The 70683-nt window shown below is 36.7% G+C and overlaps 1 long non-coding RNA gene across 1 annotated transcript; it reads right to left on the bottom strand.

Annotated features, from left to right (window-relative positions):
- Positions 1-41225: 41225 nt before the first annotated feature.
- Positions 41226-57941, bottom strand: LOC121629507. Its single transcript, XR_006008383.1, has 4 exons — positions 57932-57941; positions 43491-43504; positions 42341-42344; positions 41226-41312 (listed from the first exon to the last, which is right to left on the bottom strand). It is a non-coding gene; the product is annotated as an uncharacterized LOC121629507 (long non-coding RNA).
- Between the last annotated feature and the right edge of the window lie 12742 nt (positions 57942-70683).

Raw genomic sequence — 70683 nt, 5'->3', positions numbered from 1 at the left:
CATAAATCTAGGGGAGACTGGGGACAGTTGTAACAAGTTTGACATTTCTGTATCTAACTTCAAGCTCGTTTTACCCAGTGTGTTCAAACAGCTATGGGAACTAGCTTCAAGTGTCTGCTAATAACTGACATGAAAATGGCCTGTGCAGCACAAACAGATGATGTATGGCTTGATCTCAAACACAAGGAATGAAATGTTACAACTGAACCCATAGTCAGGGTCAGTTGGAACATGCCTTGGGGTGAAATGTAACATTAGGAAATAAGGAGCATGGTAATTAATTAAAATACTGAAATGTTTTTATTCAAAACTTTTAAACAAAGGTATTGTGGTCCCACAGCATAGAAGGTAAAGACGCACTACCAATTTCTGGAGCTTTCGTTGCCCAGCACCATCCCAAGGCTAAGAAATCACACTATACAACTTCTTCTCTCGGGACGTCGCATGTTTTGCTTCACACACTAGCAAACGGATATAAACAAGTTTTTTGAATGTGAGCTGTGGCTGGTTCAGCAAAGAAAAGCAAAAGGACATTATTGGAGCAAGAGAGGAATAGAAAGAGATAAAAGGACAAAACAGACACAATGTATGGGTGTTTTCTATTTCCATGTCTTAATACAGTAATAAATATAGAATACAATATCTAACAGGCTTGTTCTGAAGAGCACTCACAGTACAGATAGGATGTAAGATGGATGCTGGATTAGCCATTGATGGAGAGATGCTTCACTAGGAAATTTTCAAAAGTTTTGTAATTAAAGTTCTGCCTTTAAAGTCTTTAAACTACACTAACATCTTAATCACTAACATCTGTTTGGTCCGCTTGAGTAAAATGCAGTGTGAAAGCAAACTAAACCAAAGGTTTGAAGATTTTCTGATCTCCCGACCTCACGAACAAAGTCCCCCTGACTATCCTGGTGGAAATGTATCCTAAAACAAAATGTTGTCATTCAAATCACATTTTCTAAACCGTTACAACCTACCCCATGAAAGCATGTTACAGCTGTTCCTAAGTGCATTATCCATGGCTAACTGAAGGCCGGACAATCCTGATCCAGAAGGATCCCCTGAAGGGAACAATTCCATCCAACTATCGGCCAATAACCTGTCTCCCCACCACATGGAAGCTTACGTCAGGCATCATAGCGGCTAAGATAAGTGGGCACATGGATCAATACATGAGCACAGCACAGAAGGGCATTGGTAAAAATACCAGAGGAGCAAAACGCCAGCTGCTGGTAGATAGAACAGTCACAGTCTGCAGAACCAGGAATAACAATTTGGGCACTGCCTGGGTTGATTACAAGAAAGTCTATGTCTCAATGCCACACATGGATCATGGAATGCTTGGAGATGTATAACATCAACAGGACTCTAAGAGCTTTCATTGCAAACTCAATGCGGCAGTGGAAGACCAACCTTGAGGCCAACCGCAAGCCAGTTGCACAAGTGTCCATCAAATGTGGCATATACCAAGGAGATGCCCTGCCCCTGTGCTGTTCTGCATAGGTCTGAACCCCCTCATCCAAATAATCACCAAGTCTGGCTATGGATACCGACCGATGGGTCCACCATCAGTCACCTCCTCTACATGGATGACATCAAGCTGTACACCAAGAGCGAGCGAGACATTGACTCACTGATCCACACAACCAGGATCTACAGCAATGACATCGGAATGTCATTTGGACTTGAGAAGTGTGGGCGCATGGTGACAAAGAGAGGGAAGGTAGTCCATACAGAATAGCAGACATTGAGGACAGCTACAAGTACCTTGGAATCTAACAAGCAAATGGCAACCTTGAACAGGCCACAAGAAAAGCAGCCACAGCCAAATACCTCCAACGAGTAAGGCAAGTCCTAAGGAGTCAGCTCAATGGCAAGAACAAGGTCTGGGCAATTAACAGCTATGCCCTGCCGGTCATCAGATACCCTGCGGGAATAATAAGCTGGCCAAAGGAAGCGATTCAGACCACAGATGTGAAAACACAAAAGCTCCTGACCATGCATGGGGGGTTCCACTTCAAATCCAGCACCCTGAGACTGTACACTAAGCGCAAGGAAGGAGGCAGTGGACTAGTAAGTAACAGAACCACTATCCAGGATGAAACATCCAACATCCTTGAATACATCAGGAAGATGGCCTCAACGGACGAAGTGCTTGGTGAATGTCTGAGGTAGTGGAAAACAGATCATGTGGTGATGGAGGAACCATCATGGGAGGAAAAGCCCCTCCATGGGATGTACCAACAACAGATAACTGAAGTGGCTGATATCGAGAAATCCTACCAATGGCTAGAAAGGGCTGGACTGAAAAACAGCACAGAGGCACTGATCATAGCTGCACAGGAGCAGGCCTTGAGCACTAGAGCAATAGAGGCCCAGATCTACCATACATGACAAGACCCCAGGTGCAGACTGTGCAAAGAGGCCCATGACACAATCCAGCACATAACTGCAGTGTGTAAGATGCTGGCAGGGAAAGCTTACAAAGAGCGTCACAACCAAGTGGCTGGTATATTGTACAGGAACATCTGTGAGGAGTACAGACTGGAACCCCGAGGTCAAGGCAGGAAATACCTCCAAAGGTGTTAGAAAATAACCGAGCTAAGATCCTGTGGGACTTTCAGATCCAGACCGACAAAATGGTAATGGCAAACCAGCCGGACATTGTGGTGATGGACAAACAGCAGTGGAAAGCCGTTGTGGTTGACATCGCAATACCAAGCGATTGCAACATCAGGAAAAAGGAACATGAGAAACTGGAGAAATACCATGGCCTGAAAGAAGAACTTGAAAAGGCCTGGAAAGTGAAGGCAACAGTGGTGCCCGTGGTCATTGGAGCACTTGGGGCAGTAACCCCCAAACTGGAAGAGTGGCTACAGCAGATCTCAGAACAAACCTCAGACATATCGGTCCAGAAGAGTGCAGTCCTAGGAACAGCAAAGATACTGCGCAGAACCCTCAAGCTCCCAGGCCTCTGGTAGAGGACCCAAGCTTGGATGGATGAGAGACCGCCCACTGAGGGCGAGGGGACAATTTATATATATATGTATATATATATATATATATATATATATATACATAAATAATTTTTGTTTTGGTTGTCATAATAGCACCTCTTATTTTAACAAAAAAAAAAACAAAAATAAAAGTTGTGAAGGACAGGTGTTTTTTAATCAAAGTCTCGCAGTTAGGACCGTTGGGTCCCTGCAGAAATCTACTTTAAGAATCATGTAAGTCAGTACATGTTTTTCCACTCTTAAAGTTAAATCATAATCAGCTTCAGCCCACATCAGAACCATGAAGATTATAATGGACTTATGAACTTTTTGTTTATGTTTTCTAGCTATGTTTTTCTTGATGGTACTCTCTATTATAACAAGAAACCAAATAATGTAAAATGTTGTCCAAATATGAACAGCAGAAAGGAGTGGTTGAGGTTATTAGATCTTTGTATTTGTCAATAAATTATTGCAACATAGATTTGATTGCATTATTATTGTTATTCATTTATTTATCTATTTATTTATTTGTTTGTTTGTTTGTTTGTTTATTTTTCTACCAGTAGGTTTATATCATAAACTCACAATTGTTTGACGACCTGAACAGCAAGCAAACTAAACATTTCCTCATATTTTACCAATAAACTTCTGTATGTTGGCTTAGCTCGTAGACATGGTCTTACAGAGTTTTCAAACTTCTCTGTTAGGCTGTTTCCACAGACAGCTAACAGTGACCCCTAATGTCATACATGGACTTGCTTCTTGAGTCAAAGTGCTATACCTTTAGAAAATACTTGTTAAAATCATCAAAAGGTCTTGATAGCAAAATAACATAAGACAAACAAACAAACAAACAAACAAAGAGACAAAAAAATGGAAACAATAATTTCCTGAAATATCCTTTTGATTTTCAAGAATTTCTATCTACTAATGAGAAGCCAACTGGGTTTCTAAGGAAAAAAATGGAAAAATGCCAAGTTAAAGAAACAAAACAACAACAACAACAACAAAAAGAAACAAGCAATGAAAGAAATCTATTTTTCTCTGCAAGTTTGCATTTTTAATTTAAGAGGTTCCCTGAGAAATTTCACAGTTTGTAGATGTGTCTTTATAAAAAAAAAGAAAGAAGAAAATAGTTGTGCCCATTTTTGTCGCCCTGAACGTGGCATTATTATAGAAAATTACACCCAGGTGTGGCGTTCTCACTCCAAATCTCCATACAGATCAGGAGCCACTGAAAAGAAGTTTTTACTGAAAGTCACTTGATACAAGGACAAAAATGCCAACTGAATACTTTCTAATTGCACTAAAGATGTTAGCAGGGGTTAATAACTAAATTCTGTCACTCGCTACTCAACAAAAGGAAAAGAAGTGAGGGTGAAATATTGCTAAAAGTTGCAAATTAGAAATTGCTTTTATGTTTTGTGTGTTCGGAGATAGAGAAATGCAGGAAATTACATTTTGTTTATTTCCAGGTAAATACCTTTCAACCCTTCAAGACTTATATTCAGATATTTTTGATGTCTCATAAGTATTCCTTTTACTTTTTTTTTTATAACTTGTCCTGTCCAGCATCGCAGCAAGCAGAATGACAGTCTGGCTGCTTTGTGGGTAAAAGGTTCCTTTTAATAATCAAAATTTCTTAAAATTCTCATGTTTTAAATTCTTTTTATTTATTTATTTTGAATAACTGTATATTACTGAATTTACATAATATTGTTAGACCCTACAGGAGGGCACAAAAACAAAAACAAAAATGGATAAAGCGCGAACAGAAATTAAAAGAAGTTGAGAAAATAAAGAGGAGAAAATAAAGAGGAGATAAAGATGCAGCAGAAAGCAATGACCCTTTAATCCAAACAAAAACACGAGACAATCAACTGCTACACCTGCACAAAAACACAACAGAGAATTTCGTTTGGCCTTTGCAGGAAAAGAAAGACAATCATCAGGAGCACCTATAAGAGATGAGCAAACTAAAGGCCAGACGCAGAACATCGGGGCCCCGAGACCCGGGTGATCAGCAGCAATTCCAGAGCATGGATCCCAGCACCACACTATGAAGACGACCACACATCCACCCAGAAGGGGCCAGAGGAAGGTCCCAGTCAGGCCCCCACACCCAGCATGACATGCACACCTCCCCACACCCTACATATGTTTGTGAGAGAGAATGAGGGAAGGGAGGGATCCGGGGATGTAAGTCCAGAGGGAAGTAAACTTCCCTGCAGAAGGCAAGCCGCTAGCAGCAGCAGACACTCATCGTTCCTCAGGAGCCTTCACAGGGCAGAACAAGTCAGGAAAAGCCGTCTTCAAGACCAGGGCACACAGCCAAAGAGTCGCCGCCAGCCCCAGAAGGTCCACACCCACTATGTTTTTTGAGGGATTCTTTGCAGGTGAGGGCAAGCACAAACATCCGGGAACATCTGTAAATTTTGTCAAATCAGTGTTTTTTTTTTCCAGTGTCAATCTGCAAAGATTTTTTTATTTTTGTAGTTTCCTTTCAATATGCCAAAACGACGTTCCAGAGACAACAAGAGATCGTTATATGAACTACCGAAAAGACACAAAAGCCAAATCACAAAAGATTTGATGACTGGCTAGCAGCTAGTGCCTATCAAGCATGTCAGTGCTGACAGTACACCTTGGAGTCCTTCGACATATTCGTCAACTTTAAGTAACAATGAACAAAACATTTTTTGTTCAAAACGTCTGGTTGTGTTTATATAGATGCCAAAAAATACCATTAATTAGTATGAATTTTGTTTGGTTACAGGAACAATAACAAATGTCTGTAGGTGGTTTTTGTAAAAGTTCTCAATGTTTCTTGTTAGCTGCTCTTTTACTATGTGACGGAGGATAGACAAAAGGTTATTCATTCTGTCCTACTTCCACTAGCTTCACCTCGTATCTTTTTCTAACACTTTTCTTGACACTTAGGGTATCAGTATAACTGTAGGATATTATTAATAATTTTCTGTCGAAAACCAATGGAGAAAACTTAAAACTATGAGAAATGTTGCCCACTTCAACACAGAGGCTGGTATGATGCAAGGTTTCTTTTCACTGACAAGCTGTTCATGGTCACATGACCACTGAGTTGTGACATAAGCTTGCCATTAGAGCTTCTAACTCAAAAAGTAATACCCACAATCATTGGCTAAGCAAACAAACAAACAAACAAATAAATAAATAAAACAAACAAAAAAATACAATGGCTTGGTGGAGATCTTGTCTAATTCTGGAAATCTTAAACCAACATATAACTGGGTGTTCCTTAAAAGCATTTATTCAGTGTTTCATAAGTTTCTGATTCCTATTTTGACATTTTTATTGTGGACAAGCAGCTGATGGTCCTTCCTCTGCATCTGAATTGTCTGCAGGCAGTTGCTTATCCTCTTCAGTCTTTTCATCTGGAAGGTTTACCTGGCTAGTGTTTGCTGATGATGTGGAGGCTTCAGCACAGTCTTCAGTTTTTATATGATTCAATACCCATGGACTCTCCAATATCTGACTGATTGTAATCCGCTGTTCCACCACAGGGTGCAGAATGCAATGGATGAGGTCTTTCGCTTCAGATGAAACAAGCGGATCATTTGGGAAGTTGCGCTCATGTTTCATTTGCATTTTCTTTATCTTTGTGATGTTGGTGGTACCAAAAGGCATGGATGCAAAGAGCATCCTATACAACACAACACCCATACTCCACACATCGGACACTTTTGGGTTGTATGGACAGCTTTTCAGTAACTCAGGTGCTGCATAGGATGAAGTGCCACAGTAGGTTTTACTAAGCACCATCTGACCATCGGTGTAAGTGATTGACTTGCTGAGGCCAAAGTCACACACCTTAAGGTTGAACTTAGCATCCAGTAGTAGGTTTTCACATTTAAGGTCCCTGTGGGCCACATTTTTGTCGTGAAGATATTGGATTGCCATGCACAGCTGTTTGAAAAGTCTGCAGCTCAATTCCTCAGTCAAGGGCCCTCTGACAGAAATTAGTTTTTCCAGGTCTCCTTTCGAACAGTTCTCCATCACCATATAGACCTAAAAATTTACAAGTAAGCAAAATATGGTATATGGAAAAGAAAATGTCTGTCAATCATCAGCCAGCTACTATTGTCCTGAATAATATAAAGTAATATAGTCATTGCAAGACTTAACAATTACTGAACTGGTTTTAGTCGGTTTGGACACACCTACCCATGAAATTTGAATTTTTAGGAAATTTGTCATTGGTGCAAAGCACATGCTCAACTCTGTTTCTCAAAGTATATATATGAAAATATGATCTATAACAAGACCTCTGAAAAACTGAAAATGAACTGCAGATATAAACAACCATATTAGACAAAAGAGATACTCAGTCATTGTAATTCTTACCGTGCGTATTGGTGATTCAAAGATTTCATGAGTCCTGATGATGTTAGGATGTTTTAAAGATTTGATAATCTTTTTCTCATGACACAAAAACTTCTCTTTGTAACTAGAATCAACTTTTCGAAGATCAATAATCTTTATGGCAACCAATTTCCTCAGGCGACATGAGTATGCTGTTACAACTTTGCCAAACGTGCCTTTTCCAAGTGAGCCCTGAAATGTGTAACCGTGGCACTCCATAAAAGTCTTATCCATTCTGAATGAAACACAGAAACGGGTGTCACTGAATCTACTCCTGAATTTGCTAACTGTAAATTAGCAAAATGCTAATCTTGCTGCTTCACTAATACAGAGTCACAACTTTATGACATGGTATTCTAGAAGCCCTGATTCCAAGAAGATTCCGTTACATTCTTAATGGCTGAGTGGCCTCTCTGAGGCTAGCTGGAGCTAGCTTGTTGGATGATATGTTTTACAAAGTTGAATGAATAAGATTTGTTTATTGGTTATATTTACTGTGCAAAAAACATAATAAGCATGATAAAGAAGTTATAGGCTGAAGCAGATGCTCAATACCGTACATACAAAAGAAAATCAACAAATAAGGAAAAATTAATTTGCTTTACAATTTACATAGAAAATAAACAAACCATTCATACCAGTTACAGTTATATTATAGGTTGAAAGCCGAGGAAAAGAAAGTTACTTCAAAAAACTATGTTTCAATATTGTATTTAAAAAAAATCATTTTAAAGGAAAAACAAGTAAATAATGTTCAGCAACTCATTGTCTAATTATTGTGGCAGCTAAACCTAACTAAATCATTCACACATGCCACATAATTTGAATAACTGTATGCAGGTATCAATTAAAAAACTGTGTAAAATAAACTATGGTTATGTTTATTGAGATGGACACATCTAATTAAAATACCTAACAAGAACAAACACAGTCAAATTTATCAGAAAATAATTTAAATCAAATTTATGGGGATATTTGAATTAATTTTGTCCAATATTGACTTAAATCTTAATCTCAGCCAGAATAATAATAATAAAAAAACACACATAGACTGAAAACGTTGCCCATTTATTCCTACACAAGTCATATCGGATTGCCAGCCTTGTCTTCTACACATCTCACCGTATGCCCCGCCATCTGGGGATGTTTTCTCCTCCCTTTGTTTAATCCCCCCCCTTTTTTCCTTATTCCTCTCTCTGTCTCTCTATTTGTTCTCATGGAAAGTGTTAACTGTAAATTTTTTCCTCTCTATATTTTTCTGGGTCTCAGGTGAGCGATCCCTCCTTCTGTAGACTTGGCAGTTGCCTTTGAGCTCTCTCTTTCCCATCCTTTGTACGGCTCTTCATCTCTCTCAGGGAATATGTTAATTGCTTCTGGACACCAATCAGTGTTCATTATAGAGGACTGTATTCACCACAGCAGATGCTCATTCACTGTGTGGCAATATGTGTTCTTTGTTTTATTGTAAGAAAGCTATCTGGAGGGCTGAAGATGACATGTATGTAATTACTTCTCTTTTTTGTTTTCATTTGCAAATATGCTCACTTTTTTTTAATGACACAGTTATCATTATTTCAACAACAACAGCATATTAATAGAAAACCTTATCATTCTTTTTACCAACTAATTGCAGTTGTCTGATCAAAATAAGCTGATAATTTGTGGTTTATTATTAATTTTTATTAGACAAAAGAGAAAAACAATGACACTTAGGCTCTGTGCTGTGTCCTGTATATTAAACATGAAGACAGATTATTACTTTATAATCATCAGTCCTGATGATCACTCCAAAGCCTGAGCGTAAACAGCTTGGTGACTGGTGGATCAGGAGAATTTAACCTGCTTGAATTGCAATTAAAAAACTGGAAACTTTTTCACGAACTTTTGATCAGTAGTGTATATTTTTCTCTCTAATTCATATGTCAGGCAATACAAGGTTTAACCATCTGTGGTTTGAGGTAGGATTAAGTTTCAGGGACATCTGTAAACCTGAAATATGCAAGATTTCTCATTATCTTTTCCAAGGGATAGTTAGGATGTATTTTGAGTCATCACAATTTAGAAGAGCAAAGCAAGAAGAAGGTACCAAGTGTACCATTTTTCTGGGACTCAGTCCAAAATTGGTGAAACATTTAATTTAAATTCACAATGGAAAGCTTTGTGGTGGCACTGGTGATCAGAAAAGCTATCAATATTCATCCCATGTAGACCATGAATACTTGTTCAGATTTTAGGCTGATACATTTAGCTGTAGTAGGACTGAAAGTGATGAATTCTTATGTTTACTGGGTTGGTAATATTGTAAGATTATCCTTTACCAAGTCTTTGTTCCATAGCAGTCATAAGTCAGTGAATACAAAACAAAAAGAAAAAAGAAAAAAAAAGGTCCTGAGAGAATGCATCATATACTAGGGTTGATTTAGCTGTTTCAAAGAAAACAAAGGAAATAACCAAGAATCAGTTCTTACTTTCCAACAAATGATGTTATTTGATTTGATTTTATTAGTCAACAGTCCCAAAAAAATGACCCGGCTACATAACTCTTTCTCATTTCTTATCTTGGTGAAAGAAGGAGAAAGGGCAGTGGAGTGATGGATATGTGCAAGTCTGGATCTAAACTTTATTCATCCACATTTAATGATAAATGTGGCCACGAGGGCTTCTTTCTGGGTCAACTCCATTAAGAGTTCAGGCTGACGAGCTCATCAACTGATGATTGGACTGTGGTCTGATTAGTGCAATCATGCCCAGGTAGAATATATTATATCAGACTGGTATCTGGCTCTAAGTGACCTCAGTAGTCATTAGTGTCCTGATGCCCAAAGGGTTGGATTTCACTTTCTCTTCTTCACTACTTGTTCTTTCATCCAGTGTGTGATCCCCCACTTCCTATCACATTGTCCATCATTTAGGTCTAATTATCTTCTAACCCCTCAGGATTGTCAGGCAGATGAACAGGTAGGAACATATCAAATAAAAGGTATATTAATAGGTAGATGTTATAACTTTTTTTAATACATCATATATTCCGGTCTCCAGAGCTCACCTACTGTATGTCTCAAGCCCATATCCCATATTCCATGTCTTCAGGCTCATGATAAATGCCCTTTTTTCTTTTTTTTTTTCTTACCATTTTCTTCAACTTGAGATATGCGTAGTGGATTTTAGATAGTGAAGAAAGGTAGATTTATGTCTAAAGGTATAGATTCCTGCATCTTTTGTTTATTCGTTAGCAAACTATAAGAATTATAAGAGACATAATCATGTTATTCTGTCAAACATAAACCTTGTTTCTGTGTTATTAGCCCACTTAAAACAGGATTTAAATCATAGCGAGTCATTTTATAAGCATTTTACCTGCAATATCACAGACCACTTTGTCAAGAAAGCTTTAACAGACACAAATTGTATGTTGGTGGTTGGGGATTAAGTGGCACACTCATGGTTTCCTTATTCAATAGTTGTCAGTTCAATTCCAAGCCTGTAAAAATGATGGTGTTTACCTAAAATGAAGCTTCCGCTTTGGATCTGCTTGTGTACCTGCTGGAGGAATAATAAAGTCTAGCTTTGCAATTTACTTTTTTCCTTCTGTTATTTGGAGCAACACAAATAACAGATTTGCACCGTGCAATTGTTCATCAAACTATACAGATGGGCATGACAGAAAGACAAACTCAGTTAATTGGTTAGGAACTGGTCCGTTTAATTGTGTGTGTCATGTACTCTTGTACACACACAAAAGGAATAAAATGCTGGCTCACATGTCAGTCATCCAGATGGAGCTCTTCACTCTACCTTTTAACTGTCACTTGAAACCATCAACACATGTCAAGTCAAGTAGAACTTTATTCGTCCCTAGAGGGGCAATTAATTAGACAGCTGGAGCAACACAAGGCAAAAAGCACACAGGGCAACAGAATATACTATTATAGAATAATGACAAGTAAAAAAATGATAAGAAACAAACAAATAAACAAAAACAAACAGTCATTACAGTAATTTACATCTCAGTAACTCAGGTGATTAAAGGTAAAACAGTCATATGTAAAAGATAAAACCTCGAAAAGCTGTCTTCAAGTTACAAAATATACATCACATAAACATGCAAATTCTTGTCAATTATTTCGTTATTTAAGCATTCAAGCAGCCTTTCTAAGCCACTGAGTTTTCTGGAAAAATCAGACCTGTCAATTCGTTATTTTTTACACTCTGAAGACACTAAACAGTTTGAGAGAGAAAAAAAAAAGCTTTGATAAGTTAGACCTTTAATTTTTAATTTAAACGAGCAATAATAATAATAATAATAATAATAATAATAATAATAATAATAATAATAATAACAATAATAATAATTTCACATTATTTATTTTTATTGACCTAGTATGTCTTCAAAATACATATAATGACAATATATAAAAATAATAAATAACCTTTTAAATTAAAACATAAAAAAATGAATAAAAAAACGTCAAATATAGTAAACACTATATAATATATCAAATCTATCTATCTATCTATCTATCTATCTATCTATCTATCTATCTATCTATCTATCTATTTAAAAAGGAGACGGTAACTGACGTAAGTTATGCATATATATTTTAGAATATACATACAAATGAAACAAAAACATTTTAGTTCTACCAATAACCATGCCAAGGTTTTCATGTACAGTAGACTAGATTTTGTGTAAGCTGGCTGAAATTATAATATAATTATAAGCGTTTCAAGCAAATAAAAGGATAATAAGTTAAAAAAAAAATCTCTTCATTGTGATACATCTCTTGGGAACATCAACACAGTGGTGATTATGGTCCATTCCAGATGTATAATATACTGACCTGCTTTTAATCAGAAAAAAATACTCATTATATCCATTAATTAGCCAAGTCCAGTGGGATTTATGGTATTGGAATGGTCTGTCTAGTCTTCTGGATACATGTCACACAAGCTTAATTTCGGTCAAATGTACAGCACAGACTGAGGTTCTTATATCCAAAACTAATTACTACAAAGCAGAATGCAGAAGTCAAACTAATTAAGAGCATAATAAAATACTGGTAACATTTTTTACCAGTGGATATAAATGTAGGTTTACGTTTTACATGAGCTCTTTATCAAAAACTGCAGATAGATGTTTAACTGATAAAGTCACAACTAATATTAACTAAATTGCATTACTGAAATATATATTTGGGTAATATAAATGTAAACACAATTTTCTGTGCTGTTAAGATTTTACCTTTTAAAGCAGTTTTTCATTGTGCCTGACAGAAAACAGCCCAGTGAAGCAGCACTAGCTCCACCTTCTGGTTTAACTCCTCAGAATAGATAGTGAATTATTTAAATTTGTTCTATAGAGTCATCATTAATATAAATCCTGATGCAGAATTTTTATACTCAATCATCCTTACCTCAATAACTTGTCAATTAGATGAATTTATGATAAAATAAGTAAAAACAAAATTTGATAGCAAACAAGGATGTAGATATTACTCTAGTACAGAAAAGCAGGCATGAAGAGGTTTTTTATTTTCTTACTAATAAACTACTGCTCTATTTGCTAAGCAGCTAATATCAGACATTTATTTTGTAATGATATTGTGGTTTCTCATAATTTTGACGACATGTGGGAAAAAGTTACAAACATCAGTCTAGTCTCACACCAGAACTCTGGCTTGTAGTCACAGCAAGACTCTCTATATGTAAGACTGCAATTTTTATTTTGTTTTGTCTCATGCTGGCAAACTCAGACGTGTGTTTATTTTTATTTATTTCTTATGCATTTTATTTAACTTTGATTCATACAGGTGATTCCACTGAGACCTGAGCGTCTCATTTTAAGAAACGCTCTGTCTGTTTTAGCATTCTAGAAATATCCAGAAGTTTGAAGTGTGCAAACCTAACCAGTTCTAAGTACCAATAAAATTAAAAGTAAAAGAAAAAAACAAAAAAAGAAAAAACAAAAATGATAATGTTGGCTCAGACTCTCTTTGACATCTGAAAATGAAATAAAAAAAAAAAAAATGTTTTGAAAGGGAAACTCTCAAAACTTATCTATACCACTTCATCCATTAAGGGTTGTGGGGAAGCTGAAGCCTAACCCAGAATTTGGCAGGCGAGGGGCAGGGTACACCCTGGACAGGTCACCAGTCCAGGGCCATCACAGAGAGACAGCCATTCACACCCACACTCTCTTATAGGGAGAATTTAGAGTTACCAATTAACCTAACATGCATGTCTTCGGACGGTGAGAGGAAGAAGAACCCCGGGGAACCCACACATACATTGGGAGAAAATGCAGACAACACACAGAGACGTCCCTGTGTGCACTGCAAAACAAATTAGCTATTATATGTTCTGGAGTAATATTATAATACAAATACACACAAAACAATAACAATAACAATAACAACACCCTGCTTATTTTTAAACTTCATCTTTGATTTCCTTCTGAGGTGTTCTCAAGAATTTAAAAACTCCAGATCATCATATAATCAATACCTACACTACATATTAAAATACCAAAACACTTTACAAGCAACTTGGAGCTGTTAAAATAAAGATTTTTAGACTAAAGGAATTAAGTATTAATATAATGCTTCATTTAAAATCATACTGTGCATATGTGAATTATATAGCACCAAGTCATTATTTTTTTCTTTTACTTTTGATTTAAGTTACACGCTGTAAAGAGCACCTTTAATCATTTTACTGAAGCAGCACTCTAAGCAGTTAGCGCCAGTCTTTACTGCTGCCCTCTGTAGTCAGTTTCTCTGATGTATTTGAACTAGCCCAGCTGCCAAGTATAAAAAGGTATGTTGAATAAATTTAGCTTATGTCAAAGCATTCTGACTCTAATAAATTTTTGCCCAATTATGCATCGTTGAATTTCAGCATATCTGAGCCTGCCTTACTGCAACTATAATGGGCAAATTCTTTTATGTTCTGTTTCTTTCTTTGCGTTGGTGTACATACAAGTACAAAAGATTTTATCCACCAACTAATTTGCAGGCACTAAATCTTTTTCCTTGACTTTGTTATCTGGGTGTTGATGTTTTAATTAGAGTTTAGTTCAAAGACTTTAAATCTTTTGTTCATACCATAAACCATAAGGACACTCCACTATGACCAATGTCCTTTATCACAATTAAATAAAAGATGTTTATGCACTCAATTAAATGGGAACTTTCTTTGCCCATGCTTGACCTCTCCTGCTTTAATGAAATGCAGCCAGGTAAAAGTAAAGGTAAATGTTTAAAGAGCCCCTCCCTAAAAGAAAGAAATTCTTACTGAAAAAGAAAAAAAACTAGAAGCATTCAGAGAGCACAGACCTCCAACCTCAAAAGTTTGTTAAAATAAAAAAAAGAAGTCTGTTTGGTGCTTAGATTATTAAGGATTTATAAAGATCCGGCATTAATCCAAGGGCAAAAAGACAAAAATGTTACACATCCTTCCTTGTGAAAAACTAAATACTTCTAACAGCTCAATGGGATGTGCAGCATGTGTTCAGGGTGTGTTTAGATTACATCCGCAAGGCCAGTCATGACCAGATCAGCTGATTAAAGCAGAGCCAGCTTTCAGGCTGTAAATGTAAAACTTTTCTACATGGATTTCAGATAAATCACACTGCCTAAAACATTCTGCCAAACATGCTCAACTTAAATCTAGTGTTCTGGTTCAACCTGCATGATAATTTTTGGATTGAATAAAAACTGTCTTGAGGAGTATGCTTTTTTCCATTATCAATCCCAATCTTCATCCATTTTGAGATGACCTTTTTCCTCTTTTCATTGGCATCCTTAGAAGATACCCACGTCTGCTTTCTAACAACATTCAGTGCAGCTGCTAATGTGACCACTAGATGTCAGAAACACCCAATCTATTTGTTGGACGGGATAACCCAACCACTGGCCTGATTTCCCTCGGCCTAAGTCATTATTCATGATACCCAATTCCCTTCAAGAAATCAATTCACAGTTTCCATATTTGAAATGTATTTATGTTAATTTCTTGGTAACAAAGCTCTCCTGGCACAAAATACACAATTTGGCTTTTCACTATGCAACATGTGCAAAGGAAAATTTTGCATTTGCATGCAATGAAGAGTGAAGTCCTTTTGGAATTAAATTTTGAGGGGTAATACATGTAAGGGATTATGCTGATCATTCATATAGCATTTGGAGAGGATGTCAAAGCTGAGCCCAGTCACCAAGAGGACACACAGGAAGGATGGAAAGAAACACCCTATGCAGGAAATGTAATACGCAGAGGCTGCAGAAAGAGGAAAAAGAAATAAGAGAAATGTCTTTACTTTAAAATACAATGAAAATGTCCATGTTTTTTGCTTTTTGTAATACATACATAGACAGTATATATATATATATATATATATACTTTTTAAGTATATAGTTTTTTAGGGAAATTCAGGAAAAAATTAGATGAACCTCAAAGATGGAAAAAAACACCATGTTTTAACATACTCATGAGCTATTAAAGGCATTTCTTTTCCATGTTTGTCATTTTCTGGTATTTTATTAAATATATATATATTTGAAAGTATTTAGTAATGCAATATTTATTATTCCATTTCCTATTTAAAAATAGGATTAAAAATGAATGAGTATATTGAATAAATGCCAAGAACTGTAACAGGATGCATGAAATTGAATTGCTCTGTTTAAAAATGCACTGTCCCTGAATTGTCTTAGACCTAATGTAACTTCATTAGATATCTGTATTATCCTCTACTGGAAAGATACACACCAGATCGCTCTATCAAACCTGCCAAACCACCAAGTTACATGTCATAGCTTCTGAGAGCAACTTTATAATCTCTCAAAAAACCCACTATGATTATTACTCAAGGGCAGAGGGACATTATTGGTGAGCCATGCTTTGTTCATCAGTTACCAGCTGATAACTTCTGCACAAACAAAACTGCTAAGCATTAAAATAATATACCCTTATATGTTGCCAAACACATCATTATTAATTTCTGTGTCATAGTTAGTATTAGTTTAAAAATCACACATGAAAACTTTTTTTGTTTTTAAACTTCAAAGGCATACATCACATAACTCATGAAACATGCTATCCTGGTGACTAAAAAGCTGTTTAAGTTCTTCATTGATTGCATTTAAAGCTATTGATTATCAAGTAGAAAAGACATTTTCTGCAAGTCATTCAGCAGTAAAACAACCAAACATTCCTTCTTTAATCCTGTGCTTCTTAACAATTTTACAACCTCTCATTTTCTGACAGTTTAAGGTCCTTCAGGTCAAGGATATATCTCCTGTGGCACAGGAATCTTGACATTACCCAATTTATCATGGGAATCAATTATTCTCAACACGTGTTCTGTGTTTAATCAATCACATCTAATGTATTACAGCACCAATCATGACAGGTAATTTCCACTCAACACACAGCATTGTGAATATGTGTAGAGTATCCATTTTATAAAAAGCCATTTTTAAACTGACTTTCACTAAAATATATCAATAATTATTACAATTTTTTTTCAATATAAGCTGTTTTCCAAATTTCACCTAAACTATACATCCTTATACAGTCCTCAACAATGTTTGTAGCAGTTTACACTGCATGGTGTCTCATTTTTGTGTCTCAGAATTTGAGAAGAAACACAAAATAAATACTGATTACATGTACAGTGCTGTGTTTCAAAATGCAGCTAAGTGCATCACAAATTAAGATTCACAAACTAAATTCAAAAGCAAAACAAGTTGCAGCAGTGGCTGTTATAACACCACAGTAGTGACTAAGGGTTTGGTATTCTTAAGCACTAAAAAAAAAAAAAAAAAAAACTTGATCGGGGAAAGAGTAGGATTGGGCCAGGATATATACTTCCTTTTTAACGTAGCTAAAAAGTAGGAAACTAAGGGACTCCATCATGGACACTGTCCACACACTGTATTGCCTGTAGCATGTGCTAGCATAGGATTAAAAAAAAATAACAATAAAATAAAAACCCAGAAAACTCAGGTAACATCCTATTAACTTCTTTATTTTGAAAAAAAAAAACAAAAAACAAAAACAGAAACAAAAAAAACAAACAAACAAACAAAAAAACAACAGAGCATGTTAGTATTTGGAGTGCATTGGATTTGAAGCCCGGGTTTGTAAAAAGGGCGCTAAACTGTTGCTAGCTCGCTTTTGTTACAAGTCACACATTTTGATGACAACAATTTCCAACTCAAACTTAAATATATTCTACTAAATAATAAAAAAAAGCAATAACACAGAAAAAGAGAAGCAGTGGTCTCGCTAACTTACACTCACTTTGATATTAATGTGGAATACAGGCTAGGCGTAGGAAGATGGCCGAGGCAGATGACCTCACTTTGCCTTTATAGAAATAATCTGTTTCCATAATTAGTTTCCCTTCAGGCATTTGAAGCAATTCTATTCATAGTGTTTATTTTGATATTAAGATGTAAAGTCAGACATAGTATTGAACTGGAACCTTTCAGTATAGTGCAATGTGTCCTACATCCTACATTCATTAAATTTTAAAATTAGTTTAAAATGAATAAATTACTGTGTTAGATGGAAGTCAAAGGAATTAATTCTAGGCCAATTCCACAACATTTAAATACCAATCTGTCCTTACACACAGACGCCTTAATTACCAAACTTTATCTAAAATACTGTGTACAACTATATAAACCATTTTATTGTCTGAACTTGCTTCTAGTTTAGTTTCCATAATTCAGATTGTTGTTAACAGGCTCCTCTCCTGTGGAACTATCTGAAAATTTAAGTTTAGGTGGGAAATATCCTCTGTATTTTTAAAATTAGGGTAAAATTTCTTTCTTGGTTGACTCAGGTGACTGTGAATACTACAGTACACCCAATGTTCATTTTCCTCTCTCCCCTTTTCCACCATCCCAGCAGGTACAGGTGTGGATGGCCACCCTCCCTTTGAGACTTTCTCTTCAATGCAGCGTCACCAAATGCAGCCAGTGGTGAATCAATGAGGCTGACTTTCCCTTTTACAGTGCAGTACGAGTCTCAAGGAGAAGAGATATGAAATGATCTGGTGTGTATGAATAAAATCAATCTGAACTGATGCTTTAAAGAGGAATTCAGAGAGGGGCCTCATATACACACTCATGTGGCTCAAATACAAACGCTGCTTTGCATGCACAGCTTTTAGTGATACTTGTTAATCATATTTCTGTGAACTTGTAAATGTTTAAAGGGTACCATCTTAACATAAAAGGAAAATACTATTTACAACTCACTTCTCACTATGTCCAACAGAAATAAATGTAAAGTAGGTTCCATTAATCCATTTCATTAAAATTTATTTGGGGTGATCCTTAATGGTCAAACAAACCTCTGCATTCTGGTTCTTCATCTCCCACAGACCAACACCCCCAGGGAAATGGAAAGTAAGGAGTGCAGCAGCACCCCCTACTGGTAGGGTTGCAATTACAAAACTTCCTAAATAAATAGGTACATAAATCAAATAAAATAAAAACACAATCTATAAAACAGCTTTGCAATAACCTTAAATAACCTTTTAAATATTGTTTTTTTTTTATTGGATGCAGAGCTTGTGACTGGGTAGGTGCAAAAGGTCACAGTTACTGGTGGACTAATGGCGGTTTTACTACAACTAAAAACAAAACAAATCTCTCATTTCTTTATTAGCTATGAAACCAAACAACAAAAATTCTCCTCAAACAAGAGATTCCCTGACAACAGCGGTGGACTCGAGGGTTAAAGAGTTGTGAGCAAGGTAGCAGTAGCAGCTACGTAACCTTTCAGCTAATGTGAATGCTACCAGGATGTATCACCTTGACATGGGTGCACACGGCACACCCTTTGCATCTCTGAAACCTTGGCATCCACAATCACTTATATAACAAACCCTATTTACTCTTTAAACAGCAGAATTCAAGTGGTTAATATATGTGGTGACACCTCCTGTTGTGAGGATTAACTTAGTGCTAGGAAATGTGAAACAGATAAAATATACATCACTGCAAGCAGTGTGGGAGAAAGAATGAGAGACATGAGGATCATATAGTATTTTATAAGTTTGATTTACCTTTCCTGACAAGAAGACATTTTCTCAGAGTTATCCTTTCCTTTGTCCTTATTGTTGTTTTCTTTTCTTTCTTTTAAGCAGTAAAACAGTTTAAATGTACATGTCAATGAGTAAAAACAAACAGCTAAACTCTCACACACTTTACTACAGTTGGAAACACTATCAGGTCACACACAGGTCTGATGCCTTTTGATTACAGTCTCCAAAAACTTTACTTTGGTTTATCTCATGGCATGATCAGGCATCTCAGTACCACGGTGGTTTCGATAAAATAGGGATATTCCTACAAAGTGACACAATATTCAGTGATCGCTACTGAATTAACAGTATCAAACATCAAATAATAAAATTAGGTTTTTGTTAACTTTCCATTTTTGCCACATTTCACTGTCAAAAACATAAAAAAAAATCAAAATACTCCAAACAACAGACAAAAAGGCTGATTTGTAATAGGTTGGAATTAAGGAGCTCTAGCTGAAGGGTCGGATAATCAGATGAGATAGTATTTGCAAGTCTGAGCAGGGTCTTATTATAAAACGTTGAGTAAAAAAAGGATCCAGAGGTTCACCAATAAACTTGGAATTAAACTAATTTGATTTGATTTGAATTTGTGCCAACAGCAGTATAATTTTAGTTATATTATCATTTTAATTTTCTTTTGCCTATTGCATGAGCCACTTCAGTAAAATAAGTAGGGGGTCTAAACCAATATGTATGAGACTATTTGAGGTGGCAGAACAGACATGAGCATTTTTTAGTTGTGAAGTTTTACCAGCAGCACTGTAAGAAATCTCAGGCTTGTTTCTGTCCATTATTGGGTCATGCTTTATAATGTTGTGTGTTTCCCTTAATGTGGCACCACGGAGCACATAAAGATGAAGTTTTAAGAATGCATTCTTTTTCAGGAAAGCAAGGCAGAAGGAATATTTGGGGTTAGAAATTCTGTTCTGCTATGGAAGCTTTTAACAATGAACACACTGTGTGTTCCTAACCTGTCCTTCTTCCATCCCAATGTTTTATTTCCTTACTTTATATGCTGAATTTTGATTCTATGGTTATACTCAGTTTATTCTGTGTTTTTGTATTCAATTATTTGTTTGTTGACAATGAAATTAAACAAATAATCTCTTAATCTGTTAGGAATGACTTTCTGTACCTTTTTGTCTTGCAGTGTACTTAAAGAAGCCTATTGCTAAACATACTGTTGTTCTCTCACTGTGTTTTAAAAAGGATTTGAAGAATTATCCATTATGTTTAGCAGTGTGTGCAGCATTCTTTTCTGAATAATCAGCTCCTGTGGCTTAACAGCTTTCCTCAGAACAGATTCAGCCTTCCTGATCAGTTCAGTTTGCAACAAATCAGTCTGGTTCTGATACTGCAGCCCCAAAAGAGGGCTCATTGCACTTTCCTCAACAGACTTATAAAATATATGTTACATAGTGGTCCAGAGATTGAAGGATTTTAGTTTCCTCAAGATGTAGAGCCTCATTTATCCCTTCTTGTAGATGGGGTCTGTATTGGGTTTCCAATCTAGTCTGCTTTCCAGCTGACTGTTGGTGAATGTTGGTAGTCCTCCGCTACCCCTACCTCTTCTCCCAGGATGTTAACAGTGCTCGCTTACTGCTGTTCCTCCTATAGAATGCATTCAAGATGAATAAAAATGTAAAAATGATAGATTGCTCATTTTCATCTCCAACATTTTGTTACAATAGCAGCTTCTGCAAAGAAGAAAATGCTGCTTTTTAACAACTATTTTCTACCATGCCTGATTTCTCAGGCTCATTTGACAAAATTAGAAATTTGTAAGTGCAACAGACAACTATCACCCTTCCAAAAACAACTCATACAAGCCTTATCTGAGTTAACATAGTCTGCTGCAATGCAAGGTACCACACGTGATGGCACTAATCTACTTCTCTTTATTTTTCAGAAATTCTCTGTTCTTTTTTTCCTCCTTTTGACTTCTGCCAAAGAGTCAAAAAGTGCTTCCACATCACAGTTTGACTTGGCTTTGATTCAGTTTCTGCATGTGACACTGTCAGCTTCATTCTGTCTCTGATGATTTCATTCCCCTCATTCTTTGTGAGCTTCTCGCTCTGTGCTTCAGTGACTTTTTGATCATCTGTGGAATAAAAAATTCTTCCCGCATTTCCCAAAACCACCACCACTTTTTTATTTTTGCTGTTTTATCAGTTAATAGATAATAATGTCAGTCTCTGTCAGATGTGCTGACACTGTAACAAGTAGCCCCAACAGCCTTTAATGTGTCTATACAGATGTTGCATAAAAATGACTCAAGATTGAAAACTTTTAAAACCACTATAAAACTTAGAAGTTGTTCAAAGCTAAACAAACAAATGAATAATATAATTATTCTATATTGTATAGAGGAGTAATGTCATCATTGCCAGAGACATCAATGCTCGGTATTCTTCAGAGCTTTTCTTTTCTGTGTTCAACCAGCTGGAGGCGATCTACACTTCCCTCTGCATAAGAAACCATGTTTGTTAGCATAGTGTCAAAAAATAACCTGTTCATAGATTTTAACTATGAAGTTTGCAATGTTATGTACATCCAGCGTTGCCGTTACCAATTCTTGCAAGTAATGTTGCTGCCAGAACCCAGTCCTGCAGGTATTTGATGTTTCCCTACTGCAACACACCTGATTCAAATAAAATGGATCTCCAACAGTTTGTTGTCAAATTCTGCATAATTGTTAACAACCCATTTATTTGAATCAGGTGTTTTGCTGCAGGGACACATCCAATACCTGCAGAACACCTTCCCTTAAGGACCAGAGATGCTGATCCCTGGCATACCGTGTCAAGATTACAATGAAGACATGTTTTTCTTTTTTTATTTTTAAATAAGGCATTCATTAGTTTCAGACTTTGGGAAAAACAGTCAGCTTCCCCCTAACTAATGTGTTTGAATTTGTCAACCACATCACAGCCATTTAAATGATTTTTAAATTACTTAATTTCTCTTTTTTTTTCATAAATCATTTCATATTTCATCACCTCCATTCACTGAACCTCCCCTGGGAATGTTTTAAGCCCCCCTGGGTAGGCCTGGTTCACACTTTAAAGCCTCTGATCCAGTAGAATCCCTGAATAACCAGAATAAGTCTGACAAGATGGAGTTCTCTCCGAAGCTTCTTTTTTATGAAGCCTGTGACATCAAAAAGATCCTCTTTAATGCTGCACGACTTTGTCAGCACTGGATTACAATCTCTGCATATGGATTTCTGTAGTACTTTTTGAGAAGGAAACTTTTTTCCCTACTACATGAACCAATATCAAATCAAATATAGTGAAAAACATAAATGGAAACAAAAATCATGAATGGAGTTTGATTACCAGTCACCCGAGCTGTCTAGTAAAGATGCTACTTATGAGTTGATTTGATTTTAATCCCTTGTAAATATATAAATGGCAGTTTCGCATTACATGATTAAGATATTTAACAACCTTCTGAATGGGAGTCAATGTCATTGGATTGACACTTTTTTAAGTCTTGTGTCTCAACAGCTTTAGCATGAGCCTTATCAGTGCTGTCAGGCTATTTGTGCTGTCATGATCTGATGTATAAATCTATCCAGATTTGTACAGACTTATAAAGATTTCATGTCATATTTATTCTGTGTGTTTGTGTGAGATGAAGATTATTATTAGGATAGTAATTAGTTATTAGTTATTATTAGGATAGTAATGTTACCATACTCAATCACTTTTTACAATAAGTGTGCTAACAACGCCAAGCTAATAGTGATACATTTGTAAATGCTACATTTACGTCTAAATCTGCCTGACTTTACTTAATACTATCAGCTGGAATGTTTCCGTAGCAACGCAAATGTACATTCCTGGTTTGGTGTTCTTGACAACATGTTTACAACAACATCCAATGAACCAGTTCACTGGATTTTTGCTGAAATTACAAAAATCCAGTGAACCAGAAAAAAAAAAAGTTCTCAGATTCTGATAACAAATCAATTGGTCTTTTAACTGCAGGCTTATTTGTGTATTGAAGCTTATGTAGGTATTTGTTTTAGTAATGCAAGTGAAAAACTGAAAAGTTTTGCCAAATTCATCAGGTTGAGCTGCTTTTCAGATTCTCACAACTTTTTTTTCCAAAAAGCCACTAGCTACAAATCTAGTTACTGTTAAGTAAAACATTTACTTGTTTATAGAGAAAAAGATCATCCATATTGCTTTAAAAGGAGAGGATCTAAGTGTCAGCTGTGTGATAAATGCACAACCCAGTGAATGAGAAGTGAGGCAGGCTTGTACAGCTGCAAGAAAGAGGCAGAACAGAAAACTTGATCCCATAGAAATGTGTGTAGTACACTATTGTGCACACTTTTTACTTGTGGAAGCCTTGCAAATAGTGTGCACTGTACCATTTTCTTACTTTTTTCACCGTCTGACAGGGGCGTTGCTAGACATAGGGCTCGGGCCCCCCCTCAGATCTATTTTTTTTTATATAAAGACCTGCTATGTTTATAAAATGACCAACATTATGTTCCATCTACTTCCTGTCGCTAAACCAACTGTTACTGCTGCTACCACATAACTGCTGCTGAAACACCAAATAGCATACATTATATGGTTTAAGAAATAGGTGTTACAAACAGAAACAAATATTATCTTCCTCTCTGCATGCTGTGAACCAAAAGTGGAACTTTAAAAGATTGTTGTGGTAAGTGCAGCTATGTAATGTGATTTTAATCCAACCTAAAAAAAATGATGATGAAATGTATGCTTCAGTAAATGACCAGAGTCACCTTTTGCATTGAAGCTCCTGTCTGACTGAACTTATTTTATTATGGATCTAATAGCATGAAGGCTGAGCATCTTTGCATGGAACTCTCTGAGAACTTAATTTTTTTATGGTTAATGCAATGAATTAACTATTTAAGTAATAATTATAAGACATCTCTTTTTCAAGATCATATAGTTTCTATTAGTCGTCAAATCTAATTCAAATGCACAGACAGTATAAGTGCTGAGATAAGGATGTGTTAAAATGCAGTATGTGTGATAACAGAGGAGAAAACACATGTAAAGGTCTAGAGCCAAGCAGTGTACATATGATGTAATAGTGCCATAAATTTTTGTCAGTCAGTGAATCATGTCCTTCAGTAATATTCAGCTTTTTTGTTTTAACAAACTTTAGTTCTATTGCATTATAGCACTTTGTTTTAGCCTTAAAAATGCTGAAAGAAGTAGTACAAAAATGAAAATGCTGGCTACAAGTCTCTTCTCTAGGTTGCTACAAAGCCACATTAAGTGGATTTTTCACCACAATGGTGCTGTAACAAAAGTCTGCTTTTGACTTATATATACTTTTGACAACTTCTGCTGGCCCACCTGTTAGCTTGCCACTCACGCAAGAGAGGCAGGAAAAGTCAAGTGCTGATTTTGTCAGATGCTGTGATTTAAATTAGGATTTTATTGGAGCAGAGCTGTAACTCAAAGCTTTCAAACTGACAAGCAGCTTTATAGAGAATTTGGCTGTAGAGAATAAATGAGAGAATAAAGCAGATGTACATCAGTGTTTCCCCTCGGTTTTTGGCAATGGTGTGGTGAATGATGGATGGCGGATAAAGGTGCAAGGCCATGCATGGAACAGAAAACAAACAGTACAATTTTGAACCGAATTCTGAACTGAACCAGCAGCCAGTGTAAAGTACAGGACAGGAGTGATGTGGTCTTGTTTATGGGTATTGGTGAGGAACCGGGTAGCTGAATTCTGCACAAGCTGTAGATGTTGCAAAAAGGCCTGGTTTATTCCTATGTAGAGAGCACTGAAATTGTCCAAGCATGAAATGATAAAAGCGTGGATTATTTTTTCATGACAGTAAGCTGCAATAACTAGTGGTGGCTAGTGTTAGCATGTACTGTCTGCTCCATACCTTTTGGCTCCAGGCCTTAAAACATCAATACACCTATGTTGACTTATTTAGTACAGCTTTTGTACAACATTTTTTGATGAACTCCTTGATGGGCTTGTAATACAATGAATAAAGAACTTCAGTTATTATGGTCATTTTCTGTTTGAAGCTTTATTCATCCTGCAGCATAAATTCAGCACAGGGGTTCTATCTCTGTCACAGGGCAATTATCTACAATCTGGTTTATGTGTTATTATTAGGACATGTGTATAAATGAGTGTGTGTGTGTGTGTGTGAAAGAGAGAGAGAGAGAGAGAATTAAAAGAAATCTCCCCTCAGATTAGTCCTATAACTTTCCCCTTTCTTCTGATGTCGTTTTTTTTTTTTTTTCTCTCAGCCTTTTTCATCCAGTCCTCATCTTGGCAGCATTACCTTCATCTCCATCTCATCCATTCAGGTTTCCTCCAGCACTTTAACCTTCCCTCTTGCTTTCTCACTCCACATCAAATCTCTCTGACTTTTTCAGAATTGCCCTTTTAATCTTTTTTTCAACTATTTCTTGACTGAATTTAAACATTTATTCGTCAACATTTGACATTCTATGGAAGTGTGGCGCTGTCACCCAAATAAAAAAAACTGGGACCTTATCACATTAAAACGTGATAGTTTTATGGTAAGAACATGAATCAAAGTAATCTGTACTGTACACTGTTGTTGTTGCAACCTATATTGGAGCAAAATACATTTTATGTAAAATATACTCGTCAAGTAGAAAAATTTCAGTTATTTTCGTCAATGATTAATTGTTCTACTCTGGTTTATTGTTGTACACACAGAAATGTGGGGCAGTTATGAGCTACACGATGCATCGCCTGCCTGCGTGCAGTGAGACGTGTATGCGTGTGTCTGAGTTGATATAGAGTGTGTGCTGCTTTTAGTTAATAACATGTACCAGTAATTACACATATGGCTGTCTTTTGAAAATAAAAATGAAAATTATAAAGGCTATATGCGTCACTGGGACAGGGAGAAATAAGATGCAGACACAAAGATGTAGTCCTGTCTGCTTTAAGGGTGCAATGTCGACAATATCACAGTGTCCTCCAAGCTTCACCAAATCTCTCCAATGATTCATTCATTATCTATACTGCTTTGTTCATTACAGGTCACGGGTAAGCTGGAGCCTATGCCAGCATTTTAGCAGGTGAGAAGTGTAGTATGCCTTACAGAGCAGTGTGCAATAACCATCAGATGAAGTGTTTGTCAAATGCCTCTTTTACAGGCTTGTATTTCTACATATCTGCTGCATTTAAGCCTAGCATGCACAAAATGTCATCAGCTTTGTTGCCCATGGTGTAAATCAAGGAGTTGACTTGATATTCTTCATCCTTACTGTTCAGTCCGGCTGCTATCTGGAACCTTTCGAATCGGCAAATCCAGTTGGGCCAATTGGAAAAGTCTGAGAAATCAAAGTTTTCCAGTGGATTTTTGGAGAAGAGTGAATCCAGCTTTGTTGTACCGCAAACTATTTGTTACACTCGGTCTCTAACTGGTGGCTAGCATTAGCATAGCTGTAGTCGGAGATCCCGCGATTTCAGTTCTTTCGCACGACAACTTCTTGCGGATATTGACGGCGTTATCAACGGGATTCGGTACACTTCTGACACCATGTAGTATGCCTTGTAGAGCAGTGTGCAATAACCATCTGGACAGGGGACAAGAGAAGCTCTAACATGTCTTTATTCCTCAGCTCATTCTGACCACATATACATACAGTCTGTCCTCATTATGTGTCCTACCAACACCTACATCCATTGGTTCCTGCTACACATTCACTTCTGCTACAAGAAGCAGGGTACATTCTGGACAGGTCACCAGTCCATGGCAGGGCCAACACATATAGGGACAAACAACCACTCACACACACAATCACTCCTAGGGAGAATTTAGTGACCAATTAGCCTAACATGCATGTCTTTGGCCTTTGGACTCTCCAATGAAGTACAGCTTAATCCCATTTGGTAAATTGAGCATTTCTCTGGATGTAGCATGCACAGTTTCCCCATACAACAACAAATGTGGTTTATAGTCCACGTTTTCACCTCTAAAATATACGTTATAATGTGATACATTTCACGTTTTTACAATAAAACTATCACGTTATGTGATAAGGTCCCTTATTTATTTATTTATTTATTTATTTTTATTAGGGTAACTGCTCCACACTTCTGTAACATTCCCCTAGTTTGTATCACAAGAATAATTTCACAAACCTGGCTGAGAATATCAAATAGGACCTCCAGAGATGAGGATTTTACATTTCTTGTTCTTTGGTCTTCTTAGTCAATTGCTAACTTGAATTATATTTATTTCTTCCACTCTTTCTCAATGTCATTTTCAAAATTAATTTAGTGCCAGTAAAATATGTGACATTTGACCTATAAGCATCCAAGCATTCAAACAACAAGTGTACAGAGGCTCAAACGGGATAGAAGTTTCTCTTTATGAATGTGTTTCACCATGAAATTGTATTTTTGGGCTGCCAACCCTCCATAAGCATAAAAGTCAATCAATCTGCTTGTTGTTAGAGTATTCAGTGGGTATTGTCTTATTTTTCCCATACCTAAAGGATGGTTAAGATCTACTCTGCCTACTGGGAGGTTGCTGTCACCTAGTCATAAGCAAGCATAATTTATGTTTGCTTGAACAGCCCACAAAATCTGAGATTGGAGGAAGTTTCACTCAGTCTTTATGATTCAACCTACAAATATTACTGCTTTTGGTCAAAGGATACACAGGTAAAGGAGATTTACAGATTTACAAGTGCTCAAAGCTGTGTTGAACTAGTACTGTTTTTGTTTGCACCTCAAAGAGATAGTTTGGAGTTACTGTACTCATTCTCTTGTAATTGTGATTTCACAAACTTAACAAGAATATAACTTTTCCATGAGTTAACAACTGTACAACAAGTCAGGTATGATTCCAGTAAGAGCAAAGTTTATCTTACTCAGGTCCTCGAAGGCTACTGTCCTACAGATTTTAGATGTTTCAGCACCCCTCACTCAAATGAAAGGTTCTGCATAAGCCTGTTAATGACCCAATTTGAGTCTGGTGTTTTGCAGCAGGGGAACATCTCAAACCTGCAGGACAGCAGCAGTAGAGCTGGACATCCCTGATCTAAAACATTCAACAGATTACATATTCCCTCCAAATATAACAACCTGAATTTTTTTTTCTGCTTAAACAAACTTTAATTAGAAGTGACCCCATGATAAAGCATATTATTCAAAAAATAACTACAGATTCATGCTTGTGCTTCAATTATATACATTTTAAAACTATTGCAATAACTCACCACACATCACAGGTAAATAGAGTCATAATAAATCCTGCTTGGCCTTATTTCTTTGTAGTAGATAGCATGCAAAGACATTGCAAGTCTTTTTAAAACAGCTGATTGTGGGGTTTCCTTCTTTGCTGTGTGTCTGCACTACTCAAAGCAGATCAGAAACAACATGGTGTGTGCTTTCAGCCTGGAAGAGCTAATGTCACACAGCTGTCATTAGCCAGAAAGAGATAATAGCACAGTAGGTGCAATAGGTGAAGTGAAGATCACACATTAAAACTGATGACAACTAGTCACATTACTCTAGCAATGAAAACCTCCCAAAAAAGTGACAATTTGTTCTTCATTATTTGACCTCATGATTTGCAAGTTAACCAGTGTTTACCATCTTTGCAAATCTAAAAACATAGAACTACATATATCAAATGAGGCAAAGATGTACAGTAAAATATAAAGGGATTAGTTTTATTAGAAAAATTAATAATTGTATACAGGAATAAATACATAATTAAATTCAATCAGGTTTTAGGGGTTTAAACAAAAGCTTTAGACACCAAGCTGAATTTGCTGCATTCAGTATGGATTTGTTGCAAGGTGAACTAGGATGGAGGTGTGTACTCTGTACTGACTGCTTGTGTTTATGGGTTAATAAAGTTTTACATGTCAGAAAATCACAACACAGCTCATTCACAGTGTGTATCTGTTCTGTCCACAGCTTTAAGTTTTCTTAAAAAACAGAATCACCTCTTTTCAGTCCTCCATACCTCCACCTCTTCTCTCTCATCACTTCCACCCTTCCCTTTTAAGCGTGAAATAAACATCAATTGGCCAGAAGCAATCTGTTTTACAGATCAACAGAGAGGTGAGGCTTCAGACATGAAACACTCTGGCAGAACATAAATATCTGCTTGTTTTTGTGTACAGCTTACTCTCATCTTCCTCAGTGGATTACATTTTTTCCCTTCTCTGCCTCTCATAGTATAAAAAAAAATCCATCCATGCTGCGTTTATTTCTCTCTGCAGCATATTTCAGTGTCGACTTGAATTCTCAAACTGTTTGCACTCATGTTCCAGTCTCAGGATTGTCAATGATTTGTCATTTGTCAATCATTTTAAGCGGCTCTGCAGGTTAATATAAGACACACCAACTCTTGCAAATATAAACAAATACTGCATACAGACGTTCAAGATTTCCTCACACAAACTGCATACATTAGTAGACTGCACTGCAGTGCACAATATAGCTTGAATCATCAAAGTCTTCACTCAACAACAAAAGCCTGGTACTGTATACCCAGCACCAGCACGATCCTTCCTCTTGAGAATAAAGTCACCCAAGGTTAGTTCTGATAATTATTCAATATGAATAAGATGTTCTGCACTGAAAAACTATTAAGCTGTTCAGTTTCTATTAGATTTCTCAAACTACAACTGTGTTCACATTGTATTCAAATTTATGCACCTTGGAATACTGAAAATGATATGTCACCAGCTAACTTTTAGATTATCAGCCTAATTAGTAGAATTCATCATATAATAGAGATTTGCCACTATCCTGCAGCTTCTATCCCAAATGAAGCCAACCATGTTAACAGTGCATCATACAGACAGGTGCTCTATCTCCTCTGCCTCTAGGTCATCAAAATTTTCTCATACTGCGTCCTACTTCAATAGATGGATATCTGAGAATCCACATTTGGGGACAGAACATATAATGAGCTGGAAAGATCTGTCTCCTTTACTGAAAAACAAACAAAACTCTAGCTGCCCCTCTTCCGATGTGCACAGCGTGTTTTGTGGAGAGCCTGGTGCTAAATCACTTGCAGACGACCTAATTCTGGGCCAGGGTTTTATACGTAGCAGAGCAGCTACCACACTGTGATCTATTGAAAATCAGCCCTCGATCCAAGGTTTTGTCACAAAACAAAGTTTAGGAACGAGGTTTCAAAGCAGAGCTCACTATCAAGTAAACCACACTGCTGTGTGCCAGTTAACGTAATATTCAGATGATTGATCCTTCTTCCTTGTCCTTAGTTGCTCTTTCCTGTCTTCTCCATCTCCAACCACTCGAGGCAGATGGCCACCCTCCCTGAGCCTATAGGTCTGCCAGAGATTTTTCCTTCCTGTTAAAAGGGAGTTTTTCTCTTTTTTTTTTCTATCCACTGTCACCCACTTCCCCATGAATGCTCAGGAAAAGACTCATTGCATTTTGGTTTCTTTATAGCGGCTATTATTTCCTATGAATTCACATGTATGAACACAGTTATGATAATATTATATAATTTATTTAAAATAAGTTGGACTAATGTGGATTTGTTTTGATTTGTATAACAATGAATTGACTTGAGTTGATTTTGTGTGTAAAGTTCCTTGAAAATACTTTGTTGTGGTACTGTTCAAATAAAGCTGGATAGAATTGAATAGATGATTCTCATCAACTAGGAGGCTGGAAGACATACAATATACTGTATAACCAATACAAATTAGTTATATTTTAAAAAAGATATCATTATCCTCCAGTAAATACCCCTAACCCTTTTTCGGGACTTCACTGTGCTGGATTGCAGTTGCTAACAGTTCCAATTGCCCTTCATGTACTTGGCTGCATCATTTAGTTTGAAATAATGACACATGAACCAGTTGTCCATCTGCTGCAGGTGCTTGTTGAATAGCCTCTGCTGAATCTCGTGGAGTGCAGAACAGACACTACAACCATTACAGTCTAAGCCAAATAACAACCTCACCTGCAATTTGCCACCTACCCACCGTTAAGGACAGCTTGTAATAAACCTGAAAATATTTGATGTTACAGCTTAAAAAGCTGAATATAGCGATGTTTTCAGAGTCAGTTCAGACTCTAGATCCCTTAGAGAAGCCGGTCACCTCCCTTACCCAGCTGCTTCGCATCTGTAATTAGTTTTTGCAGTTCAACTCTTGCCTGCTGTTTGTTTACACCCTTTTACCTTGTTTTGCTTGTGGTAGGCTTTTTTTTTTGTTTTTTCAACATGGTGCATACCCATGAGGTGCAGTCCTGTTAACTCCTACAGCATAGCAACTGTCTCCACAGAAAAAACACTTTTGTTTAAAAATACCTTTTGTGTTCAGTTTTATTATTTTAACTTCATTTTAAATGATTCATATTCTGTGTTGCTTTAGAGTAAAATCACCATATCTTGGATCATCATTACATTTTATTGCATTTTATATAATCTCTGTTACTTCCTTTAATTAGCCTTCTTCCTCCCTGTGTGCCATCTATGGGATTAATGACCGAACACCATGACAGGATTAAGTCTTAATGGGCCTCTGGGAGTTTAGTGTCAAATGGCTCCAGCCTCACATTATCTTTAACAAGCAAGCTGTTTGTGCAAGGTGTGTGCAAGCGGTGGAGATTGAAATTTCTTAGTAATAGTTGAACTTACCACATATTCATCAATATATATAATTATAGTCAGTTTTTAGAGTTAAAACATTCTGGGACTAAATCAATGAGCCCTCTAGCCTTTGTCATATCTAACAAGGTTACTATGCATATCTCTTTAAAATAAGGGACACACACATTTGTAAAAAAAAAAAAAAAAAAAAAAGATAAAAACAATTAGATTTGTTTCAAAGAACTGTGCAAATGACTCACAATAGAGAACTACAGTATATACTGCTATTGGATTTTGAGCCAGCTTAAAGGCATGAAATCAGTAAACCATTACCCGATTAAATTATCAGTGATTTATTTTTCATGAAGAAAAAAAATCAGTACTCATTAAGATTACTTAACTGGTTGCTTTTTATTTCCTGTCAATATTATGTCAACTAGTTCCTTGCAATTTCAGGATGCATGTCATTATTTTTGGAATGATTAAATTACCAGTGAATTACACATATTTCTTGCCACAATCTTTTTATAACTCATGAATCTTCATTATGTGGTTTGCTGTCACATTAGGCAGATAGCACACAAAAGCCAGCAATGGACAGGTTTAAATGGGAGAAAAAGAGTAAACGCAATCTACTTTGATAGAGAATTAACAGGAAAATGGGCAAATAGCAGAAAAAAACATCATATTTATTATGTAGTTTAATGTGGAATGTTCATATTTGTTATAATAAAAGTAATAACATAATTTTTACAATCCAACATTCCTCCTCTGCTTTACTGCAGATTTGGTTTCTGAAATGATGATTTAAATATGTTTTCCCTTTTTTCTTTCCATTCAAACAGTTTTTTTCTTTTGAATAAATTTCACTGTGAAGATAAGTTTCTTTTCGTCAGAAGAAGCATCCAAATGGCCAAATGTCCTCTTGTTCTGGAACATAATACAGAGACTGAGGAGGAAACTCTGAATTAACAAACAATAGCTGACAGCCAGTGATACTGTATCTCTGACAGGAGTCTGGGATTTTGCAAACTAGCTAAGATTTAAAAAAAAAAGAAAAGAAAAAAAAGACTAAACAAACAAACTACCATTTCTACCATTTCAGAAAGACTTACTTGGGCTGTAGTAAACCAACAAGTAGGGATGTTTGGATATCATTTTTTTCTTTCCAGTTCCAATACCTGAGGTTTAAGTATCACTTGTACAGTACTCGTACAGAAATGACAAATGTTCTTTACAGTCATTAGGAACTTAATTTGATAAGTTATGTTTTTATTTTACTTAAAGGGGCAAAAAGAAAAATTGTTTACCTCAAGGTTTGTTATTGTGCACTGTGTGTAGACCAACATAGAGTGTGTCATGGGCTACATCTCCCTTTACCTCCTCTACCTGGCGTTCCTGACTCATTTGATGGCACAGTAACATCTAGTATGTGCATTTCTGGAACCCAGCATCATCCTAAAGCTGAGGAACTGCACTTCACAACTTTTTATTTATTTATTTATTCCGCAAAGAAACATAAGAAGACATTATCAGAGGAAGAGAGGAAATGTAAGAAAAAAAGGACAGAGAAAGAGATAAGGTCAGAGTGAAGATAAGACAGTACACAGTGCAGGTAGGATGCAAAATGAATGCCAGCCGTCAATAGAGGGCGCATCACTGAGAAAATCTGTAAAAGATTTGTATTGTATCTTTAATCTGAGACTTTCACCTGTCGACACTATCAATATAAATAGGATGCAAAAACAGTAATGTTGAGGTTACTACCCCACATGAAGCTTCACTTTTGTCAAGAGGACATAAAAATAGTAATGGTGATGTCATCAGCACATGCTGATTATTGTTTTAAGCTGCTAATTGTTCAAATCAATAAAAAACAGCAGAAATGGAAGTAGTCTAGCTTATTGTGCTTATAAGTGCAAATTATTCATATTTATTTTCCAATCTCGACAAAAATAGCAACAAACTATTTTTGTAGAGTCACAAAAGTTAATTTGATGTGCAGTGAAAATTATTTAATGTGGAATTTTAGTTTTTACAAGCAGTCCCAATTACCAGCCAGTCGAGTCAGTAGCAAAGCTACCATGTAGGAGTTGAGATCATATCGCATGAACACTTTGATCTATCAAAACACAAAGTTTAGCACAATGGACTCTGGATCACATTTTAAGGATGAAAGAATATTTTTTTTTCTTCCATCATTTTGACCTCAGGGAGTTCAGCAATTAACAAAATTGCATTTTAACTAAAGCTGTTCACATTTCCAAGTCTGTTAAATCAAAAGAAGACCAAAAGGTTAAGATAAGATCAACTTATCATGTGGCTAGTATTCAGTATGCAAATGGAAGAAGCGCGCACAATTATAATTGCAGTAGATCTGCACGTCAAAGTACCTTTTAAGACACTGATTACAGATTAATGCATTACGGATGACTGTCTTAAGATTTTGTTATTGGATGTCTTTTGTATTATTATCAATGTTGCCGAAGCTTCTAATAGTATAAACATGGGTCATATGTGTTAGTGCTCCTTGTTAGTAAGCCATGAAATCAGTGGCAATACTAAATAAAATTTAATTATAACCAACACTAATTGGTTCATTCATGTAGCATATTGAAAATGCATACCAATGTTACTCAGATGGAATAAATTCTAATAATTCCATTAAACACAAATAGAGAATTACTGGGATTAAAGAAAACACAAAGTAGTGTTGTGGCAAAAACAAAAAAAGAATAGCTAAAAGAACAATATGTGCCTCTGTGTGGGAGCATTTGAGAACCAGTTGTGTAATGTATGTAAACACCTTACAGCTGAAAGTAGAATTATTGATTATAATGCCACTGGTGATTAAACGGTAATGGTCAGATTGAAACCATTGATTCCTTGAGAACATGCTGCCCTTGAACAGGACAGAGTGTGACGGAGGGATCTTCAGCTTTAAATAATGTTACATGCATCTGTGGGTGTACATAACCATATAATGTACAGTATGTGTGCATTAATGCACAGAAATAGTGCGGTCATAAAATGTGTTTTAACAACAAAGTACTATGTCAAATGTGCTCACAGTGAAAATACACTTCTTAGTAAAGTATTTACTTGCTCAGGGTCCCATCAAAGAGTCCATAAAATACCCTTCTATCAACTCTTTTTCTTGACTTGTTGTTTAACATGTCACATGTTCATGTCATCATGTTATGTAGTCATCCACATAAATACAACAGAATAAACATAAATATTGTAGCCAGAAGGAATTGAAAAGGAATGATTGATTTTCTTTCATAAAATATACTTCAGTCTTACCTATGCTATTGGAAATTACAAATGAAGCACTAGAATTTAGTGAATTGTTATCATTACTGCTGATTAGATACTTCTGAGTCATTTCACTCACTTAAGAAGCTCTCTAAGCAATACTTTTGAGTCATCTTTGAGTTGTGAAAGAGGGTCTTAAACCAGAAAGAGATGGGAGGATTTAAGCCAGACATTGCAGTTTTTTTTTTGCTATGAGGTGTTAGGCTCTTCAACTCAGGACAACTTTGAGAAAGTTTAATGCCAGTTCAGGCTCTCCAGAGATGTCCAAAAAACACATTAGCACAAATGAATAATAGATAATGTTCCATTTGTGCAAACACACCAGTCTACAAGGACTCTCACAAGTCCCCATGTTCATGTTCCCAACCATTTCATACGCCACAATGATGCCCATTTCTACCTTTTTTTATTACCCAGGTCTGAATGAGAAAGTGTATTGACATATTAGACATATTTTCAATGAGTCCGTCATTTTTGGGGGGATAAGTCTGACGTCAAGTCGGTTAAAATGGTTTTTAATAATTAAAGTGGTTTAAAAAGATTGTGGGATCAACATAATTACTAATAAGTGTTTATTCTAACCACTGCAGAAGCAACTTCTCAACATTTAACTTAACCTATGAAGCCAACTCTAACATTTCATGTAACAAGTAGGTTATTTTCAGACTAGTTTACATCTGAGTGTTTTACACGTGTCACAGCAGTATTAGTTGACAGATATGTTGTGATAAATAAAACTAAATATCAAAATTATGTGAAAAAGATTATTCTTACAAGATGATTAAAAAAAACCTGACATAATCAATTCATCGGTTATTTAATCAGAACCTCACAGCAACCAAATATGAAACCTGAAAATGTTATATTTATTAACTACTTTTAAAGTCACAATGACCAAAACACCTGTTTGATGCTAAAACAGTAAAAAAGCCTCCACCACTTTAAAGTCACCACAAAAATACAAAAAACAAAAAGAAAAAAAAAACAATAAATAAATATTTAGAATTAAAAAAAAATATTAAATATTAATGTGTGGTTTGGAAGAGTTTGGGTGAAGTTTTCTAACGTGAAATCACTTAATTAATCACGTGAAATTAATTAACTAATTATTGTTTGTGTTTTAAAGAGGCTTGTAAAGCACATGTTCTATCATTTGGAACATTTACTGATAATTAATTTGCTACTTATTGCTGTACGTCTAAAGAAAGAAGCCTTTACAGTAGTCTACAGTAGAATAATGGTGAAATTACTGTATTATTCTACATGTACTACATGTCTGACATATTTTCCCCATTAAGTCTGAACAATGTTAATAAGAACAATTTTATGTAGCCTTAGTGGACAAGCAAATACCAATTAGGCTCAATAATTAGCACATAGCTTTGGCTGCAGATGCAGGTGTAACATGTTTGCATGAAATGTATTCAGAGTTTTTTAAAAAGCACATCAGGTAGCAGATATCCCCAGTCTGTCATCACCAGATCTCCTTAGAGGACACTAAGATGTTCCAAACCAGCCAAGAGACACAATCTCTCCAGTGCTGCCCTTAGGCTTTGTTGCTGTACATATCTGAGACACTTCCTCCGAGAGATGTCCAGAAGGCAGTCTAGCCAGGAGTCTGAACCACCTCAACTTGTTTCTTTTGATGTAGAGGAGGACTGACTCTACTCTGAGCTTCTCTTGGATGACTGAGCACTTCATACTCTCCCTAAGAATGAACCTGGTGACCCTTTGAAGAGAACTCCTGTTGTTGCTGAGCTGAGCTCTGGGCTGAATTAGCTCAGAGCTAAATATGACCAAACTCACATAACTGAAATGAAGCAGAAAATGTGCTTAGCTAGTGATGGCATGTTGCCACATTTTAAATAAGTAGCCCATAAACTTAAAATCTCACCTTTAGTGGAGTGTTCGGCATGTTATGATTGATCTCAAAAGTCATTGCTCAGTCCAAATGCAGGGAGTAGCTTCCCTTAGAGCACCATGAAAACTAAAGGTATGGAAGATGACAGATTGCTTGGAGGGCAATCAAGTAGGAAAACTAACTTCTGTTGTAATCAAGAGCTCCTTTAAAGCGAGCATCTAATCTGGTTTAATGTTGAGTTTATTAGTGATCCAATTGGGGCAATGATACTTTGTTAATGTCTCAGTCCTCAAGTAATTATGCATCCAGTACTCTGTCTCAGTCACTCTGCCAGCTGTGCAGGCCATTAGATGATGAGACTGGGGATGAGGCTGATGACTGCCTGACAGATAGAAATCCTGTAGTATTTAACGGTGTTTCCTTTCGTCCATATGTCTACTCTCAAAGGAATGCAAGGAAACATCCACTTGCTTGCAAATCCAAATGGAGGGCACTAACAAAAGCCGATTTTTTATTAGTCTAATGATACTCGTCTCATCAGGTGATACACAAACTTTGACAAGTTTAGCCTTCTCTTCCACATAGGACGATCATTAACACATTAGCATGAAACAGTGAGGAGTGAATTTAAAAGAAAAACTTTGTATAAAGCTACACAGAATTGAAGCTTCTTGTCATAAATAATTGTGTGATATTGTATAAAGGTGGCTGATGGTAATTCTGACACATACAGTGGTCCATCACCGGTCCGTTAGTACTACTGTGTGATTGTGTTAGACTGTTACAAGCATTCAAATAGTTGGTTACAAAAGTAAACATCAGGCCACTATTAAGGTCAACGGGCATCCTCACAGCTTCACTTTATTTTGACCTATAGCACTTTAAAAATGAAAGTGTAGTAGCTGTCTTTGCACTGCCAACTAGTCATGTCAGTTTCAACATTTTTGAGCTGCAATTTGTCAGAGATGGAAGAAGTATTCAAAGAATGGTTACAGCACTCTCATTCCTGTATCACAAACTAGAAGACTGCGGTGATAAGTGCTGCAGAAAAATGCCTCAGTTTTCCTAATCGCTTTTCAGATATGTACTCATTTTCACTGAAATAAAAGCAAGTTAACTTGCCAGCTTTTTGTTGAGCCCCCTGTTTTTGCTCAGCACATTTTTATCTAATCCAACAATTTTACTACATCAGACCCAGTAACCTCTATTGATCATATTTTAAAAAAGTCTGTAGATGATTTAGGCAAAAGCTGCAGAGTATTCTTTTTTTTATTTTATACCTACAACACACAGAAAGAAATAAATTGATTTTAAATTTTGTTTTGTTTTTACTGCATTAACCTAACTTTACATGTTGAACCACAGATAACTATTTAGAACTCCATAATAAACTCTTAGCAAGTTTTATTGTATTCATTTCTTCATTTTTAATTTATTAAGTATCTTTTATGAGACAATATGTCAATAAAAAAAATATCACTGACAAGATGAATATTACAAGTCTGATCAGTCTGATTTACTTGTGAACCAAACATGCCTAGTCTTCAGTGTTACTGGTGTTTATACATTAGAAATGACACCCCTGCTAAATATTTTGCTGGGAATAAATTTTTGAGTATGTTAGCTTAAGTCTGGAGGTAAGTGTATCCACCCATAAGGTACCACTTTAAACCCACATCCACTGACAGCTGTTCTTTGCTTCAGCTCATGGAGGCGCAGGCAATCAGGATGACTGTAGAAAGGTCTAATCATGAACGGATGTCTGTTGTAAACCTCTACACTTAACATGTCAGTAGCAAGACAAGATTCAACAAGTGATGGAGGGAAATGACAGAGACGGGAGGAGCTGGGTGAATACACTGAATTGAAGGCAGACACATAATCGAGCAAGCTGGAGGGGTAGGGGGGGAAATTGAAGGCATGAAAACAGAACATAGAGTAGAGCTGCAGGATGATTGACAAGAATAGAGAAACATAATAAGGTCTGAAAGGTAAAAAACAAGACTTACAGGAAAGGAAGAAATGGCGGGAGATGGAAAGAGAACAAGAAATGCAGAGTATTATGTTTTCCGCATTACATCGGAGGAAGTAAAATATCTCACATAACAGTATTACTTTATAAATTTTATTGATGGGCACGACTCAAATGCCCTCAGTATCATATGCATGAAGGATGTTTCTTATATATACTTTGGACTGATACTGAAGACTGCATAAGATTGAGGATTTGATATCTTGAGGCTTTGTATAATACAGACATGGCTTTCCAGCAGTGATTGCAGCTGAAATCTGAAACACCTGAATTTCACTGTGATTGAAAGTAAAGTAACTTTGATAATGCTACACTATTTCCACTTTGAGCAACCTTCTGTGTATCAAAAATAACACAGGAGCTATAATGGGAAATACAATCAAATCCCTTTCTCAGTCTGCTGCTCTGTAATTATCTTAGGCTATGCATTTTGAAATACAAACTTTATTCCTGAGAGAGACATCACCATAACAAACTCTATGCTAATATATTAAGAAAGCTTCTCTTTTGGTTCCATAGGGTTTTGGACTTTTACACATTTACTCAAAAAATTACAAGACCAGTCATAAAACAAAACAAATGTATTTTAACTATTTTATCTTAGTTAAAAAAAAAAAAATAAAATAAAAAAAATTAAAAAATAGCCTGATGGCACTTTAAGCCTGATAGCAGCACAGCACATCACAATACAGCGAGTCCCAACACAGACATGTGCTGGGTCCAGGCTGCAACTGTATGGGGACTCATGGCTCTCTTCACTTATAAGCCGGGGCCCAATATGCAAGTAGTTTCCTTTATCCACTTCATTTAGTAACAAAAAAAAAAAGGTCTGGAAAATCTTCAGAGAAACAAAAATTCACCTAATATATTTTGTAAATTCATCAAATTGTGTGTTCATTCCTCAACAGTCACAGCCTGCTCATAACCAAAACCGGACGGATAATGATCCTAGCACACTGAATCTAGTTTAATGAATGTCAGATCATGGTCAGGTAAAACATTCTTAGTCAACGATTTTATTACAAAGCACAAAACTTTCATGTTTTTTAATAAAAGCCTGGTTATACAGAAAAGGACTAACTTCTCCCTCTCATGTTGTTCCTTAACATCTACTGGTAACCTGTCTGATGACTCAGCTCAACTCATCAATCATCTGTGTTGGCTTTGACTGTGTGGTTATTGTTGGTGATCTAACATTCATGCTGGTAACCCCCAGGGTAGAGCAATTAAAGAATAGTGTTATGGTTTATAATTCTGGTTAAATTCAGCATGTGAAAAAAAAAAAAAAACTAAATAAATAAATAAAATTCTATAAATAAACAACTTGTATAATGTATACAAGTATATATAACTTGTAATGTATTTTTAATGCTTCCTCTGTACCCTGCTGTAATGTTGTAATTTTTTATGTAAAGCGCTTTAAATTGTGTTGTACATAAAATGTACTATACAAACAGACTTCCATTGCCTATAAAATATTTTAAGTGAGTCAACTTACAGAGAAAAGAGGAGGAGAAAAGAGCAGCGTGCTGATGCACTTCTGCTTGGCACTTTAAATATTGTCATTTATATTGAAAGATGGCTTGACCAGCGATCCAAGTTAAATTCTCCACAAGGCATGAAATAATGGAGGCAATAATCATAAAATCAATGAAAGTCAAAGTGAGATGCCTGATCACTGAGGCAGCAGCAGTAGACAGGATCTGGCTGTATCGGGAATGCCTCGCTACAAATAAGGAGTTTGTAAACAATTTTGTATCAATGTTATCAATGTGTATCAATGACGTGAAGGTCGGATTAATGTGACCTGGCCGTTTGGACTGAAGTCACTTGGCAAAAGATGAGATATGCATCAGTTTAGGACCACATTTCCAAGTGGCCTGGATCGCATTTGAAGAAATCGGATATGTGTCATTTTAACTGTTATGAACAGACAATACAGGTCGCATGGGGCAAAGAAATCGGATTTGGGTCACTTCAGCCTGCAGTGTGAACCTAGCCTAAACACATTTCAGCTGCATCTACTTGAGGCTAATTCAAGCTAAGCTTCCATAGCCTGGCTTTGTGGGAGGTCCTGAAGAATGTAGGAAGCCCTGATGAGTGGATGGTGGTAAAGAGGAGCTGGCAGAAAAAAGAGAGCAAACCGAGAGCTGTCACTTTTTCAGCAGGTGAACAAAGAATGTTGATTGTAAGAACTGAAAAGACCATCTTATTTCACTATTCATCCAACAGCATGCAGCTATGCCCCCTTGAGGTGAGGCAGAGTACTGCCTGTCTCACCTGCTGACTTTTCTCTGCACTTTGTTGTACAATAAGCAGGAATAATTTTCTCACACATACATTAAAGACATTACACAGACTGTGGAGAGTGATGGGGTATAACAAATATTTCTGTAACGTTCATATTGGCTCTATGCTGAGGAACAGAAATGGGCACGCGTCATGCAACCCAGTTTATACTGGATCACGTTATCAGAGGTGGCACAACTCGCTACTGCCTCACCCAGGAATTCTGCCCTGTATTTGATTGGGAAATTCTCAAATTTGGCCATTTTTGTGTAGAGTCATACTGAAAATGCATTTTTAACACAGATCAGTAGAAAATATTAATATTTATTTTATGTACTTTTTTCTCTTCTTTTTTTCTTTTTCATCGACGCCTCTCCTGACCGCACGTCACTGCTGTTAATTGTTGATTTCACTGTCCTCTTTTATTTATGGTCTCCCCTTTTGTTATAAATCTGTTTACATAACGCTGGCTGAATTGTCTCTGTATGTACTGGCCCTGCTCAATTCATTAATAACCCAATAATCAATATGCATCATCTTTGTGATTATTATGTGTGTGTGAGTGCATGCACGCGTGTGCGACCTACATTAATTCTACACTGTTACATCTCAACAGAAGCAATCTTAACAGTCAAAAGTGGCAGCAGGTGGAAATAAAGTACTAGAACAGGGGTGGACAACGTTGGTCCTCGAGAGCCAGAATCCTGCAGGTTTTCCATGCATCCCTGCACTGACACACCTTACTTAAACTAATGAGTCATTATGCAGATCCTTATAGGCTGTTGGATCCATTTAATTTGAGTCAGGTGTTTTGGTGCAGGGATACATGGAGAACCTGCAAGATTGTGGCTCTTGAGGACCGACGTTGGCCACCCCTGTACTAGAACATATTTCAGAGTGGGAGGTAGCCTGTGAAGAAAATGTGAAGAAATGGGTTTGTTCTAAATGTGTTTAGCTGTAAATATGTTGCACTGTAGATACCAAGATGTCAGAGACTACTACTACTGGTGGGGGTCCTTCCCCTGAAAACCCGTGGGGCTGGTGGCCTGAATGCGCTTTGATTTAAGTGTGTACCTTCTGCAGGGACATTTAATAAAAGGCCAAGCCATGGTAACAAAAAAGGAACCCTGTCTCTATCTATGTATATCTGTCTCTATCCATCCCTTTAAATTAGCTTTCTCTTTTTCTGTCTCATTCTTTAAATACACTCGGCCTGTATGGACAGGGCTCAGCTGATCTCAGTTTTACTGTTAGCCAACCAGAGGCAGTGGGGGTCGGGTGCTTGTGAAATTGGGGAGGGGGTTTAATAAGGTATTATTTAGATTTAATGTATACCATGTTCTTTTTATTTAATTTCATGTTCAGTACTAGTATAGTTGTGTTTCTTTAGTTACATTGACACTGATATATTTATTGATTTTTCAAGACAGTCAAAGTAGTGATATGATATGAAGTGTTTTTTTTTTTTTTTTTTTTTTTTTTTGGAGCCTCTATCAGACCTTTGAGACACAGCTAAGCTAAGCTTGAACATTAGCCTGCCCCCAAGTAGGCTAGCTCTGGTTCTCTGCCATCAAAATATTATATATTGACAAGCAATTTAATTATTTATTACAGTAGCATTTTTGCCCAAGACAAGTTTTCCCATTGGACATTAAAGCATATTCAATCTTTATCTTTACTACGATGACATTGATGGTGATAATGATAATGAAGATGGTGGTGATGGGGATGCTGTATCGCTTGTTGACCTCTGACCTCTAACTATATGTATTTTCTTTTCTGACTGTTTCTTCTGGTTTAGGTAAAATGCATTGCCGCTGTGTGAAATGTACAATATACATGCACTAGCCTTCTTAACTGTATTTCTACATTATCAATTCAGTTTGTACGGTGGCTGCAAATACTGGTCATGAAACAAAGAAACAAAAGTTAAGTAAATGTTATATTTGACTCAGTATGTTATTGCGTAAAGTAATAAGGTTTATCCTGCAAAATAGGCTTCTGGTCAACTTTCTTCCAACATATTCAAAAACACAAAATTAATTACAGTGAGTTTTTTTAATTACAATTTCTTATCTCTTCTGTATATTTTCTTCACAAATAAGGAGCCCGTTTGGAGATTTTTCTGTCATAGGGATTGCTTGCATCACTACTGCAGAACCAATTAGCTTAAAAGGTGTTTGGTATCAGAATAGTGTATGTGTGTTGTGTGTGGACTTTTATGTGTGTCCTGTGTTGGCAAAGGCTGTGGTGTTGCGTCAGCACAGATACATTATCCAGATTTATTTTCACTTGTCAGTTACACACACACACAGACGCACTGCCCCCTTTTTCCCTGTGTGTTAGTTATCCATTGTGTCTCTCCCAGAACTACACACCAAATTTAAACAAATAAGGAATCAGGATGTTTTAGAAAAAAATTAGTGGCATGCTCATTTTGTTTGATATGTTTCTATGTAAAATGTCCTGACAGGACTTTTTCTTGCGAAATAGCAGGGGAACTGATGAAGGAGCAGAATTAACATCACACCTAACTATTTTCATTATCTATATTTAGTAGGAAAGTGCAATATTAAAGACAGTGACAGTTTAATTATATTTAACCCCAGTAATTTAAAAATGTACCACATTCATTTATGTCCGCTGTTAATCATGATCGTCAATAACTGGAAAGTGTTTGAATGCAGGAACCATAGTACTTTTTTCAATCATGACTGCATACAATATCTAGTATCACATGGTTGTCACATAAGCTCTTCATTTGAAAATAAATAAATAAAAAGCATTGGGACACAAACTAAACTGCATATTTTCTTTTTCTCATTTATTGGGATTCTGATGATTACATATTGAAACTGTTAAAACAGGCTTAAAAAAGAAAAAGAAGAAAAAAAACATCTGTATCTTTGACAAATAGTCCCAAAAGGCAGGAAGCAGCGCTAACTGCCGCTCATATATCAGCTTCCTCAGGCACTCAGCAGGGACATACTTAAACATCACTATACATGCAGTCAGCTAAAGCAGCTGTAAAAAGGAGACAAGCTGCCAGAAGGAAAGCAGGTTGAAGAGCAGACATGATAGCCAGAAGGTGGATAGACAGACTAATAGGCTTTTAAATGGATAGGGACGCTGTCAGAATTAACAGATATAAAGGCAATGTAAGTTAGATTGAAAAGTAATTAGAATGGCAATTGAGCAATCACCATGGGCAAGATTCAAACTTATTCCCATACGGGGTACTTAAAGGTCACAAAGTAATATGAGGATACTTTTGTAAATGTCTTACCCTGATGCAGCTTACTTGGTTATAACTGATGTGAATGCAGCTGTATTACCAATCATCATAATCACCAAGTTATTATTGTAGCTTCAGTCTCCATACAAACTGTAAACTTCAACTGCAGCATAAATAAATAACACTATAGTTATAAAGTCCCTAAACAACAATGTGGGTATATACAGTTTTTTGACAGAAAAAACTAACAAATGTAAAAAAGAAAAAAAAAAAAAATTAACTGAGGGAAATAAGAACAGACTAAACCTGGTGTTTCAGTGGGAAAATATAGAATTCGAAAAATGTTATAGAAAACAGTTCATGGGCATTAACAGTCTAAACACAAATCTAAACATCAACTAGCCCATTGAGGAAACATGTTTTCTCAGAAGTATGTCAGCAAAAATCCCCCCAAAATTTCCTGTCTCACTCACACACTTCAAACACTTTTTTTTCTCACTTAGATTCAACATAGTCTAGGCATGCACTGCACAAGCATGCAAATAAGATCTGGAGTCAAAGCTAAATCAAAGGAAAGAAGATGTGTTTTTAGCTGCAGTCCAACCAGATTTGCTCCCCCACTTTGCTCTAGTGTTGGTGAGTGAGCTTTCTTGCCAAATAATCTGTAAAGTAGATAGTTTACAATTTTCTGTTTAAAAGCCCATTCACTATGCAATTTCCTAACACCATCCAGGATTTCTGCAAAGTCTTGGATGCACCAGAGTTGAACTTTCCTCAAAAAGATTCCTATCAATAGAAGACACATTCAAAATACAAAGTCTTGCTGTGTTTGAGTGTCACCTGCAGTTTCACGGATTTAAATCTCAAAAACAGGAAAGGAACATGAGCTAAATTAAAAACATGAGAAAAAATTATTTGAAGCAGCTGTGGGACTGTTTCTCTGTTTCTCTCCCTTTAATTCACTGCCATGAAGCAGCTGGAGAGGGAGACAAGAGGAAGTTGTCAATTGATCCACTGGGAAGTTGACCAAAAGCCAAAAACTTTTGGTGGGAGCATTAGCTGGCTAATAGCTGAAGCAGCTAATGAAATCCATTTAGTTGAAACCAATACTGTCAATTTTAATTGTGTAGTTTGTGAACCTGAAACACAGCTACCTCTCTTTTTTTTTTTTTTTTTTTTTTTTCACTTTTAAAGATAAAACAGCTCCCTGGTCTACTCAGCATAATTTATTTAATTTTTTAACAGTATCAGGGAAAACCTTCTCAACCAAATGCACGTTCATGGTGTATATTCATGCGCAATATATATTATAAATCATGTCTGCATTCCTAGCACAATATTTTAGGGGGCAAAGAAAATGAAATAGACAAAAAAAGAACAACAAAAGAATAATATATATGAAAAAATGATGTACCGATGGATTTGTTACCCATTTTTGTTTTGTTGATTACTGTTTTGAAGCTTTGACAATGTTATTTAGCTGTAGCTGAATGAATGAATAAATAAATAAATAAAAAGTCATAGTCACTGTGCAGTTTGGTTAAGGAACATGTTTATACCTCAGTTTGGTTTGGTCTTGTTTGGTTAGACTTAGTCATCAGATTCTGAATTTAGTTTGAAAAAAAACAAACAAACAAAACAAAACAACAAAAAATACATGTAGGAAAATACATGGTATGGGCAACCCAACTTTACACATTAAATATTAACTCAGCCTACATTTCTGCTATTCCCCAAATACATTAACCTCCAAACTTTTTGGCGAAAGTTGAGTCATCATCATTTCAACCCGGGATGGGATTCATTGGCATGTCAAACAAGCAAGCTTGTCAACATCTTTTAGCACCCTTCAGTTGATATCTTCTTCCACTGGAAAAAAAAAAAAAAAATCTTCCATTATAAAATTTAGTGGTAAAACCAAGTCTCACTTCAGTGAGCTCCAGCCATCTCCAAGGGTTTATGCAAGTGTGCTTGTGTTGACATGCTCATTTGTGCATTATTGGTATTTTGTTTTTTAAATATTTATATCTTGATATTGCAGTAGTGGACTACTATAAATACCTGGGTGTCCACATGAACAACAAATTGGGCTGGACTGATAATAACAATACACAAAGGGGCAGTGTTAGATGTGTCTGCTGAGGTCCTCATGTGTACAAAGGGTAGATCCTGCTATATCGTATTTCACCTGTCTGTATTTACCCTGTGTGCAATAACAGCTCTGTGTTCACCAGTGTAATATATAAGTGAGTTAACATAGGTACAAATATTCTTTTATTTCTTTTATCATCAATATGTACATACAACAGTATAATTCCTGTATAACATTTATGGAAAAACTTTTAACCTTAGCATTTCTGCACATTGCACATTTTTATAGTTATTTACTGCTATGATTACACACTGGGACACATTTTTCTCCTTTTCATAGTATTTATACTCTTTTTTTTATAAGATTTCAACTTCTCACTTGCTGCAGAAACAACTGTAGATTGTGACCTTCATAATAAGAGCTTTTATGATTAGCGTTATCAAAACATTTGGTCAGATCACAAAAAAAACTACTCCACTGGTTGGGGCTAAAATACATTCTTTCTGGACTACCATCCTAGTGAGTAACATTTAGCAATTGTTTTACTAACATGTCAAAACAACATGTTATGATGACACTTTATCACTTCCTGGTTAGGTTTGGGTTAGAAGTCAAAACTATATAGTTATAAGGGTAAAACTTTTAATTTGAATGTTTTGTAATATGTCGCTATCTCCTTAGTGAATGCCATTTTGACACATGCAGTGGCTCTCATGACCACCAGAAGGTGCCTTTTACTGGAATTATTAATGGAATTTTATATTTAAAATGAATCAATCAATAAATACTATAATACTCAAAATGATATAATGATGTTCAAATCACGTAACCTCCGGCTTCTGTTGCCCATCATGAGCAAATACTGGATAAGCAATGTTGATGTAAAACCATGAAGTTTTCCTTTATCATATTTGGCTATTCACATTTTCATGTTTGCTTCTGTCCCTGCAGTCAACAAAATTTTCTTTTAACAAGGAAAATATATGAACCGAGTTCATATTATCATAAGCTGAAAATCTTGAGCTTGAAGAGGTGGTGCTGGGTTTGACAAATAAATGCACATTATGGATATTTGTTGTTATGGCACATAGTAACTCTAACTAACAAACTGTCATTATGTAATCATGAAAAATAGATAGATAAATAAATAAATGTATGTATCTATTGGTGTGGAAGAGTATGTATACAAGTTGCTCTGTATATTTTCCTGTAATTGAGAAGACACCATGAAGGATGTGTGTAAACCAGATTTGTCTTATCGGTTATTAGCACTAATGAGATTTCACCCATAAAAGACTCTTTAGTTATCAACAAGACTGACATGTTCCAACCTTCCTCTGTCCCTGCACTAAAGCAAAGTCACACACATCCAAACACATATAAAATCCATTTAGCTCTGGGCACTACAAACTCAGTCATTTGAACTGCCACTGCAAATTTTAGACTTTTTTGACACGTTGTCACCTGCAGATGTAGGGAGATAGACAGTCTTACATAAATGGTAGAGAGCGAATAATACCAGAACAGAGAGGAAGATGGGAAAAAAATATAAATAGACACACGCCATGTAAACTGTTCCAACAGATGAGCAACAAACAAGGAGTTGAGGCAAGAGCTATGTGATGTAACAAAACAATGTCTCTTAAACCATAGGCCTATCTTAAACCCTGCCTTAAAGATCATTAGCACATCCTTTGAAATCACTTTGGCTCAAGGCAGGCAAAACAAATTTGGACTGTGAAATCCCAAGCAGTTACAGACTCATGCCAAATCTTCCTTTTTCACCCCATTCAGATCTAAGGCTTTGTTTCGAAAAGCATCCTAAAACCTAAACAGCATCTAAAAACCTGAGGGAGAAATCTTAAAACCCTTAACTAAAACCAATTTTTCTCAGTCTTTGAGGAAACTTCAAACATGAATTTGAAACTATGTCAGAAATTATTGAGAAATTAATGATTTTAGCTAACATAAAGCACTTATATTGGAATAAAGAGATATCAAAGTGTCTAAAAGTGTTAAAGATGGTACTGTTTAGCAGGGCTCTCTTCAGGGTGGGGGCCCTTGAAAATCCTAGAATGAAAAGTTTTATTGTGTTCTATTTTTTTTTCTACTTAATTAATGTCATAATGAAATCATTCAATCTGGTTGAATGAAGGGGGTGACAGATTGAATTGTACATATACAGTAATGATGGATGTTCTTTGCAGGCCCTGTCACCCTTCCAGAATTGTGCATTTTGTCGACACCGAAGAGAAAGTCATGGTTTTCCCTAAGAAAGTGAAGCCTGGATATCAGAAAATATAAGAAAGATAAAAACAGAAATGAAATAAAGAGCAGCAGCTTCTCAAGGCCAACTTTGACCAAGTCCGTGTCCACCGTGTTTCCTGTGCAACGCAGCCTCCAAGGCTAATCAGCTGTTTTAGTCAATGGTTTGGCGTGTCAGAAATGTCCCAGAAGTGTCTCGTCGCAGTTTTTTGCTAAACACATGCGTCGGGTCTATTTTTGCCAGAGTACGCTTCCAGAACGTGTCAAGCTCAGTAGTTCAGAAAGGGTCAGGCACGTAATCAGATACAGGAATAAGTGTAAAGTATCTAGTAAATTTCAAAATAAAAGTCCTTGTGCAGATTTGTGGTTTCTAAACTATATAGACATTGTGTCATTAACTGGTCAAGGGTCCAATTTTCTTTCATCATGGATGACGAGATGTTTATCCTGGAAATGGAGAATTGCAAAATTCTCCAATTCTTCTATGGTTTCATGATCTTGCAGATCCATCTATGCTGACTGCACTCGCGGACGCTCCATGTCCCATTGTGAATTGACATGCCATGGAGGTCGGAATAAAACCACGGCGCAGCTGGAACGAGGAGCACAAGGACCTCGTGGAAATTGGCCGTCCTTTGAGAGGAGAGGTAAGGAGCACCTGAACTAATACATAGTTTGAGCTGATACTTGCAGCAGGTGTCATAAAGGAAGCATGTCAGGTTCATTTAGGGATTACACAGATCAAATATGATCGGAAATTTATCAAAGTTATTACCAACAATTATTTGATTTTTTAAAAACCTTGAAAAAAAAACAAACAAAACAAACAAACACAAAAACAGGTCACTTTGTTTCGATATGTTAGTCTTGTCCCAGTGATCAATCATGAACTATCTGGTACAGCTGGATTCCTTGTCACTTCAGGATTGTGAAGATGCCACTGCCATCATGTCTGAACAGCTGTATGCACCAGATCCCCAAAACTGTAATGTTAATAACAACTGATCTACCATCATTTTTAAATTAATCAAATAAAACTTAGAAGGAGAATATTCCAACATTAAGGCCATAATGAATGATGACTAAAGCAGAGTCTGATTGTTGCTGTTGGAGCATTTGATTCAGATTATACCTTAAAAAATATCTGACCATGAAAAAGGACTGGTGCCTGACACAGCAGCAGCAGGTCCATCGTCATGTCCAGATGATCACTGTGGATGTAAGACAAGATGGTAGCTGGTACAGATCTTTATAACACCCACATTAAGTAGCTTTTATTCTATTGTATAAACAGGTTAAGATAGTCTTGTATCTATTTAGCTTGTATGGGGTCTATCCTTGTAGGGAATGAGAGATAAAAGCTGCAAGTGAAGAGAGGGGAAGTGAAGGTTGCTCTGAAGGTGGTGATGAGGTTGAGGAGAGGAAAAATATGTGTGGGAACCACTGATCAGCATAGGGGCCCATCAAGAGGGTTTGTACATATGACCCAGAATTTTGTGCTACACCTCTGACAGTCATTAGTAATACCTGTCTTGTCTCAGTTCAGCAGCATAACAGATTTCACATGATGTAATAACTTTTGACTATCAGTGAAGAGATCTCTCAACTAACTTTGTGAAAACATTAAAGCCATGACCTCTGCAGCCACATGCCATTAAAGTGATGGTGATTGTAATATATATATATATATATATATATATATATATATATATATATATATATATATATATATACTGCTAAAGGTAGTGCACATAAAATGCGTATATGCATAGGAGTGTACATATGTTGATAAAGAATAATAACAAAATAAATCAAACTTAAAGAAAAGTCTGTTAAGTCAGCCCCCATTTATTGTGAGTGGCAGCATCGATGGGTAAGGGGCTGGTCAGGGGTAAAGTTTTTTTTACTACCTCACTGACTCCAGCTTCTTGACCAGAGCTCCTGTGGAGGAAAGTGACAGAATCTGGGGGGATGGCGTGAGCTTCAGTGTGCGTCACAGCCTCCCAGGGAAGCTCCACTTTGTCAGGTGAAAAGAAGTAGCTGTCACCTCTGTGTTTATCAGACAAGACATGAAGCTTTCCGAACTCTCAGTTGAATAACTTATGTGTTATGTGACGTAAGATACTCATTCCCAAAGCCTCTTGCTTTGGGAATGAGGACAGGAATGGGTGTTATCAGTATCTTTGAGATACGCACAAGGTGTCTTTTGGTGTTTTTGCCGTGACACATTGCCTGGCATTTTAAATTAGCAAACAAATGCCACGTAAGGGGGCAGGAGAGATGAGTGAGAGTCGTGTTGAAGGCATTTAGCAATTCTCTCTATTTGACTCCAATGTAAGAACACCTGCGGTTTAGGCACCAAAATAACTGTGTTAGATTTAAGATTTAAATGGATTCAAGAGTCAAAAAAGTCAAAAAGTCAAGTGAGCTTGTGCAGGACATACAGAGGGTCAAAATTGTGTTTCACTCTAACTCACAGTGTAAATTAAAAGAATAATATATATATATATATATATATATATGGTCTGTTTTGATAATTGAAATCAGGTGTCACATCTCGAAATAATGAGAAAACAAAAAAATTTGATCAAAACTTAATCAACTTTAAAAGATAAAATAAAATAGCCGAAAATGGCAGCTCTTGGCCTACGTAGTGTTAAGTCTCAGCAATCTACTGAATTCTACTGAATACCTTTCCTTTCCTTTCCTTTCCTTTCCTTTCCTTTCCTTTCCTCATGAAATTGTGTTAAGCCATGTTAGGATGTGCTCAGCTGGAAATGCAAAATGCTGTCTGTGGGACTTTCAATGCCAGAGGACAAGAGCTTAGTTGTGGACAAAGTAGCCTATCACAAGAGTCTGCCAAACTAGATAATGACTGTAATCATTGTCTGTCTGTCTATGTAATATATAATTTTCAGATGAACAGTTTTGACTCAGAGCTTGTCTGTACCACAGGCAGGTAATCTTGATGAAGAGTGAACCTGCTGTGCAGACTTACACACAATTATTGAGCTTGTTAGAAGGAAGATGCCATTATGTTAGTGCTCATGTTTAATCTTGTTTTTTAAATGAGAGCCTTTCATCAGTATATATATATATTTCTAAAAGTAATAATAATCACAATATGTACTTGTAATGATAAAAGAAAGAAAAAGAAGAAAAAAGAACAAAGCACTCAGGGTCTACTTCATTAAAGATTTTCTTTAAACAAGCCATCATCATTTCGCACCTGATTTCTCAAGTTCTAATTAATTCTAATGCTGCCTGTGATAAACGCAGCTGATCTCTTCTAATTCAGACAAGGCCTATCTAATGTGTGCCATGAGGATCTTTTTCCTAAATCACATGGATTTATTCAAAATTGTGTCTGGAAAAAGCTGTGGATAGCTCTAATCTCTTTGGATCAGTGTGATTAAAGTCAGATAATCTCAGACACTTTGTTAAAATTTTGAGATGCTTTTTTTACATCATGGTTGTCTGATCTTCAAGCATGCATTTTGTTGGTCACATTGCAACATAGAAGGCAGGAGATCACATGGTTAAATGACATTGCTCCAGAACAAAAGAAAAAAACCCATAAGGGATGATAAGAACCATGTATGCATGAAACTTTTAGATTCTAAGAGAGGCTGACCAGTCTTAAATTTGACTGGTGCTAATTAAGATGTTGGCGCTTGGGTTGCTAATGTAATTACTAAGCATAGTTGTAAAATAAATAAATAAATAGCAGGCTTTGAAAATTATGTACATTTGTTTTAAAATACATTTATACTTTATTGTCAACATTCAGATTTACTCAGGGAAGGGAAAGAGGAAATAAATCTTCTTGAGTAACATTAAGTGTGACACATCTGCAGCTTGCAGGACTGATGGACAGCTAAGGAGGAGTGTGACCAACACATGAAAGAAACATGAAACTGAACATGAAGGAGTCACAGGTAAGGGAGATAGGCAGGCAGCATGCTATATACTTGTGACAGATATTGGGATCAGGGCAGAGTCAGGCTGTAATTCAATTATACTGTGCAACAGAATGCAGCATTATTTGCTAACATGTTAACAGGCTTATAAATGCATTACTTTAGGTGGATATTGGAAGGCATGCCAGGAATTTTGACAGTTATAAGGTGAGATGAGCAAGATAAACTATTGCCCTTGGTATATAGAATTTACCTCCCATAATTTGATTACATTAATCAAATTTTATATGAACAACAGAGGCTGTGACTTATTATGGCGTTTTAGTCTGAAAATCTCTTGTTGCATACCAAAACTATTCTATATCATATTTGCAAGACTTTTTACACCTATTTTCACTTCCACTTGTACACTGTTATGGTAAACTCAGCCCATTTTCATTCCATAAGTGACAAATACTGATTTTATTATTTAAGTTTATGCTTATAAACTGCTAAAAATCTCAAAAAAAAAAAAAAAAAAAAAAAAAAAAAATCATAGTGATGTGTAAAATGCATTGTTGGAGAATGAAGATCTTAACCTTAAAAGTCCTCCATAACTGAAAAAGGCAGACTTCCACAATCAACCAGTTTCATTCAATCCCATGCTTTCAATAAGCAGACAACTGGATCAAACTTTAAATACAAATACACATCAAATGGTAATTATCTAATGGATAATTGGCATATCGCTGCTTTCGAGCGCAAACCTCCTATGTCCAAAACTGTAATTTTTCAAAAAATGAAAAAAAACTATATGGTTTTCATAATAATTGGATATTATGTCATCAAACTTGGTATTGTGTTTTACACATCTTTGGTTAAATATTTCTAAAACTACAGTCAGACATAAAGGGTGACCAATAGTAGTGATTTATGAAGGAAAACAAAAATCACAAATTTTGGACATAGGGGGTTTGTGCCCGACAGCAACGATATGATACAGATGTGCATTGCTAAAACTACTTCTAAATATGCAATTAATAGTATACTCACAAGGCGTACTGGCCCTGTGGAGGACATGGAGCTGCCTGTGGTGTACCCTGTCTCTCATCTAGTCACAGCTAGGATAGGCTGCAGTACCCTCTGAAACCCGCATTAGAACAAGCAGACATGGCAATGGAGGGATTGATGGACAACACGTGTCCTTGCATAATTAAAGCATTTGTATGTAAAATGGCCCCTATGTTCTAGTGAAGCGTCTAGCTATGGGGTGTTGTATCTATATAAAAAAAAACAGTGTTACTCATAGCTGATTGAACTTAAAAGCAAACTCTGTCATTAGGCAATGAAAACCAAAAGAACTAATAAAGATGACTTAGTCAGACAGGAGGCGCTCTGGGGAATCATGCAAAGCTTGGCCGCTGTTGCCCTGTGTGCGCCATCAACAGGAGTGCTAAAATTTGAAATGGCAAAATTGACATTTTGATCCTCTCGAGTGTTTCTAAGCTTTCTTGAACCAAGTTAGCTGTCAGTTTGATGACTACATAGTAAAGTTGAAGATGTTTGCAGTGTTAGAGGATTTTAAAAAACTTTTCCTATTAGACGGGAGTAGATATTTTTCTATTTTCTACTGAGTTTCCATGAAAATAAATACATAAAAAATGTAGTGTAATGAAATCCGTCTTCTTAAGGTGGAAAGTAAGAATTGCGTTACCCTGGTTAAAGGTTATTTATGAAATGAACACCTTGACATCCTAGTGAAGCTGTATGTAAACAAGTATGTTTGCATGATATACATCTGTACAACTTTCATTGAGGGACACAATGTAAATCATTGTAATGTCTTGGTTAAATCTAAATGTTAATAGTATGTTTGGAACACGTGATGCCTCAGAAGTCCTTATAGAGCAATACAGATACTGCCATTTATAACCGGTTATACAGATAGAACAAAGAAAAACAACAGCAAATCAATCAGAGAAAGAGGAAGATGTGAACAGAGAAATGCCACGAAGGAATGTGGCAAATGTGTGAAATCAATGCATATGCAATACTGTTCATGTTGTACTGTATACATTACAGTCTCATGTATTGAGGATGAGCAGTAAACCCCACTAACTGGGGTGGGAAATGGAAACACATGACTTTTTTTTGTGGTACTGGCAGAGCCAGAGATCAGGTGGCACGTACCATTGGGAGGAGGCCCCAGTAGAAGATCCAGGACACGCTGAAGGGATTACATCTCTTGGCTGGTCTGGGAATGCCTTGGGATTCCCAGAAGCCTTATTCTTCTGACTAATAAGTTCAGAATTGTGAAGTTTTGTGTTAAAGGGACCAGTCATAAAAAAATATCTGCTGCCTCACACAGGATAGTAGCTGCACTTTTAGTCTGTTTACATAATCCTGACTACAGTACTGTATGTATCCTTCTCACTATTCTAAATCCACTGATATTAATAAAGCAAAAAATAAAATAAATAAAATAAAAAAATACTGTGACAGAAGGGGTTAATAGAGCTGTTTCATCAGATGAACAAATCATGAATAAGCTTATGAATTGGCAACATGGGTTACTGGTGTTTTTTTTTTTTTTTTAACCTGTCTTGTCCAGCATCGTTGCAAACAGAATGATTGTCTGGCTGCCATCTGGTGCTGGGCAATTTTACTCTATCAAGCAGGGATTTATACTACATGTATAAAGTCCCTCTTGATGACATGAGAAACTTTATTAAATCAGACTCTTAATGCTGGACTCGACCGGAGGGGACAGAGAGAGAGAGAGAGACAAGAAAGTAGATTAGATTAGATTAGATTAGACTTTATTATCTCACAGTGGAGAAATTCACTTGTTACAGCAGCTCTTGTTATAGAATAAAGTACAGAGAGGCAAAATAAGGTGAACATGCATCACAGCAAGAAAGTGCAATAGAAATTGCAGAAGTAGAGAGAAGAGGGAGGGGAGAGAGAGGGACAGAAAGGGTGTGGGGAGTGTGGGTGGGGACTTGAAACATCATACAGAAGACCATGTAATCCATACTACTTACAACATATATAGCTAAGATCATCCTAGCCAGTAGGTCATTACACAACTAGTTGATAATAGTAACAATAATAATAATAAGAGTAAGAGTAATAATAATAATAAGAACAGAAATAATAAAAAAAAGAAAAAAAAAATATGATAATAGATATAAGTGAAACTGCTGTATTCAAGAACACGCGCAGAGAAACCTGTGTGGATGTGTTGGAGAACTCGGCCACACGGCGACGCAAAGACTGTGTGGAGACGTTCAGGAAGGAGTGACCATGCAGAGTGATCATGCAGCTGCCACCTCACTTGAACAGAGGCCAGAGTCAGGCCAGCGGTCCCGAGACCCAGGCCACCAGCCCCCCCGCAGGCAACAGATCCCGACCGGTCCACAGAGACGACCACTCGCCCGCCCAGGAAGGCAGCAGCAGGAGACCCCAGCAGGAGCCGCCCCGCGGACACAGGGCACCGGCCCCGGCGGGCCGAGGCCAGCAGTCCCCGACCCCCCCGGGCACCGGCCTGCCGGGACAGACGGGGCAGAGGGCCCGGGCCCAGGAGCGCAGGGACACCCCCCTCCCCCACAGGCCGAGGGCCAGCACGCCACCCGGGGGGACCCGGCCCGCCCAGACGGCCACCACCAGAGGCCAGCCCCACACCCCAGCGCCCAGCCGCACACCCCGAGAACCAGTCCTGCCCCCCCCCAGACCAACACACACACACACAAACACACACACTCTCCTTCCACTCCTCCATTCATCCTCCCACGCATACACCATTCAACCCTCACATACTCTGTCCTCCCACACACACACACCATCCTTCCACCATCCATCCTTCCACACACACACCATCCTTCCTCCCACACACTCACCATCCTTCCACCATACACTCTCCCACACCTACCCCATCCTCCCACACACACACCATCCCTCCACCACTCATCCTCCCACTGGTGTTTATCTCACAGGATTTCAGCTCCACTAATGTTGTGATGCAAAAAATCTTTTTTTTTTTTTTTTTTTTTCCCTTTTAACCCAGGTCTAGATAGATTTAATGTATGGACAAAGAACATTTTATATTATCATCAGTCATCAGGGCTGGTTCCTAACAAAAAACATTACAATCAATATGCTTCTTTCAAAATTCTCTGGGTTTATTATTTCTTGTTTGACTTCAATCTTTACATTCTTTCCAACTCTGAGTCACATCTGTCAGTGAACCTGAGATGTAGTACCTCATCTCTAATGTAAATAGGCCTACCATGTTACACAAAATTATCACTTTAACCACACCATTATGAAGATATTGTGCTATAAATAGGAAAATTGATATTGTAATTATCTTTAACATGAGCTATGACTTAAGTTGTCTTTGGAGAAACTTTGTAATGTCTACCTTTATTGTTTTATCTTGTGTGGTTTTCTTGCTGTATTCTTGGAATTCCACTTTGAATTTCCCAGACCTCCTCAGCAGAGTTTTGCACTGCAAACAAGGTTAAACATTTCCCAGTCTGGCTTCACAAACCCTTACAAAAGAGATCTTGCTAAGCAGTATGGTCTACTTATCAACACGATGAGATAGGATTTGTTTGTCCTTGTTTTGCTTTCTTCAGTATGACAGTGCAACAGTTGTTAAAAAGTAAACTAATGTACCGGGTTTCAGATTTTTTGAGTAACTGCTTGGCTTATTTTCTATTGTTTCTAAAAACAAAAAAAAAAGGCTTAGTTAAAAAAAGGGACCACAAAATAAGCACAGTTTGACAGGAAAAGTAATAATGGCCTTTTCTTTGAATCAAACACGCCCACACATACTGCACACACAGCAACAATCACAAACTTAGATTATCAGAGTAGAGTAAGAACAGAGTAAAAGAGCACTGGACCACTGCTGAAAAGCTGCAGCTGTAAAATTAGGCTGATTAGGGAGGAGGGTGGATATGACAAACTGGAGACTTGACAACAGGTTAAAAGTTTTTATGTAAGTTACATGAATATGACATTTTTGACAAGTACTGTATTCATATTGTTAAATATGTTAGTATTAAATTCTTTATGCTTTAAGGAATTACACTTTTTAATATAATTGGTTTAAATATTTAGCTCACTGTCAAAAATCAAGTTGTTATTTAATTCAGACTGTGCTGAGGAGATTTGATGTTTATTGTAAATAATCTTGCCTCTTTCTTTACAAGCAAAGTTATGCCTCTTTTTTTCATCTCTGTCTCACAACCGTGAACACACACACCCATAAAAAGTAACAGCTGTGCTAAGACTCTGACTATAAATTATAAGATCATAAATCTGCTGTTGCTGCTTCTGCCAGCCCCAGATTCCATATAGCCCACATGCATCACCACTCCAATCAGCAAATTGCTTACATATGAACATATACAGAGACAAATATGAAAAGCCAGAAAGCAGTGGAATAGGCCTGCTATAATGCATAGTCAACATAATCTAGTCTTTGCAATAATGCATGGAAGGATATTTCATGTCATCACAATATCACCTTCTTATTAGGAAAATGCAATTTATGCCAAAATATATTTTAAGCTTAGTCCATATATATATATATATATATATATATATATATATATATATAGTTAAAGTTAAAAGCTCTGTTTTGTTTTCTCTTGTAAAGGTGGACCACAGTTTGTTTTCATTCTTTGTTTAAAGTGATGGACATTACTGTTTTTAAATTACAATTACTAGCAATGTGGTCTCTATCACCACCTCCTGGTGGCATTATTATTTTATTTATAGCCCTTTAACAGAAACAGCTTATTCTTTCTTTCTTTCTTTTTTTCTTTCTTTTTTAGATTTTTTCCTGTTTGTGTTGCAAGTTACCAAGGAAACCCACTAACTGATAACCCTGTGTAGACAAAAGGAAAAAAAAAAATCACACTTCCATTATTTATTTATATATTTACTTGGTTGTAACAGTCCCCACGCTTATAAAAGGAAATGCCTGTGTAAGTATTTGGCCCTTTGCCACATTGATTGGTTTACAAAAGCTGCATGCTCAGGGTTTGTGCTGTATTTATGTATCGAGTCTCTCTTTCTGTGCCATCTCACTCTCTCTTAAAATATGCATCTGGGGAAAAAAGCAGCAGGAGGCACGTTAGAGACTGATCAATTCAAATGATAAGGCGTATACAGAAAAAAAAAAAATAAGCACTCCAACAGTGTCAGTGGCAGAGATGGAAGACGGAACAGGGCTGAGAAGAATAGTAGTTTCTGAACAAGGACCAGATGTAGAATTATAGTTCCCTTTTTCAGTGTTTAGTATGCTAAACACATCGTCAATCACTCATCACTATCCAACTGCTTTGGCACTCACTGCAGCCTGCTTTCTCTCTCTCCCCGAGTCTTTGATGCCAGCTGAGCTGGAGAACAGGATGGGACATGGGAAAAAGGTTGGGGGAAGCTCACAATAGAGATGTTAAGACTGAAGTAAGGTTGACATGCTGTGTGTAAATATTTCACAAGTTCAACCCTGATGGAGAAAGAGAATGTTGTGCAAATCCTGGCAAAACAATAACTGGTGCATTGGTTTGCAGATGAGGGGTGACACAGCGGCTCATCACACATAAGCTTTTGGGCTTTTGGGGTTATTTGAGCTTATAATAACTTGAAAGCACACAGAGAGATTCAGCATAAAAGCTGGGCATGGGCATGCTGACATGAAGAGGTTATAGTGTGCATCTTATTTGAAGATACTGAACTTGCAAAATAACCAAAAAAAAAAAAAAATCAGTGTCAGAGTTCAATAAATAAACACTTGTCTTGTCTTGTTATTATATGCATATTTACATAGTCAGCAAGTACTGTTGCACCATAATGAACAGCATGCCCTTTTTTACCTCTTTATCATGGCAGTACTGCACTAAGCAGTTTAAAACTCAGAAATGCTACACAAACTCCGTGTCCCACCAGAAACAAATTAAAATTATGTTGATATGATGGCTAGTCTTAAAGATGCAATTAACAAATTAACTTAATGTATAATCGGAAGGTAGAATCAGTTTAGCATTTCCAGTTCATTTGCTGTATTTCATATGCAACGCTGCTCTGCATGTTAAAACTTATACTGGATGTGAGCTTCTACAGAGGAATCTGGGAACAGTTCTGTAGCTGTGAAAACTAAAATTAGAAGAAAATTAAAATTTGTTTAAGGGATGAAGTGAAATATATTCCACCCTTTTAAAGTTATAAGGTTTTAGTGAAGAATGGTCTACAGATATGCACACATGCAGGACATAATTATTTTGAAATTTTACAAGCTTTTTATTATTTAAAACACCACTGTTTTGTTTTTGTGTTTACAACCCATATGCATTTTTTCCTGAACTGATAAAGCCATAACCCAACCTCTTACAACAATGATGGATTACAGTGTCGCACTGCAAAAGCTACTGAGCATGATATGGTTTTAACAGCAAAACAAACAAAAAAAAAAACAAAACAAAAAAAAATCTTCTTTTATGCTGGATTCTCCGCCATAGTCTTCTGGTTCAGTATCAGTATCGATGTAACCTAAGCTTGGTGAAGTTATGAAAGCAGTGATTTTTTTTTTAAGCATATCTTAATGTGCGCCTGCAACACAGAATCTACTGATGTTATTTGGTGTCCTTTATATAGTCATTCATTCATTTTCTATACTGCTTAATTCTCATTTAGGGAAGCTTGGCCCTAGAGACCTGCAACAAGTCAGGGAATTCCCACTTGACCCGCCCCAAACCTCACAGGATCAGACGGGGTTCACACAGCCTTGGGTGGGAGTGGGCGGTCGGACCAAAACACATTGGGTCCGGCCTCCCGCACATGTCCCGGATGACTCACAGACAACAGCATGTGAAGAAAGAGAGAAGCAGATGATGAGTGGTAAGGAAGAGCTGGAGGGCAAGGTTAAGTTGGTTGAAAGTAAAATAAGAGATGGCACATAAAGTTCAAGCCAATAAAAGTGTGAAGCCTTCTTTTTAAACCTCTGTACTGTGTGAAAAGAGTCCTGCAGGAGCAGGCGGGAGCGTGCAGGGACGCTTCAATAGTCGTTGGGACCAGGATTGAAAATCCCACAGTACAGGTCATTACTTAAACTTATCCCAACAGTTACCAGGCGAGAGGCAGGACACACCCTGGGCAGGTTACCAGTTTATTGGCCTCAGCTTTTACTCTGATTTGTCCTTTTCATGCATGAATTCAAAGTAATGATAGCTTCCTTTCTGCTGGGTTATTTAATTTTTCTCTCTTTGTTCTTTATTTTCCTACTTCAACTCTTATGGGAGAAAAGGGAGGGTGGTCTCATGGTCACCAGGTTTTGTGATTTAGGAAGTCTGTTGGACAAAGGCCTTTTATGTCTCTAGCTAAGAAGCAGCATGAAAAAAATGGAGATATTTAAGAAAAGAGTGAATGGTTTACAGTAAGTTAAGCCTTCCAGAGGGATCACTAAAGCACTGACTGGAGCTCAGTCGTGCTTATCAGCACAGAAACAGAGAGGATAAGATCTCCTCCTTGCCTGAACGCAATTATCATAACCCTTTTAAAGAAAAGTACAGATGTGGTAATCACAGATCACAGCCCGGCTTAATCCAGGGATGGAAAGTTCTGTGTGTGTATGTGTAGTTACATGAGCATGTTAATTGTGGATGTGAGTGTATTGAAAAATCAGCAGGTTGCAATTTATTATGTTAAAGTGAAAAGATTAGAGAGAAGGGTAGCCAGACATCTATCAAAGGACAGAGACACCTGTTAATGTTCAGTCTAGCAAAGTTGATTTTTCTGACAGGCTGAAATTCCAATTAACACACAGGGGAATGCAAGTATTGGCAAAACAATCCAATTAATGTTTGGAGCAGATGTTCTTGTTAGAAAACAGTACCCAGCCAGAGACTGTTTAGTCATTAGCAGTGTGGCCTCTGAAAAAACAACAATATGTGGTTAAAGTGATTTCTTCTAAATCTGCACACTCCCATTCTGTTTTTCCCTTTCTGTTCAAACTGCCTGTCTTTGCCACTTACCCCCCCCCCCCCCCCCCCCCCAATTCTTTCTATGCCAGTCATGCTTCTCTTATACATAAGATAACACCTCAGGTGAACCTCATCATGGCCAACAGGCGAGGTCTGTATATTTTATCAATATAATCTTTTCAGATTGCCACAAAAACCTGTATATTTTAGTTTTCATACCATGTGGAAACAGCTGAAGTGAATATTGCCCATTTTTATCATCTTCACAATCCTTGTTGTGCTTACTTGACACTTGTGGTGCATCCGCAAACAGATGCAAGAAAGCATGACATTTTCAATCCACGTGATTCTTTTCACCCCTCTTCTTACCATCCACTGTTGTTGCAGATGATATAAAAAGGTCTAATTCACAGGCCCAATTAGTCAGAAAACTGCTAGATTCACTTAAATGAGACAGAAAATGTCCCAAGAGTAAGAAAGAAACACATGGAAAACAAATCTAATACAAATTACCTGAAAGAGACCAAATTAAAACAAGATGTAAAAGGACCACAACGTGATGTAAAATTAAAAAAAAAAAAAAAAAAAAAGAGGCAGGGATAGACAGAAGACAGTCCAGGATGAAAAACAACCAAAATAATGGGAACAAATAAACTTTAAAGAGATGCAACATCTTAAAACTTTACATGGACGGTACAAGGATAAAATAACTACATGTCATGTCTCATTAGCTTATCCACCTGGTTTGACTAGATACAATCTGTGGATATGGATATGTTGATGTGTACAGCTGAAAATCTCCATAGGCTGTTTGATTTTCCAAATGTACTTTTTCTATCAGAATAGAATATCTGATTTGTCCAGTGCACAGTGCAGCTTGATGCTTTATAAATAGCAATATTCACAATGTCAACATACAACCTGTGCTGCTATGTAAATCTCATCTAATGCATGATTTTTATTTTATTTTACTGTATTTATGTCTTTATTCTATATTTGTCTCAGTTAGAATTAAAGACCTCCATGCAATGCACAAACTACTGGACAGACTGAGATGTGGGCTGCAGTTTGCTGGTTTGCAGAAGGCTAAATAAAATTGGAGTAACAGGATAACAGCAGTTGCAAAAGTGCAGTTCAACAGTACGCCACACACAAGGTTTAACAGCCAACCTTCCACATGAATGCTTGTGTGCTACATGATGAAAACACCTGCGATTCAATTTACAAAGAACAGTTTTTAAGAGCCATGACTTCCACAGTTAGTTTCATGCATGCTGCTATGGACAAATGAAATGACAGTGGCAGTCCACATACAAAAGATCTGAGGGGAAATCCATAATCTGATCACATCCTGAGAGCAGGTCAGACAGCAGGAAATCTGGTGCAGAGAAGTAAATGACATATAATTAATCGGGCCAGGAGGAGGTCTGGAAAGGGTTTATTGAACCGTGGTGCTGTCCAGTAATGGCTTTGCTGCCTCTATTAAAGAAAAAACAAAAACAAAACACACACACACATATTCGCAAATTTCCACACATAAATAATCGCTTTCCTTCACACACGCACACACAGGAGTCAGTAGAAACTTTTTTTCTAGTTTGGATGTTCTAAAGAACAGATTAAGTTCCCACCTCACTCCACCAGCATTCCCATCGGGCTTCCCAGCTGGTTAATAAAGGTTCTAACAGGATTTATCTCACAGTGCAACTCCAGCTTTGACTGGTTACACCGGCATGGAGGGCAGGCTGGATCGTGGGAGGTCATTATCACAAAGAAGGGGGCTAGTGAGAGAGCAAAAGATGTTGTTTACACACAGAGTCACACTGAGTGGAGACAGACGTCTTTCATGGGATTATATTACACAGAAGTGAAGACAGAAGCACTGTACCTACAAGAGAGATATCCATGAATGATCAGGCAAATTAGCATGTTTCTTGTGTGTGTCTTTATTTAAACAAACTGTAGCCTATGTCATTTAAAAAAAAAAAAAAAAAAAAAAAAAATTTTTTATATGATTCACTTTTGGAAAACAAGGTCTTTTCTGGCTGGCCCTGATTCACTGGGGGCAGTTTAACACTGTGCACGTAAATAGGAAAGTCAAGGTATGAAAAGGATGCTAGCTCAGGACAAATTACTTCCCAAGTATGAAGCACTTTAGTGTGTGAGTGTGTCTGTGAGTTCAATCATTTGTCTCTACAGCTGTTCTTGAAACTTTGTGTTTTTGGCCATTTATCGACAGAGAAAACAATCCAACTTCTAAATATCTGTAAGTGGTTAAACAATGTGACTCCTCAGGTTGTTAAATAATGTTTCATCTTCTGGTTGGTTTACATACAGTCCATTTTCATCTCTCGAAGACGAAGGGTGCCAAAATGATGATGATGATGATATCTATTCATCTATCTATCCATCTTCTACTGCCATATCTTGTTATATATTTACAGTTATTATGAATTGTGCCTTGAGATGATTGTTTAGTGAATTACAGTTATGAACATAAAGTTTAACTGAAGTTAATCGTATTCAGCACTGTCATCTAATCTAAAGATAAAATCTGATTAATTATAAATGGAAGTGAGGAAAGTCAGGTGTGAGCCAGCACCATTTTATTAAAGAACAGGCAGTTACCAAAGTCTGAGCTTTGCAACTGGTTTGTGAGAGTGTATCATTGGAAAAGAAAAGAAAAAGAAGACTAAGTATCAAAAGAAAGTGGGTCATGCAACAGGACAATGACCCCAAGAGCACAAGATGTTCTACCAAAGAACAGTTCAAGCGGAATAAGTTTCAGAATGGCTAGGTCAATGTTAGAAAAGTTAAAGAATGACCAGAAGCAAGCAGGACATCCATCAACTTTCCAGAGTTGATGCTGTTTCATGTGGATGAAAGGACTAAATGTTTTTAAAACAATGTGTTGGAAAGTAAAGTTGGAGTTATAGCTGCATGAAGAAGTTACACAACACACTGAAAACCAAGGCTCACATTTATTTTTCACTTACAGTTTTTGTAATAACTCAACAAACATTCTTTTTTCTGCCTCATTTATTTGATTGTTGGCCTTGGCTTTTTTGTCTTTTTATCTACAGATGTGTGGAAACCTGATTTTTTTAAGCAAACTTATAGAAAAATCTAATGGGTTTACAAAATTCAGGCAACACTTTCTGTGCATGTTTGTGGTTGGATACCAGCAGGTTCATGAGTAGACCAAGAGGTAGTATGTTGTTTTGTGTGAGCCTCTGTGAATATTTATACATTTAGTGTGGAAATGGAGGCTTGTGCATTATAATATGTATAAAATAATGTGCATGAATTTGTAGTTTTATGTGCATGTCTGCATATAAAAGGTGTGTAAAGGCTCAACTATAGGGTTTACATATGGACTTTAATTCAAATGCAAATGCATCCTTACCAGTAATCTGACTGCATCATAATGGGCCAATGGTTAGATTGTAAGGTTAAAATTCCATTGACTGGGGCTACGGTGGACATCCTAAAGTCAATGAAAGATTTCTGTGACAGTTTATACAGCATCAGCTGGGCCATTTGCTGGATGTCCTACTTATATTTACCACTGAAAGCAGAATATTACCACTATCATTGCTTGCAAATGACAAATTAGTCCAAAGGTTAGATTCCAATGAGTCTGCCTTTGTTTAATATACCTCACACTTCTATATCATTAAAAGAAAAATCAAACTAACAAATGCATCTGTTATTGTCATGTAAAGAACCAAAACCTAGTCTTATGTATGCAAATGCAACTTGTTTTAATTCAGAATTGCATCAAACTGCATAAACTTGCACTAAATAATTCTGAAAAAAATGGATGGTCCCCTAACAGTGTCACCTGTGTAACCAGATGTTTATCAGATCATTTTATAAGGGTGTGATGCACAGCTCAAATTTCTATGTGTGTACATATGTGTTCATGTTTTCTGTGGGTCTGCATCTGTCCTTGTGTGCATCTCTGTGTGCACATGTGCATGTGACTTAGAAGTCCCCCCAGAGGTAGGTCTGCTGTCTGTCACAGTGATACAAGCTGACAGTATGATCTTCTTCAATTAGCTCATTGGAGCTCAGCCAACAACCTGCTCTCTACCTCAGTTTGTGCCTCTTTCCCACTGCCCCTTCTCGTGTTCATTCTTCTCTCTCCCCTCATATAAACCTGAGTCCCTCCTGTGGCTTCATTTCTCCTCTTCTCATTTATATTCTCTTTCTTCCTGCTTTCTCTCCCTCCCCTTTTAACCTCCTTTTTTATCCGCTGAAAGGTATTCTACCCGGGTATAATGAGGGTGTAAACTAGGGAGGAAGAAAGTGCTTTTTGTTTTCCTTCTCCACACAATGTCAAAATACCTAAAGGGACATTTGCACTAAAAGCAGCTGATACTTGAGAGCAGCTAAACACCGAACAGTCCCACAAGGAGCAAGGCTCTAAAAGTACAGCCTGATAAAAGTCTACAAATTAAGAAAAATAAAATCTTGTCATAATCAGTTTTTTCTTTTCTTTTTATATTAACCACCACCATAGGGTGAACTCTAAGGACGCTTTATCAGAACTGCTTGCTGAATAGATTAACATTTTTAACACCTTCGCCTTACACTTGCAACTTCTCAGGAAGTCCCACTGGTTCCCCCTGACTGTTTTCAGTCCTGTTCTGTTGACCTTGCATTACTGCTGAGTACAATACACATGCTGCATACATTTGTACATACCCCCCGATAATGTACCACATACCACACTTAGGAAAATGTGCTTCTAAGATCAGGGCATGTGAAATCTAGCATCTTATTGCAGCTTTAAAGTAATGCTTTTTTCCTTTGCATACAATTTGTGTTTGCACCAAGGGATTTTTTTATGAACATATTCATGTGTGTACTTGATTTCCATCCAATAGATCTCTTTCAAAGTTCCAGGTCAGATCAAGATAAATAATTAAAAAAGCTCAATTTCATCATCACTCCTCATATTGCTGCACATGGGGCCAGGCTGCCATCACTACTAACCCCTGTCCCATGACAGAGGACCCCCTATGACCACCTGAGATCAGCAACTTTAGATTAGATTAGATTAGATTAGATTAGATTAGATTGGACTTTATTAATCTCACAGTGGAGAAATTCAGTTGTTACAGCAGCTCTTATTACAGAATAAAGTGCAGAAAGCATACAGAATAAGGTGAACATGCATCACAACAAGAAGGTGCAATATAAATTATTTACAAGAAAAGAAGTCTAAGAAAAACAAAAAATATGTAGCATTATAAATATAAATATATATATATGTATATATATATATTTATATATAAATATAAATATATATATATATATATATAATTGACAGTGCAAGAAAAACAACCTCACAGGCTACATACATATTTACATGGTGATGGTGGGATATGAAGAATATGATGATATTGATAATGGGGGGTATTGCACAGTAAAATATAAATAAATAAATAAAGATATGTTCATTGGGTGCAGAAAAATCACTAGTGGAGCCATCTGGAGGTTGCATCCCTCAGACATTGATTTATTTATTTGTTAGAACAACATTGAGACATGGGTCGCTGTCTGGCAGCATGATCAACTTTCCTTTGACTTTCAAGGACAGATGAATGCTCACTTGACAGATCATTTTGTTATTTTTTATTCATTGGCATAATTCGGTCAGTGGCTATCTTTTATTCAGTTCCAGAAAAACAAATGCAAACTACTCTATGTTTTACAGATTAGTGCAGTTTTTCTTCAAATATAATGCCCCTCAAAGTACCTAAATGCTTTGTTTTGATCCCATCTTTCCACAAAACTTTTTATTAACCTTTTCTACTGTGACCTTTAGCTAAATGTATTGAGCCAGTCCTCTTCGTCCTTAGAGGACTGTTTTTTCCTTGCAGCTTCTTATTCTCCTATATGCTACCGAACACTGATGATCATACATTAACATTAACAATAACCAACATGAGTGAGGAGTTTAGTGGTTAAGATATTACGCTTGGTTTTTTGCAACTTTACAACTTTAGCTGATTTCTTGGAATGAACATTGTTAGTTGACTACATCTGGAAAGGGTGACAAATAATTATAATTTATATTGATATAGAAAAATATGATCATCAATTTAAAGCTGAAAATATTTAGATTATTTGGATTAAATATTATCAACACTGATTTGCAGAAAAATGCTGTTAAAATTTGTGGCTAAACTCCAAAAAATATTAATCACCTACTATTATTTCAAAACATATGGGTGAGTCTGCTTATTCATGCATAATTCAAAATGACTAAATGTGATACAATATGGGCAACAATCCTTTATGCAAGAACTCATCTCTCCAGAGGGTATTTAAGCCGGTGCCAAATGAAAGAACATTGGTTTTATTCACCATATCACCACATATGTACATCTTTTTACAAATCTTCTTATATTTGTTCTTAAGTTGTAGTTAAAAAATCTTTTCTGTAAACCCTGAAGGACATTTTGCTACTTATTTTAAATACTTCTGAGTGTTTGTAGGAGTTGTCCTTACCAAAAAACAAATCCAAGATACAAAGATTTTTATGAATACCACAATCTTTGTGAAAAGTTTGTAAGAAAGACTTAAGAACACATGTGTAAGAATGGCAGGGTAATAAGGCAATGTTAGTAATAGATGTTATTTTGCAAGAAGAAGGTGTGATTTGCTGTGCCCTATGCATGGGCAAAGATGACAAACCAAACAAACAGCCAATATGGTTAATTTGCAATCCATATGTAGGTCCACAAACAGACAATAACATTTGCTAATTTTTTCCTTTAATTGCTTGCACAGTGCAATAAAATGATTTTATACCAAAGCATTTCTTTAGTGTTGTTTACTTAGAGTTGGAGTTTGTGCTGAGCCATTGAGCTCGCTAAAGGAAAGCTTTGTTCTGCGATTGCACTTTCTGATATTGATTGATCTAATCAAAATGATTAACTAAGAGAGTGCACTGGGAAAAGAGGGGTGTGGACTAATCAGGAATGCACACAAATGCAAATTAAAGATGGGAAGACACTGATTGATGAAGGGAAGTTGGAAAAGAAAACAAATGAGTAAAATGCCAAGCCAAGAATGACATAAAACAAGTACAGAAACATGGTGATATATATATATATATATATATATATATATATATATATATTAGGGATGCTCCGATCAGGTTTTTTGTTGCCGATTCCGATACCGATCACCCATGAGTGCCGATCACTGCCGATCACCGATAATCACATGGATTGGCTGTAATTTTCTTATAAGCACTGCCGACTATTTGATGTGGAAAAGGAACCATAAAATCCCCCTAATTTAGACAATAACATGTACATAGTACAATGCTCTATCTTTCAGTAATCAGTAGTACTATATTTTAACAGACTGAAAACACATAAGGCTCTCATAAGGCTAAATAAGAAAGTAAAACAAAATCTTAATATTGCTAAAAACAAAAAGCCAAGTAAAAGAGGCGTCCTCCACCACTGAGAACGGTTGGTCGTCAAGGCCGATTAACTGAATTATTTTTGTGGTTATTTGCTTGACTGTCACGCTCATACGGACGAGTGTTGGTAACTGTTGGCTGCGCTAGCTGCGCTCTGGCTGCACCAGCGTCTTCCTTTCATTCTGTGCAGTGAGCCTCGAAAATTCAGCGTACTCCGTCAAGTGTTTGTTCTTTAAATGCCGTATTAGATTCGTTTTATTGAATGATTTTGACGTACTTCCCCCGCGAGGTACTTTTGCGTTGCACGTGTTGCAGGATGCAAACTTTACATCATTCTCACACACAGTGTAAAACTTCCACACGGCAGACATGTTTGCTTTGGATTTGCAACCGCACGCATGCAAATTGTGGAGGAAAGCGGGAGCTATGACACTGCCCGCAGCGCTTCTGCAGGTTGCAGAGTATGAAATATAGGTGGTCAGATTTTGTGATCGGCAACAAAAGGCATTGATCGGCGAACACCGATCACATACTTTTTTACGGATATCGGCCGATAATGATCGGTGTCCGATCGATCGGAACACCACTAATATATATATATATATATATATGATTGTTTATATATTTATTTCAGTATTTCACTTGAATTTGAGAGTGATTTTAAAGTATGACTAAAACATTATGCCCATCACCGTCTTTTGTGTAACGCACTGTGGAGGACTTGGCTGTATAAATGTGCTATATAGAAAAATTGACATTGACCATTTTTACCATATTCTCTCGTATTTGCAATTTAATGCTGTTGATTGAAAAAAAAAGTTTTTTCTACCTTGTTACCCCACTGACAAATACAGTAATATATACTCACATAAATTCAACCTTTGTTCACAGTTAGGAAGAACTGTTGAAATCCCTTGGTAGGTATGACTCTGGACTATTTTTCTTATACAACTTGGGTATGTATATGTATTCATTGCATATGTGTGTGTGTGTGTGTGTGTGTGTGTGTGTGTGTGTGTGTGTGTGTGTGTGTGTGTGTGTAAGTGCATGTTGTACAGAAAAAAATAAATAAATTCATTAACACACAGCCATGTGACTCACACTTATATTTCTACAGTATAAAATGAGTCACACACAAAGTAAATCAAATA

The sequence above is a fragment of the Melanotaenia boesemani genome, chromosome 19, assembly GCF_017639745.1.
Source record: "Melanotaenia boesemani isolate fMelBoe1 chromosome 19, fMelBoe1.pri, whole genome shotgun sequence".
Taxonomy (NCBI): domain Eukaryota; kingdom Metazoa; phylum Chordata; class Actinopteri; order Atheriniformes; family Melanotaeniidae; genus Melanotaenia; species Melanotaenia boesemani.
The sequence above is the reverse complement of the archived record's forward strand: the minus strand, read 5'-3'. Positions and strand labels throughout refer to the sequence as shown.